Source organism: Tauraco erythrolophus, chromosome 4 (assembly GCF_009769465.1).
Source record: "Tauraco erythrolophus isolate bTauEry1 chromosome 4, bTauEry1.pri, whole genome shotgun sequence".
In the NCBI taxonomy this organism is placed as follows: Eukaryota; Metazoa; Chordata; class Aves; order Musophagiformes; family Musophagidae; genus Tauraco; species Tauraco erythrolophus.
In genome coordinates, this window is record NC_141468.1 from 70,832,019 (window position 1) to 70,903,594 (window position 71,576).

Below are 71,576 nucleotides of genomic sequence, written 5' to 3' on the forward strand. Positions count from 1 at the left end.
CCAAATCTTTGCAAAACTTATTTTTTCCTAGAATTGTGGCAGCAGTCTAAAAAGTGAATACACAGTCACATTAACGAGTTGTCTTCTCATAGGATAGCTAGACCATCTTACAACACTACAGCCAATGTGAATCACATCATTAGTACCCAACAACCCAAACGAACAAGGTAAAAAGTTTTTCAGCTAGTAGTGTCTATCAGAATTGGATACATGGCCTGTTTCAGGCCATAAAAGGCAGAAAAGTGGAATCTTCTGAAAGTTCTTTCACAATTCAAAGTCCAGAACAGTTGGAGACACTAAGCATCCATGAAAGGTGAGCAGCAAGATGCAAGGCAGCAGCAGGGTTTACCAGGATAAAATCCACATCTTCTCTTGAGTATACTGCTATTCAAAAAGCAATCATGCCAACACATTCTTTACAAGTAGCAAATGAGTCAGACTCACTTAGGTTCCTAAAAACTGGTCAGTTAAACCGAACTGCAAAAAACATAGCATCTATAAATTAAATTACTTTCTGGCAAGTGCACCTCAGAAATCAAATACTCTTGAAGCAGTTAAGGGGCAGGAGGGTGTTCACTGGCAACATACTAAAGTGTCAGCCTTAATGTTATGAGGGAGAAACGCACTGGAGGATACACTCAGGAAAAAAAAAATAAATCTAGCTTATTGTATTTACCTGCCTATTGATAGCATGGCCAAGAGACAGAGAAAACCCAAAGGGCTTACTTTGCTTTTAAAAACAGTCTGTATGTCTTGAGTTTTGTGCTATTTATCTTTTTTTGTTCCAAGGAAGCATGTGATTTTGGGAGTGCAAGGGAGAGCAAGACAAATGATAAAGAGGAAATTGCGGCACCACTTTGGAAAAAGTATTTCCTAATACAGGCTTGAGCATGTTGGATATCACACAGCCCTGTGGCTGCCACAGCCAATAACGGGAAATACAGGACAGCTGACCTGCTCCTGTTCTTATGTGCACCAAAGTGTGAAGGCTGTACTGGATTTGCATGCAGTTGTGACTGGTAACATCAGCTCTAAGTCTTGTGCAAATGTCCACACCCAATCGAACCAACATTCAAAGAACTCATTTTGAAAAGGCTCCTTGGATTTTGGCAAATAATAAGCAGTCTTGTACTAACAAGATTTTACAATCAATTTACTATATTGCTTAGAAAAGGGTTTATGTTTCAACTTTAAAAATCTGTCAAAGATTAACTTCAAAATTCAGATAGAGTTGAATCAATTTCCTTGTATATATGAATAGCATAGATAAATGAATGATTACATCCTGAAATTTCTCCAGGATCAAGATCTTGTTCAGTGCACAGAATAGACAACATTCACCTACCAAGCACTAGTTCATACTCTGAATTGTAAATGTTAAACATTCATTGTGCTGAAACCAAAACATGCTCTGAAAGAGATTAACTTCCTCACACCTTTCCTACACTGTCCATTACTAGAATACCAGCACACTTCAGTAACATTACTGAATCTTTACAGTAAGAAGGAATATTAGCCCTGTTATATACAGGGAAAAGACTCGAAGGTTTCCTCTCACTCTTCACAGGGCCCAGCCTGTCCCAGTCCTGAACCTATCCTCACTACTGCAGAGTTCTTGTCCAACAGCACCAGCATCTCACAGTAAGCCCCGGATTCCCCTGCAGACTTCAGTGTTACGCTCCGTTAAGCTTACATATCTTACAGAGTTACGCCCTGTTCACACCACGGCCCAGTCTGCCCAACTAGTCTTTTTTTTTTTTTAATTCACACTGCAGGTCTGCCTGCTCTCTTCTACCCTGCTAATTTCTGGAGCAAGTCTTTGACCCTCCCTCCTAGGCTTATTCTCAAACAGACTTCCATACAAAGCCTCTCTCTGCCTTTCCTGTACTTGCTCCCTTTGCATCCCTTTTCGCTCTCAGAATTCCTGCCCAGCCAGTACAGCTCTCTTTGCACACATCCCTGTTTTCTCCTATCCTGTTCAGGCTTGAACATGCAGTTGTCAGTCACAGGCAGTAGCCAGAGGACCGCATACCACTCTTGCTTCCAGTAACCAGTACACACCCTGACTACAGCTGATGCAGGAGAAATTGCAAGGAAAACTAAACTTCACCACTAACAGTTTATTTTCAAACCATTTCCCTCCCTCTCTTTTGCAAAGGAACTTCTACATTCCTCTTACTCTTGAGCTATGAAGTGACAGCACAGTAAATGACACTTTTTCACAGATTTGCAGCTGCCAAAAAAGGGAGTTCTGAGCAAATGGAAACTGCAGCTTTACACATCTTCGGGAAAGCTTCTGCAAAGTCTGGAGAGCTTGTCAAACAAATGGCGAAACACATTTCCTTTATAGAAAGGACAAATTCAGGCCTGTCTTCTACATTATGAGAGTGCAAGTGCTTCTCATGGAAAAGCCTGTCTCTAATATAAGGAAAAAAAATTACCAATCTCACTCTCAAGCAGCTGAGCATTCAAAACCAAATCCCCTAAGGCAGGCACATAACACAGCCAGTCTTATGAACACTATAAAGCACTATTAATGTTTTTAAATATAATTGCCATCATTCACGCACTTAAAGGAAGTGACTTGTCAGGCAGTTGTTATGCATTTTAAAAATACCTAACCATCGCACTCCTCCCTCCCTCTCTAGTTTGTTTTCTGCCTAAATTGTAGTGCTACAATATTTTATGGGACTGTGATGCAAAACTGATGAGCAATGTTGATGATGTATGTTTTAAGAAAAAGCAGATTTATGCTAGATTTTGTTTATCTGGTTCACAGCAAGGCTTCAAAGAATTTTGCGGCAGGACAACAGTGCAGAAAGCAATCAACCAGCAGGGCTATCAAGAACCACCTAGAATTTTCAATCACATGAAGCCTACGTATCTCCTGAAATCACAGCATCAGTAACTGAATAGAGAATTAAGGATAGGGCTTCCAAAGCCAGACCTTCCTAGAACAGCAGATCTATGTTTGTACCTTTAAAAGTTCTGTTGCCCTAATTTTTTAGTATTTGGTAATCTTGCACACAAAATCACACATAATCCCACACGGTAATTAACATTTTTTCCAATTTAATTAACCTATTAAAGTAGTGCATCAACGTGAGAGGTGTGCTACTACGTTCCCCCTCTGCACATTTAATGATCCTTGTACTGACTTTAGAGCAAAACTTGATCTTGCCTCTATCGATCTGCATTCTTTAGAAAAACACGGCATACAGCCGCAATGCATAAGCAGTACAACAACATCACAGACAATTTGTTTTGTTTACTCAAAGAAAAACTGACTTAGGTCTGTATTACTAAGTCCCAATTACTCCTTTAGCGAGAACCTATGCACACATAAAATAATGGCAAATCTGTAAGAACAATGCTGCGTGACACCCTGTAAAGCAAGCTGGCCTTCACTGCTTCCTAACTGAGCTGTTTTCATTGAAATGTCCTGACTCACAGAGGCCTTCTCGAATTCTACACAACTCTAACTGCAGTTCTAAGTCCGTCAAGATGGAGCTTTTGGCTCTGTATTATTTTTGCATCATCAACAGCAAATAAATGCCAAATTCTGAAGTTGATATTTACATTCAGTTGCCTCAAGAAGCACTTGCCTGCTTTGCTCGAAGGAGGTCACTTGAAAAGACATGAGTAAACTTCACATTACTGAGAAATAAACCAGCAGCATCCGCTTGTCTGAAACCAGTTGCAGAGAGTGGCTCATCCACTCCTTGGCCTACGAAATAAAAACCCACCAACATTAAGACATGCAAATTTTCCATCATTTAGCATCTCAGCAAGCATGACAGCAATAAAGAATCTGCTCAGTCATAATAAAATGCTTCTCCTTCAGTAACAGCAAGCCTTAGTAAAAGTCACTGTTCCCCTGGTCTTCCCTAAAATCAGTCACACAAATTGTTTGAAAAAAGGGAGTACAGGCTAGCAAGACAGAAGGATCATTATTGATGATATTTATATTAATGTACACATATGACAAACAAACATAAACCAGAGGCCTATGTTTTCTAAATGCGAGTAGTCATTTCAAATCACTTGTCCTTTTTAGAATGCTCACCAGTAGGCTTCCTGCAAGAGGAAATCTCACAACCAAAACTCTGTAAACAGATTTGTTGATTGTAAGTAAGAAAAAAGACAATACAAATCAAATACTGTTTTGGTACTAAAATACGTATATGGAAAAAACACGCACATTGGGAGAGTCAAGCCCTGACAAATATGAAACACCTGCTCCTCCCCATTCCCTGGCGTTGACAATGCCTTGAAGAAATGAGGCAACAAGAAGAAATTGTGTGTAAAGCGGAAATCAGCACACACTCTTTGCCAAAGACACGGTTTCACAAGAATTTTACAGCTGATGTAAACACAATCTGTTGTGGTGTCTCCCCCTCCTCTACTCCACCTCGTACACTAACACTAACGCTCATGCAGCTGCATAGCTGATGGAACAAAATGTAGCTGAAAAGCAGCAACCCTTCCAAAAACTGTCTTCAGTCTGAGTAGTCTGTGAAACTAACTGGCCGCAGAGCCCTGGGACAGCACTGAGAGAACCAGCACTTCAGTAACCCAACTCGAATGAAATAGGTGTGCTCCTGTCGCAGCTCAGAGAGACTGTGGCAGAACCAAGAACTGAAGCAGAGGGACAAACTTGTAACAAATTCCTATGCCCACACTTCTACCACCTATTTTACTTTTGTAGGAAGTCAAAGCAGGGACTGAGCAATTCTCATCAAATCCAGAACGACAACTAAAACAATTTTCACCAAGAAAACACACAATCATTTACGTGCTTCCAATAGCAAAAGACAGGGCACCAGAAGTCCATAAACTGAGTTCTGAGCACCTTGTCTGTAATTCAGCTATGTGAGAGCTTGTACCCCACCACACCAGTATAGGTCTTACACCTCTCAAAAGACAAAGTGCACGTGCTTCTGTAAGAGTTGACAATATTCACTTTCTACACAGTGGCCAGGAGGGTGGAGAAGAACCTATGACATGTCGTCTGTCACAGAGGGCTAGGAATTTAAAAGACGTCATTGGTACTTCTAGGAACATAAAGCGGGGGAGTATTGTTTAATCACTTTATTACAAGCACAAAGCCATGTTGCAAGAACCATAAACTGCAATGTCAAAACAGAGGTGGGAAAATCTAGAAGCACGATTCTCCCTCACAGCACACAGCATTGGATAAAATTTATTTATTCGGAGTACAACTCCACGAGGTTCCTTGTAGCAGTGAGACTCAGTTTTCCTACAACAGACATCCAAGCAGCTCAGTGTTTTCAGCTCTGGGTGTACAAGTCAGCAGTCACTAAGGAGAAGGCTGGTTTAAAACGTTCTGTCTAAAGACTGCCTTCCTAGAAAAAGCTGAGATTGAACAATTCAAGCATTTAAACAATCTTTACTTTTTATTCCTCCTTGCTCTACTGTAGGCTCTTTTTGTAAGTGACAGATTACCTTCTTAAGGCAATAGCCTCCTTTACAACATGACTTTTATCTATCCTTCTACAGCTCCTTACCAACTCCACCATACAAACGCACACCAGGTCAGTCCTCCACCAGAGCTGCAGTTCTCACTTCTCATCTGAGTTCTAGAAGCCCTTTACCCAGGCTTCGTACTACTGAGATTTAACACAGTGCTATGGGACACGCTGGCATACTTAACAACAGGTCCTGCTGTCACTATTTGATTACAGGTAATTTTTCTTTTCCCTGTTTAGAAAAATGAACTATTCCAATGCTCCTGTTGATACCAGAAATGCATCACTATTTGTTGATCATCTGTGGAGACCAACTTAGAATCTTTACAGTTCCCCACAGTTATCGAGCCAACGTCCTGGCTTATGAGTAAAATCTCTTAATGTTTACAATATTATTCCATAATAGCACTTAACATTTCAGCAGTCGGTCACAGGATTTCTCATTATGCAGGGAAGAATAATTTTCTCTCTCCAACAAGATAGTAGCATAACTGATACTAACCTTGCAGTATCTTGTCTTTGTTGTATCTTGTTTCTCCACTGAAAGAGATTATAAACAAAAAAATTAACTCACAATAATTTTACTCAATGTTCAAAAATATTATTATACTAGACAGCAAGAAGAGACAGTAGAGTCTGAATATGAAAAATGAGATACAGTACAGCACAGCTTCTTTTCAAAAAGACGTATCTGAAGACCTCATAATAAAAAAAAAAAAAACAAAATCAAAACCATTTTCAAGTAGTCAATCCAAATCACGCCGTCAATATTTACTAAGACAAACCTACCCAGAATAAAAGGAAGGGAAGTAATTTCTTAACTTTATCATAAAGGCATTATAATTTATCTATCACCTCCATGCTGGAGAGATGGAAGTTGCAGGAAGACTCTGGAGACTTCTTATGAAAAGCATGTGCTAGCCAACTGGACATCTGTACTTTAAAGGGAACCTACTTCAAGAGATTATCACAGACAGCATCAGAGCAGCCTGCACATGTTGAAAAAACAGAGCATAAGAAGCCAGAGCTGTAGAAAAACTAGTAAATGGAACATCACCTTCTTTAGGAATCAGAATACTCTACCTTGAAAACCACAACTGGTAGTATTTCAAAAGAAAAGCAACTAAAACCACATGCAGATTTATTCAGGAGGGAAAAATCTAACAACTAAACTTGACACGAACAAAGTTAAGCATGCTGACTTTGTTGAGACTCCTGACCTGACTGAAACGTCACATACTTAAGTTTTTGCAGTACTACGGCCAAGTGTGCTGCTTGGTTTTTATACAGAGAGCTATCAACACTGCCAGGCAGAAGTCTTCAAGACAAGCCTCAAATAGGTAACTGACCACAGAAGGCTAGTACTTTTACAATAAAACACTGTATTTTAGTACACTTCAAACTCTTTCCTGGTCAGGGAGCGGCAATTTAATTCTTCAGGCTCACCCCATGTCCTGACAGCTACCTGAGGAAAATGCAGCAGGCTGGATGGAGTCCATCCTGCTGGTCATCAACTGGAGTGCTGGAGAGGGAAGAGCAGAATGTGCAGTTTTCCAAGTTGCACTAAGATAGCACAGCATATGCAAGCACAGTGTGATGGATGAACTCCCATCCATTTGCTGGTGAACAAGCTGGATCTTTCTGAAGTGTCTGCAAGAGTTCCACCTGAAGATTTCAAGTTCAACAAATTGTTTCAGGCTCACGTGTTTTCCATCTGATGTAAAAGTAAGGCTGCAACTAGAGAGCAGATCCAGGTCTTTAAGGGAAGTCAAGCGTTAACTCTTAATAAGAGGAGAAAAAAAAAAAAGCCAGCACTCCAGTTGCACTGATCAAATATTAAATTGTATTACGCTACAGGGGAAATAAAAGTCCAGTTTTCATAAAAATTATTAAACAGTTAACTACTGTCAGTTGGAGGAAGCTGGAGCTACTTAGCCTAGTTAACCACAAATCTTTTGTCCATATCCACCGTAGCTTGAAAGAAAAGCTCACCTCAACAACTTCAACTACGTCACAAATGCCAACGTTAACATTTCACAGTAGAAATGTCAGACTACCGTTCGTTCCCAAACGAGCTCTTCACCCCTCCGGAGAGCTGTTGGCAGCAGAAAGGTCTTATGACCAACCACCTAAGAGTTCACAAGCAGAACGGCGGGTTCCCCTCACGCCCGCCCGCCACGCCTGACTGACGGACTGACTGACAGACGCCGTTACTCCTGACGGACGGACGGACTGACAGGAGGCCGTTACTCCAGAGGAAGCCGCGCGCGCCTAACAGGCTGCCCCGGGGGATCAGGCGGAACCCCACTGACGTCACGGCCCGCCCGAGTACCGGCGGCGGAGGGGGGGGGGGCGGGCAGCGGGGAGACGGGGGAAGGAAGGGCAAGACCCGGGGCGGGGGCGCCGCAGTACTCACTGCCGGACGATGGTCAGCCCGAAACGAACCATGGCGCGGCCGCACAGGTGGGCGCAGGCCCCGCTCCGCCCCGCCGCCAGCACCTCCTGCCTGCACTGCGGCGCCCGGCCGCCCCGCGCCCGCCGGTGACGTCACGGCCCCGCCCCGCCCCGCCCCGCCCCGGCGCGGCGGTGGGCGGAGGCGCGGAGACACGGAAGCGGGGGGGAGCGGGCCTGCGGCGGGAGCGCGTCTCTGCCGGAGCGGCTGCCGGCCGCGTCCCGCTGGGAGCCGGCGCGGCGGGCGCGGGCTGCCGGGAGACATGTGCGAAAACGGGCGCGGGGGCCGCTGAGCAGCGCGGTGCTCTGCCCGCTTCCCTGAGGGACGGCGTTTCGGAGCTGCAGCGCAGGCGCTCATCGCCGTGACGCTCGGCAGAGCGAGGGGAGAGGTGCAAGTTCCGGCCGGGTTTGGTAAAAGGGGCGGGGGGGGTGGGGGGAACTGCAGCTTGATGTGGCTGCTGGTGCGGGCTGTGCACCAGCCGGCCCCGAAAGCCTGCCTGTTTACAATATTCGGTTTTAAGAATTAAAGAGGAGCTACGTCCAGTCCGAAGCGCTTTTTAAGGGCTCAAGGCGCGTCTTCCTGACTTTATAATCGGATGGGTTCCACCTTAAAACTCCTCTTAAGTTTTCACGTAATCTCATGATTCTGGGACTGAGGCTTGAGTAAGTTTATCACATTGCAGGAGATGTCATACTTGATGAGTCTCAGTCTCGATACGTCGACCGAATCAAGAACACTAATGGGTAACAGGAGTTTACTCAGAGTAATATCAGTAGTTGGATAAATTATGCTAATTACAAGTCAATTAAAAGTCTTAGAGGCCACTTTTGCTCCGCAGGCACCATCACACTTGGGAAATAACAGGAATTGGAGGAAGAGAGAAAAGCAAACCTACAACCTACATGCTCCCTAGATCAGAGTGAAGTTTTGGATCTCCTGAGTGAAACTGACATCTGAGAGCTAGATACAGTAAATCAGCTCTCTTCTTCTGCCTGGCAGTGTTCTTCCTGGGCCAGCGGACAGCATAGGTGGGAAGATACAGGACACATCTACATTTTGTAGTTCACTTACTGCCTATGCATCATTTGCTGGGTGGTGAGTAAGGGGCTTTTTCCTGCTAGGGTTTGGCATTCAGACTCTCACTTTCCCTAGTGAGAGTGAAAAAGCAAGCAAGCAAAAAAAAGAAGCCTTACGAAAGTAGAAATTTATTTTGCTGTTCCTTCCCACTTCCTGTTTTTGAAGATTCATCAAAGAACATGTGTACAGCTTGGCGAACTGCCAGGATACAGCATACGAGATGTTTTCCTGAACACAGAAATACAACATTCACCTCAGGAAAGGTCCTGCTGGCCAGAAATACTAAGGATTCAAAATGGTTGATATTTTAGGAAATTAACCATAAAAATTTGGTCAAATCATCATTGTGTTATTGATGTACAATACAATAACAGGTAATACATATTTTATGGTTGCAAAAAGCAAGGAAAGAAATGGGAAAGTCGCTCAAGGGTGAACAAAAATATCCAAGGAGCTATAATTGCACACAAGAACTGCAAAAATAGCATTTAAAGTTAATATTTTAATCATTTTGCTAATGGTGATTTCTAAGAGACAATGAGTGCAAAGACTCAATTGCTATTATTAAATAATAGCATTATGAAATTGCTGCTGGTAAAATGGACAAAGTACCAGAAGCAGCGACCGCAAATCATCCTTTTCCTCTCAGAAGACTGAAGTTTTATGGACTACAGACAACGTGATTAACCAAAGTACTAGTTGGTCAGATAGCTCAGTGTATTTCCTTCAGGATTTCAGAACCAGATGGAATAAATACTATCTGAAAATCAGATAAATCCTCTGGGTTGCCCAGAGATCTGACTTACCTTTGAAACTAGTTTAACTAGCTGTAACGCCAAACAAATTCTAAATGAAGACTTCTTTCACTTTATAGCAGTTTAAAACATATGACAAATTAAATACCTAATGTAACCATGGGTCTGCTTCATTCCTGTTTTATCTTCCTTTGGCAGTGTGGCAAACCCCTGTATTTCTGCAGTGCCTCTCCTCCACAGATTTCAGAACTGACATTTTCAAAGGGTGAGGCTGGTGACATGTCTGGCCTCCAGACGAGCCAGAGCCAAATGACTCAGCTCTGACCTATTTCTATTGTATCACCATCAAAAAACAACTGTGTTTTGCTACGATGATAAGACCCCAGCTGTGTTTCAAGCATGTTTTAGAAGGACAAGAAACAGATGTGAGCCAACACTGTTAGCGTCTATATTCTTAGAAGTGCATGTTTTGATACAGGTCCCTTTGCAAAAGTGACAGCCCTTTAGGCAAAGTTAAAGAGACTTTGTCTGAAGTCGCACAGTTTGGTTTCGTGAGAAAACGGCTTGAAAGGCCTGCAGCTTCTGACTAACAGTCTCATGGTTTGGCTACTAGATCACATTTCCTTTTTCCATTGTTTAGTCCTCTTATCTTTGCTCCTGTCTTCTTCATTTTTATAGCATTTGCCAGTTTTTTCCTAAGCATTAAAATTCTGCTTTTTCATTTCTTCCTCCTCAGTAATTTCTTTGATCTGCTGTAGCACGTCATGTCAGTCTGTGTTCATGAGCCTGTTTTTTTAAATTGACCCATTGAAACAAAGTGTTTATGAAGCATAACTGCTAACATGAGCACAGAAGCTCATCAGATGAGGAACAGTATTTTGAAGAAGTCATCTTAGGAAGGAAAAGCTTTTGTGGAGCTGGAAATCAAAAATTTTTGAATGAGAAGATTTTGTTCTAGTAAAAATTTTAAAACTCAAATCTACTACTAAATTCACCATCATCATACAGATTGCATATCACTCACATCAGACAATATCATCAATCCAGGGTGAGTTATCTAGTCTCCGTGTAACAACAGTTGACAATTAGGAACACAGAACTACAATCATCAGCTGGGCTATATTCCCTGCAGCCCACTTGTCATTCGGGGTCTGATCTTGCTTTCTGCTCTTACAAGTACACCGGTCCACCAGAAACCTGGGCGGAATTTCTTCGTTTCCGTGCCCCTCTCACTCCTCTCCCTGCTTAATATGTCCCTAAAGTATGCGCTGGCATGAAGGAATTCACATCTTGGTCAAATCTTAGCACAGAGATTGTGCTGTGGACAGTTCTCGAATTGGACGGGCTGGAGAACAGGGCTGTGCAATACCTTTGCGGCAACTACATCAGTCTCTTTCTTGGAAAAGTAACGTTAGGAAAGGGTTTAATTATTTTTAAGGCGGCTTTCAAGGTGATATATGGTCTGCAAACAGGGAGCAGAGCCAGCCTCTTGTGACCGTCCCGCTGAACAGAAAACTTTCCGTGCTCCTGCAACAGCACTTGAGACCCATATGCCCAAACTCTCCAAGTGTAAAAGTTCGAGTTGCAGCTGCAGGCTTTCTGGTTGATGAAGGCGTTCAGGTGAGCTGTTGGAGAAGTGAGAAGGTTTAGTTAAACATTTTACTTTCCAGCAGGCTGGGAAAGCCCAGGCAGCTCCTGGAGGAGCTCCAGGAATAGCTGCAGCTGTAGGAGTTACGTTACCGTCATCTAGCGGTCCTCCTGCAGTCTGCACCCGCGTGTCTTCCAGTCCAATTTTAGTCAGTTCCCATTCAATGAGCTTTGTGTTTCTAACTTAGATTACATATTTAATCTTTTGCTCTGGTGCTGCTAGCCATCAAGGAGAATCACATCCAAAGATTATGCATTTCTGTTGCAAAATTCTATGGCGTTAGGCCAAGCCTTAATACCTACACTTGTGAAGCTAAATAATACCATCAGTGCACTCCAGAGAAATCAATACTTTGTCGCGTGCAAGAAGCAGATCCAAAGAAATTGAAATAAACAGCTTCTTGGAGAAGCAAAGAGGTTGAACTTCAGGATGCTGGAAAAATTGAGGGAAATTACTTTTGTCCAGGGGTCCTGAATTCATTCCTCGTCCTTCAGCCAGTTATGTCTCTCTCACAGTTTTGTTCAAGTTCTGAAAACCCTTGTCGTCAGAACGGTCAACCTATTGCTTTTCAGGGATACTTGCTAACCTCCTGCCAGATGAACCAGAGTTTTTGCTCCATGGAGCATTCCCAAGTAATGGTATCTGAGGAGTCACAGCCCCAAACGCAGCCAGTCTGCTGACCTTTCTTTCTCTCCTTCACTGCTCTTGTCCTAATTCTTCGTGTAGTTTCTGCATGTTACAGTTTGGAAGAGCTCAAATAACATCCCAGTTTATTTTTAGAGAAAACTCAATAGCAAGACAGAGCTATCACCACATCATTTCCACAGAAGGACAGACATTTAAGGAGACAGACATTTTTCCCTTTTTATTTTCCTTTCCTTTTCTTACTGTGCTTTGCAGCAGCTCTCTCTCTCTCTCTAGCAGGTTACAGCAGAACTCAGAGCAGCCCCTCATGTCAGACATATTGCATATGGAGCTCATACCTAAGCATAAATACCTCAGCTTTACTCACATTAACTTGTAATCCTAACAGGTCTTGATTTAACGTATCCACTGCCAAGGGATGCCCTTCCCCACAGTGCATCTGAAGCCCATGCTGAGCGCTGGCCTGATGTTCTCCCTGGCAAGTGTCCATACTAAGACCCTCACAATTCTCACTGCTGTCCTCTGGTAGCATCAGCAGTAACATCAGCTGCCACACACTCTTTTTGGTGTAAAAATATTGTGGTACCTGCACCTCTGTGGCTGCACACAGCTGAAATGCAAATCACCTTTAAGAATCCTTTTAAATATATCATTATATTAAGAAAAATGAAAGAGCTTGTTTGTTCTTTTTTTTTGAATATTTCAAGGAGGTACAAATTAAACTTGGTACTACCAGCTTTCTCCAAAGATCTAAAGGGATCCCCAAAGTCTTTTTAAAATAAACTTTCCCTTACTTGGTAGAAATGATTCAGTGTGCTGTGGGGGGCAAAGAAGTAGAGCATAGCCTGTTTCCCTTCATGCCAGCTGGCTGGCTTCGATTTGCAAACAGCGCAGAGAAGGCTCTAATATAATTCTCTAAAAACTGAATGCAACTACTCTTATGTTTATGACTTTTGAGTGACTGCAGAAAGGTGTGCAAGTATATCAGCGATAGAGTCGCCCCCATGAACAAAGCCGTACTCTTTCCAGGCCTGTTTCTTCCCCATGAAATGTAAGATTAAAATACACCTTTTCTACCTTATTATCTACATTGGCATTAAGCAGCCCATGTGTTTGATAGTGCATGCAAGGTGCCCTTTGTCTCTCTGGCTCTTTACCCGTGGAACCTTCGAGTTACAGTATGTTTGTAAATGCTCCTTATTTATGCATCCTCCCGTGCAACCTTCCAGGCAGAATATGGATGACTGATGGGCTGTGACTGCAGACAGCGGGCTTCAGTGACCTAGGGAGTCCCATGTGCTGATTTTAATAGGATAAACCATCGATGTAATGCTCAAGGGTTAACACCATATTGAGAAGGATGGACTCCACACCCCTTGTATCTCTTGACAGCTAAATCCTGACTTTTCCTGCTGAAAAAAAGGAAACGACCAGGCCAGACTTAGCAGAAATTCTACCTGCCTTTACCTCAGCTTTGCATTTATTGATGTGACTGGCAATTTATAGTATGAGGCAAGAATGGAGTTGGTGGAAAGATTATTAAACCTATTAAAAGTCAATAGCAGAGCTCCAACTGTCTTCAGCAGGCACAGAATTTCATTCTGCTTTTGCTGGTTGCATTAGATTTATAGGGCTTTTTGCTTCTTTACAGCAACACAGAATGAAGAGTGGCTACGTAGTTCATGCACAAATTGAAAAATATAGCACTTGCCAACAGAAGCATTTGAAAAGACTCCTGAAACAAGCATTAAGGATGCCTTTTTGAAACACAAAGGAAAATTCCCTGCTTAGACTATATAAACTGCATTTCTAGTCCCTGCAGAAAGATTTGGGGAAATACAAACCAAAACCTAATCTAACTTGTATACTGAGACTGGAAACACCAAGCAATTGTGTGGTGTTTTCCTCTTCTGAAATCTCAATGCTAACGCTTTCTTCTGTTTGCCTCCACAGTTTTCTTAAACACAGAAGTCAGTCCAGCATGCAGTTGTTTTAAAGCATGATTTTGCTATGCTCTCTCTCCTTAAAATCCTCAGGCTGTCCTTATGTAAAATATAGGATCATGATGGGCAGAAATTGTTTGCAGATGGTAAGAAGACGACAATACAAAATGGTTTCACAGACCACATAATAATGGAAATTAACCCTATTGTATGTGACTTTTCAGCATTCAGCCAGCTTTCTTTAAAAGAAGGGAACAGGCTGTTGTCCAATTAATTTCAATTTTAGCTTCTGCGCCCTATATCCACTATTTCTGAAAAAATACACTTAAACAACAACAGAAAATCTCTAGTAAAACCTCTGACAACACGAAACTGCAAAGCACATCCCTGCTGTTCCAGGAGGACTATTGGTGACACTATAGTGGGAAAGGAATTAATCCCCTGAAACCTGAAATGAGGCCGAAGAGCACCCCTTTGAGCTTTGAACCACAGATGGAAGGTGTTAGAACAACCCTCGCAAGTTGTAGTTCTTCATAGGCTCCAAGTTACGCCTGTGAAACGCTGCAGATGGCTGGTCATGTTGTTAAATGGTGGCCAGAGGAACATGAGGTCTCATGATGCTTTAAAATCTCACTTTTGGTGCAGACAACCTGTGAAGTAGGAGGCTCCCAGGTCACTTTCCAGGGAAGTTTTCAGAGACTTTGCCTAAAGCCACAGCTCTCAAGTTTTTGCATCTCCTGACTCACAACCTCAAGATTTACTTCATTTCCATAACCCATCCATGATTTTTTTTCCTATTTGTATCTATTTATTTTTGCTTGTATGTTTCTTCATTTTAGCAATGTCTATTTCCAGTATTTTTCCTTCTCCCTATTAATTACATATTTTTTTCCCTTTTTTTTTTTTATTCACATTTATTTCTCTTCTCTGTTTTTGGCTGCATTATTCACTTTAGGATGGTGTTACTTTGTTCCCAGTGTGTCTGTCCTAATACCTCTTCTTCATTCTTCCATGCCTCTTTGCTCTCCCCAGGGGTGCCCAAAGGTCTGAAACTCAGTAGGAGAAGACTGCTATGGGATGGCAGTGGAGAAGGAGACACCAAGGTCAGGCCAAGCACGTCACACAGGTCAATTCACAGCAAGCATCCTTGAGCAGGAAACGTGGAAGAGGATGAGGGCAAGCATCCCGTCTCCTGGGCACAGGCTGAGGGAGGAAGCTTGGCGTGTGGAGGCTCATTTCTTCCCGCTGGCTTCACCACAAAACCCTCTCCTTTTACTCACATTTTGCCCAAAGCTTACAGAAAGAAAAACAACATAATTTTTGCAGTAGCCTTTAAATGCAACAAGTAGCTGAGTGGAGGTTTAAATAATATTTTAATTAGTCGCAAAAGTGTGCACTCTGTGTACTTACGAGGACTTTTCCACCAGCTCAATTTAATTCCCACAAAATGTTTTAATCCATCATCTTACCGTTTTTAGGACTTTGCTCTCCTTAAATCTCACGGGACATTTTCACAGAAGAAACATGCCAGAATTTGCCTACCCAGTAGGCAACGAGCTACGTTTTAGAGGAAAACTTGTTCTGTGACTGCAACATTCAATAGTTCATGTTATATATACCTGCTAACATCATCTATCTAGAATCACAGAATCACGTCTCCTTTTGCACCATCCTCACACAGAATGAATAAAACCACGACAGGCAAATTTAGGTCAAGGTGAGTTTATTGTCCATACAGCATACCTAATCCCGCCAAAACACTTTTCTTAGAACCATCTTTAAACTAGTCAAAACAACAGGTTATTAATAAAAATGACAACACTGAACAAAGAAGACCTTTTAAAAGGTAATCAAGACTACACTGTATCAGAGTCTTATCCATCAAAAACAATCTCGCATACTTTCTAAATACTTTTGTTTACACTGATCATGTCTACTACCGCACTTTCTAGCATCCCCTGACCATATAAACATCCACACCTCTTAAAGAGCACATTGTGAGAGAATAACGTTGACTTGATATGGCATCACACTCGATAAAAGCAAAAAAAAAAAAACCAAAAACTAAAGTTTGAGAACAGAAACTGTGCAACCGAGAGTGATTTCTGAGGTACATGAGAACATGGTAATAAACATAGTGGAAAAAATCCAGTGGCCAGGTGGTTTGCTGAGTAATTAAGAGCCGTCCGATTATTCAAGCACAAATCATCGATATTAAAATGGGATTAATGCTATTTTTCTCTGTCACAAGCATGTTGGGAATATAAATAAATTGATTATGAGGTGCTCCTACACTACAGTAACAGGAGGGAGGGGAAGATGATCAAAGTACCATCAAAACGAAGCTGAGAGAGAAACACTTTGAGCAATTGTGCCGATCCTTTGGCACTTGTAAAGGTATAATCAGCAATTCATTTTTTCAAATTAATTGACAGGAAGCTTTATGATTTCTGCAATTCCGGGGGAAAAAAATCTCACACCTCATTTGTGATATTAGTATCCATTTTTTTAACGTCTATTAAAAGGAGTACTACACAGGACTTCAATTTTGAATGCTACTGTGAAAATGCTCGAGTTCTAGGTTTTCCAGACTCCAAACACGGTACACTTCGGGGTGTAACCAGGCAGTTAGCACTTTCTGAGTACGTCACTGTCGCCGAGGACACTCTTACCCCGGTGGTGAACCGGGCAGACCCGCCAGGATGCCGCGAGGGACCAGGGCTGCCGAGAAGCGCTGTGACTCCCACGTCCACTCCTCGCCCCTCTGACCGCCGCACGAGGAGCCGACCTCGGTGGTGGACCTCAACCCCCTGCTCTGTCAGCCCTGCGGAGCCCTGGGGGGATGATGCTGTAGGAGGGGAGCCCCGCATGGGACTGGGGCACCGCAGGAGGTAGGATGAGGAAAAGGGGCAGGCACCCTAAATACTGCTCCCACCTACACTCAGGCTACAGCACGGAGGGGAGCAAGCCAGGCAAAGGCGATGGATGCGGCCCTACAGCCCAGCGCGCCGACAGGGCATCCCACCGTCTGGGGGCCCTGTGGCATGCCCCCCTGTGAAGCCACATTGGCTAACATAGAAGGGCTGTCATGGAATGATCTCATCTGTCATATAGACAGCGCATGCAGCTCTGGAGTCTTGCTTCCACAAAATTAACTATTTTTTTTTCCTCCAGGAGAGACACCATTGCTGGGCTTTGAGTGCTCCCAACATGGAATGTCAAGGCGGGAGGTGACGGCGGTGAGAAGGCGGCTGTCCCCACCACCGGTTTTGGGAAACATGGACCTGCTCCGGCGGAGCCGCCGGCAGAGAGTCAATGCATTTTTTCCACTATGAAAAGGATACCGAAGACTGAAAGGGAGCCAGCACCCCGGCTGCCTGCAACATCTCCCCGGCGTGGCCGGAGTGCTGGCCCCGGGGAAAAACCAAACTGTCACGTTGTGAGGTATTGTGAAAATGGGAACCATTTCTGTTTTGTCCAGTAAACCTGAGGTAAGTATACCGTCTTTGCAGGATGTGATCAGGAAGGAAGGAAAAAAAAACCAAACCAAGAAGAAAGAAGGAAAAAAATAAAATAAAATTAAAAAAAAATCATGAACACGCTATTAGGAAAAAAAACTGTACAGGGCATTTCCAGTAAATCAAAGAACTCATCATATCTCCACTTAACCATCTACTTCAGGATTTGAAATTTAAGCAGTAAAATAATATATTATAAAAATGTTTATAAAATAGCAGCACACTCAGTGAAACAATACAGCTAAGTACTGTTAATGTGAATAAGAATGAAACAAATCATAGCTTCTTAGCAGCGCAAAAAAAAAAAAAAACAAAACCAAAAAACCCCCAAAAACCAAAAAAACAACAAAACCTTAGAATCTTACTCCATTTTCTACCCTCATCTAGCCAAATACGGCTGAGTCCATTCATATAATATTCTTCGAAGTAGCATGTTCTTTCTGGATTTTTGTCTTAAAAATGCAAACATTAACATTTCAACCAACAGCTTCATACTGTATATTTGCAAACTGTTAATACAATTGTGCAAAAAAAAAAAAAAACAAACAACAGTTGCTCCAACTCCTTTGCCGTCTAAATGCCTCTTCGTTACAGATGGAGCAGAAAAATAAATTCAAGTACACTGAATACACCTTTGTAATAAAACTCCAAGTCACACACCTTGATGTTTACCACTCGTGTCTTTTGCACCAGCAATTTTCTTTCGTTGTCCATAGATAAGCATGCAGGTGGTATTAAGATCCTTCTTTGACACTGAACAATACATATCATCAGGCTTTTATCCGGAATGTCATGACAGGAATGTCATCTGAAGCAGGTGTTGGTATTTCCAGCAACACCGCAACTAACCAAGTACACCAGATACTGGAAAATATTGACTATAAAAAGGTATATGCTTTGCTTTTGTGACCTTTTTCTTTTTTTTCTTTTTTTTTTCCTTTTTTTTTCTTTTTTTTTTCCTTTTTGCTCGGCAAAATCGTCATAAACCATCTCATTTAATCCCTTAGGAATAATTTTCAAAGTGCTTTTCGAATGAAATGGTTTACAAAAACGCTCACTGTGGATCAAGAAAGTTAACGAAACGCTGAAAAAGTGTGCGGGGGTGGTGGGGGAAGGTGGGTAGGTAGAAGAGGAATCGAACCAAATCTCATCTTCTTTAACACAGTGAGGATATGTTAAAAAGTAAGATGGACAGAGCATCATTTCAATGTCTTTACGGCCAAGCTAAGGAGCTGCCAAAAGTTAACATTGACGTGAAGCGTTAGCGCTGTAAAGGAATATAATGCTTTTCACAGATGATCCACCGCATCTTGCAATCCAAAGGTCGGACGCGGTCTGATCAGCCGACTGGTCGGAATTATTTGGTGCATTTCCCCATCTAACGTGAACACTCGATAACTTTGGCTTGGCCCACAGTTGGGTAAACAGGATTGCCCTTATGCCAAAGATGCTGCTGTGTTTAGAATGAATAATTTCTGAAGGAAAAGTAGAAAAAGCCAAGAGGGAAGAAGGGAATTTGAAAAAAAAAAAACAACAAAAAACAACAAACCAAAACAAACAAACAAACAAAACCACCTGCTCTTCCGGCTGGCAAAATAAAGCATCTTCTTTCTTAGGTAGCAGCTACCACAGACAGCAAGAGTAAACAAAACTAACATACAGAGATCCAACAAACACTTCTGACTAATAACAGAGGTGACAGATCAGCAAATCTCTTCTGCATTCAAAATGGTTCAATTGCTTCAGGGATCTTCTCCCACTTTGCCCTAAACCCCTTATTCTATTGCTTTGCAATCTAGTCAAGCCATAATATCGCACACACGATTCCTTTCTTAAATCTAAAAAAGGGGTGTATGCACTAGGTCATAATACACAGACAAGTATACTCTACTTTGTTCCCACAAATGCAGGCTTACATTTATCTAGCTACTTTGTATGCTTTTATAAGCATTTAATATCACTGGTACATAATCAAATAGCAATTACCAAATATATTGTGGGATTCCCTTCTGTAGAAGATCACAGGCACCAAACGCTTTTTTTTTTCATTATTCAGTTTTTGTATATTTTTTTTACCTAAAAGAGCTTTAAATACGTTCTATGTGGGAGCAGATTTAAAAAAAAAAAAAAATCACTCTAAAAATAATAACAAAAATAAAGGGGCTGGGGAGCAAGCGTGACTTTCTGTGCCGATGTCCTCACAGGTTGATATCTCTCACATCTGTGGGAGTGCTGGCCTGGTCCAGTTCGTCCACCGTCTTAGAAGGATTGCTTTGCTGTTGCTGCTGCCGGACTTGCCTAAGGCTGTTTACTAGCACCGCTTCGATCTGTTCTTGACAAGCTTTAAGGCAGTCCTAGAGGACAGAAAGCAAGTTGAGCTGTTAGTGGAGATGATAGGGTTTTTTTCCTTACTGAGCTAGTAGAAGTTGGAAGAGCATCATTCTGGTATTCCCAAGGAGTGTCTGCTGTGACAGAAAACGACCTTGAATTCTCACAGGTAATCGCTGTGTACAAACTCTCTAGGTTAAACAATGCTAATGCCATATTTTACATTAGACTCTCCAAATCTTAATATTTATCCTGTCCTTGCTCATCTGTGTGGTCTTCTTGAGTAGGCACCCAAAGCGTTGTAAAAAATGAAAGGAGGGGGTATATGAATTTTTGCACTCTCCCATGCAGCGTTAAGTGACTTGCATGGGTCTTCACTACAAAAACCCCTGCATTTTTCTCCTGAAACAACCAACATGTGCTACACCAAAGTCACACAGAGGCACTCCAGTTTTACCGTCAAGCAAACTGATGGTAAATCAAAGTGAAGGGGAAGTTTTGAGATCCCTGAAAAAGCGCAGTGCTCTATTGCTGAGTTTTTATCAGCCATGCATTTGGGTCCCCAAGGCAAAGGCAAAAGAACGGTGTGTTTTTCTGTGAAAATTTATGCAACGGGAACAAACAATGCGGCCCCAAACACACAGCCATGTTATCATTCTCTGAGTGCATTCCAGAGAACAAAAGTGATTTCAGCAGCTGAGGAGGAGGAGGAGGTGTAAGGTACGCTCCCACACCTTCTCTCTGAGAGCAGGACTATTTTAACAGCCCCGGGAATAGTTACTGGCAATAATTCACAGAAGACATTAAAGCAAGGACAGCTACTAGAAAAAGATGTAAGACAAAAATACACAGCTAAACCTCAGAGACCACTACATTACAAATTACACTACACACTTGGAGAAAGAGCAGGATACAGTACAGCAACACAAATTTGGGAGCCCAATACATTAGGAGTCCTGCAACAATCATGGAAGTATAAATAAACCTGAGGGATTCACCACACTTTAAACCAGACGTAGTGATGAAGAAGACCATTAAAATATTACAGGATGTTCCACATTCTTGATAATATGCTGAAAGACCAAATAATATGGTTATTTAAAAATAAAGATGTGAGAAAACATTGACAAACACTTGGTTATAGCAGAAACTGAAAAATAAAACCCAAGCCACGACTGTATAAACCCAATGCGAACTACACACAGCGTGCTGGGACCGTGAGAGCATCCATATGACACTGTGCAGGTGGGCAGCTGGTGCTACGATAAAACGTGTTTTTCTAAAAGCAGCCCTGTGGAGTCTTTCTGCAACACTGGAAAAGGTACCAATACTGTAAACTCACTGAAGCCTCTGTCTCTGTAAGAGCTGGGTCTCTCCCAAAGACTTCAGGCAGCAGAGAAATGCAGTTTTTGGTAGCAAGGAGTTTTACAGCTGAGTATTTTAAGCAGAGCCCTGACAGCATCTGGCAGGGGCGGTGAGAGCAGGTATCACCATTCCCGCTTCCAGGCAGGGGAGCTGACGAAGAGAGCTGGGGACTGAACTTCCGCGGGCGCTTGTGCCAGCCCGGGGACTGAGTACGGATGCGACTGCAACGCTAGGGAGCTGGGCTCTGACCAACAACGCCCACCTTCTCCATGCAATACCAGGTTATTCAGGAGAGTCTGAAATATTCATGTATGGAGGTTTAATTTGTCATACTGGCCAGACTGGGAAAACATGTCAAATGCAGAGTATCTGTTCCGCTGACGACATTTACGTCCGTGGCGCACGCAATCAGCTCCGGTGGGTCACAAACACCTTTTTCTTGGCTACTAGCCAGCAGCCGCTAGCTGCAAAATCACGTCCTCTCCTTGCTGTGAGACTGTCCTGCTTGATGCAGTGAAGCATCACAACCTTTCTGTGAAGGTGCATCTGCCGAAGGGAGGTTGTGAGGGGTGGGTCCTCAAACCAACCCAGGAAAAGGGGGATGGATGAGATGCTGGCTGTATTAGAGACAGAAATATTCACAGTGATGTGGATCACACCAGCTAAAGCCAGAGAGAGACATCATTGAAATTTCTTGAGTATTTGGTCTACCTGTGTGCAATCTGACTCAGAAATTTGTTCCTCAAGCATGGTGCGTTAATGCCACGGTGAAGAATACGGGGCACGGTGACATGAAAAAACTCTGCTGCAACACCATGTGTGTGCAGTGGGCAGACCGAGCCTTCCCGTGTTTGCCTTTTGTCCTCAGAGCCGAGGACTGTGGGACTGCCCCTGAAAAAGGAGCTGTGGTCACATTAACTGGCTTGCAGCTGTCCCGTACCTCCCCCAGTGAAGCTCCACTGTAAGCCACGCTTCTCACCGCGGCAAATTTCCCAAGTCCCAGTCACTGGAGCTAAACTTTCCCACGCTTCACCCTCTGCCTCAGGCTGGCTTTTTTATGGAAGGAGAGAAACCACAACAAAAAAAAGTGCTGCTGCATCCAAGGAAAGGGTAAAGGAAAGCAGGTAATCTTACCAACATTAGCCAGCTCTTAACCAAAGTTTCCAATTGCGGGTTTTTTTGAGAAGTATAATTAGGATGAGGCACAGCACACGGAGGCAGGGGGTGTCAGATACCTTTTGATATCCTCAAGAAACGCAGCCCAGGGTTAGCCAAGATATATGGCTCGGAAAACTGCATACTGCCCATGCTCAGGAAAGCTTACGGAAGGCTTGGTGCTCAGCTCCCAGGGCACTGGACCTGCGAGACAGATCCTCGCCAACAGACCTACGGCAGCTGCTGTCTCCTCAGCCCATGAGAAGACCAAAGCTGAACCGCAGCACTGCTGCAAAACTCTATGAACGCTCAGAGGTGTTGGTAAGTCTGGTGAACTTCATTCGGAGCCCTCATGATCAAGGTTGTAGGAAAAATGGTACATATTTGCCATACCACTGGTGCAGAGCCAAATACAAATGAAGCATGATGCCAACGCTGGGAAGCTGAGACACAGAGGGTTTGTTTAAGACGGTCTGGGCAGCACTGAACACTGAATTCAAGTGACTGGCTGTAGGCTCCTCATCTCACTGAGCACAGTGCTCCGCTCCTGAGCTCCAGCAGGCACCAGTGTGGCTGGCAGTACAGCAAGGGAGTGCTGCAACCTCCTGCTCTTGGTTGCACCAGTCCTGGCCTGTACACTGGAAGGGCTCCTGCATCAGATGTATTGCAGAGATCACACCAAGCTCTTGACAGCCGCCTCCAGGGCATGCCCTGATTTCTGTCACTCCTGTAATTCATCCCAACACTCTGTGAGCAAGAATGACGCTCTTGGAAGATCAGAGGTATCTCATGGGCAGCACCGCTGCATTGCCACAGCCAGCTCATAATCACAATCATTTGCAACCAGTGAATAACAATGGGGCTCAGAACCACAGAGCACCTGAAACGTCAGGTCAGCTCAGTGGGATGCAGATATTATTGGTGTACTAAAGAAATGACCACTCAAGAGAAACGGCAGGAAGGCTGTGTTGGAAAACACTGGTCCCGGTGTGCCTGGTCACTGCTTCTCCTGCCCTGCGACAGGACACCAGCTCGTCCCAGCAGGTGGGCTGCAGCCCTGGGCAGACCCACATTGGGCTGCATCTGTGTCTCCATCCCCACACCAGTGGCCACTGCCTTTCCCAGCACCCCATGCTGGCAGCAAGTGAATCGAAGAGCTGCGCAGACACCAAACACGATTCACGCATCGGTTTCGTTACAACCAGAGTCCGATGGAGGAGAGTACACCTAAAACCAGGCCTCCCAGAGCTGCCTGGGAGGCAGAGCCCCGGGCAGCAGCCCATCCCCCCCATGCTCCCATCGGCTGGGGGCTGCCGTCTGCTGGACTCCTGCTCCTGGAGAGAAGGGAAGCTTTAGTGTTTAACTTATTTGGAGCAGAACAGGAAGCCTCACAAGAGAAAGACCGAGGCAAATGCCTTCGAAGATGCAATAAAATGCGAGCACAGTGGATTTTCTGGTGATGAAATCCAGGACAGATAAGCAAAATTTAACGTTCCTCACCTCACGAGGTTCTTCCTTTCCTTTTAGCAAAAGGTGAGGAGAAGGGCTTCTCTGTCTGTCGCCACCTTCCTGCTGCTGCTGGCAAAGCTGACTTTTTTTTAAGGTAAGAATATGTACTTTTGTTTAACCAGGTAAACGTTTTTATAGCTGGGGTTTGCTCTTGTATTACTGGGGGCTCAGTGATTTCCTAATACCGGAATTGCTTGTTTAACAATGGGAGCTGGACAAATTCCTCAGCCTTTCTTCCAAAGTACCTGGCTGTCAGAAGCTATCAGAAACTCAGATAAAGAAAATCCCCCGTTATTAGCTTGGGTGGTTTTAGGTCCACTGTAAGCATTCACCTGTTTTAAAGAGGCCAACAGCAACAAGTCACTGCAAGGGTCACGGCATTTTCAAACGGAAGAGCGAGCAAGGGCACTAGTTTGGAGACTCCTGTAACAGACTACACTCGAATGCACTTTTATTTTTTGGCACAAGAATCACTTCTTCTAAAGCACAGTGGTGCACAATTTCAAAATTGTATGTCCTTCTAAAAATAAGCCAGATTTTTTACAAGCAGCTTCAGACTGGAGAACTTAATGAGGCAATTTCCTTGCAGCCAGGCTTGGGGAAGGAAGGGTGGTGACATGCAGAACATAAAGCCTGAACATTTGGAGCCAGCTTTGTCTGTTTCTAAACACCCTTATACATGATCATTTACACTGTTATTAGAAAAACATCTGATTGTCAATATAATGTTTCATTTAATTTATGGAGATGCTAAAATCTCTAGGTACTCCTATACAGAAATGTCTCATTTCTGACATCTTCATTTTGTACATAAAACCCATAAAGAGGCTCAGACTGGAATTGTCACTGTTTGTATGGATTTTATTTCATACAGGGATCCACAAGCCACTGATGCATTTATCCTGTCATGTATTAGCTCTGGTCTACACTTAAGGTTTGAACTTAAAATAACGTACCACTGAATTCCTTAAAACAAAGAAAACTATAGTAAAATGATCAGCATGTTGCATTCAGCCTGAAATAGCTTCCCAAAAAGGTGTTGCTATTTGCATACTAAACCTCTTTGTTTTTTATTAATCTGAGTAATACATTCTGTTAATTACTCTTTTCTATGAAGTGTTCATCCAGCATCTGAAATTGCCTGGCCAACACAAACCAAAAATGGTGAAACCTTCGTTTTGCAGGTTGTCAAGTTCTACAATCAAAATCTATTACAAAAACCCAACAAACAAACACCTCAAATGCCAGATTCAGGATTGAACCTCAGTCATGCAGCAAAACGAGCTGGAACACACCAGGCAGATGCAGCCCAAACTCTCCAGAACTGATGACAGAGATACAACAAACTCGTCCACCTGAGGCCACGGCTGTTCAATCGTTAATCCTGGCTCAGGGCACTATCCCATCAGCCAACCATCCCGGTCTGCTGAACATCACACGTAAGTTTCTGCCAAGGTATTCGAGTCACACGATGGGTTTTTACTCACCGTGGTAGCTGCGAGACAACAGACGACACCTGGCACAGCACAATGTCAGAGCGCCATGGACAGATTTGAGTCATGTGTTTTATGCCAGACAAGATGCCAACTAAACCCATCAACGGCTTTTTTCATAAACTGGAACTGGCAGAAGTTGTTTACACCTGGCCAACGCAACACGTAAGCAAAGAACTTGGACACGTACATGAAAAATCATAAAACTACCTCTGCTGTGCACTTCAACCATAGTCTCAGTCTGCAACTACCTTTAAGACATACGAAGTATGCCAGCTGGATGGTTATCTCACAGGTGAAATAAAAAATATAATTTATTATCAGTATCTTATCAGCCCAATCGTCACAGTGTGATACAGCAAGTGGCTTATTTTATAGATGGGGCTACCACTTCTGTTCGCCTCACTGGAACTTTCTGTCAATCCAAAGTTAAGTGACACAACAGAAAGCCCACAAAAACGGTATCAGGACAATCAGCTTGGCCTTCCTGTGATGTAGTGTTTTCAACCTCTCCAAGTTCCATGTGGATTTGCTGCATGCTTACATATTTTACTGGCGGACTTGCATTTTGCAAGCTCTAGATAGCACTGGCAAGAGAAAATTAAAATTTTAAAAAACATATCAGATTAAAGAATTGCACTACATTCAGCAAATCTTCCTTGAAAGAACAGTATAATGCACTGCAGTAATGACTCTAGATTTTCCAATACCAGGACTGGGCCGTTCCATCAGAATATTGTAGTGTTGTGCCTTTTTTGTTTTTATAAAAAAGTTGTTTAAGTGTGTGTCACGTGGATCAACTTCCCCATTCTTCTATATGGTCTAGTAGTTTTAATGATTAAAATAGTTCAGGTACTTTCCATTCCATAGTTTTATTTTTACTTTAGCATGTACAGAACTAAAAAGGCAATTAACTTTGAGGTTTCTTTTTTTTTTTTTTCCTGAAGCTTTTCATCCCTGGGTGATTCTACTAGCACACTTGAAATGCATTTGAAGGACAAGAAATGCTTTTCTGTGTCTGATGAGGGGTACCTTCATGGCTGTGATGGAAATGCTGGCAGTGGAAACGACTGGAAGAAGGAATAAGCGGCACTATGGCAGGATCTACTTATTCAAGTCAATAACAATTGAGGATTTCAATTTCCATTCATGACAATCTTGAAAAAAAGCACAAGTACTAGGAAAGATCCTGCAGAATATGAGACGTAATTAATTTTCTTGACCTTTCCAACACCTCTGTAATATACATGCCCTATACTGCCCCCCAGCTTCCAGTTTTAAACTTATGTTTATAGTGTATTGGCAAGCTGTTAGAGGAGGCATCCCACTCAATTCAACCAACGGGCTCTCACTTTGCACTGGTAATTACTGGGATTTTCAGTCTTGATTGCTCTGAGCTCCGTGACTACCTCATGGTGACCCACGCAGCCCGTCGCCCTAGGTTACTGAGGTCAATGGGTACAAGACATTCTCTCCATCTTGCAAGATCATGACTGGACGGATAAATTACGGGAAAAAAAAGAGAAGGAAATAAAAAGGGAGAAGAGGGTATTGAAAAGACATTTTATAGCTGTTTTAGTAACTCGGCTTGGGCCTCTGCCATACACTTTATCTAGCCATTTTCAAGTCTTCCTTGGCACCCCATCCGAACCGAAGCTTACAGATGGGACCTTCTGGATGACAAGTCTCTGCATCAGATCCCGCAGCAATCGAGTAGCAGTACACTGCTTTCTCCACAAAGAGAAAGACCACTCCTCTCAAATGCCGGCAGTGGAGGGCTATAGCAAGACGGTAAACTATTACAACCACGCATCTTTTCTCTCTTTCTCCATTTTGAATCAATACAGAGCTTCTGTGACCGTAAGGGGACCGCAGCTGTGTATTTATGGCACCGACTCTCATGATGACGACCACTCTAAAGCAGATTTAAACCACCACACTCTTTTCTCAGCCAGGAACGACAGCACACTCCTGGATCCACACTGGTCACGTAACAGCCAGGTCTGCCAGACTGTGCACTTCTGGTGCCAGCAACCACTACAGCTTCGCTGCTCAGTGCCCCGGCAGGCAGGGAGGCATGCCGTGTAGAAGTGATGAACTTCCCTCTGGTGTCCTCCACAATGCCTCCGGACACAGTGCTTTTTGTATTATGATTTTTAGATGCCCCTTTTGCATCTGTTTTGGCCTTGCTTGTCTGGGAGAAGAAATATGAAAGCTTTCTCCCATCAAGCCTCCTAATGGTTGCTCATTTATCAAAAACTAAAACATCTAGGTACCTGGAAACTGGTCTGAACCTCACAGCCACCCAGCCTTTGTCCATGGAAGACGGCACTCTTTTGGGTATACCAGTGTCCAGAGTAAATGTGTTATAGCTGCATTTAAGGAAGAAATCAAAGACTGCAAAACTACTGTTTAACAAGGATCCATTTTAATTCTATTAATTTTAAATAGCACTTAACCCTTGACAAGATCTTAGCCTTATGCTGAGGTGTTGTGCATCAGCAACCACAGAATAAACAAGGTCAGTGCCAGCCAGAGCCTGAGGCATTTAAACAGCTTTGATCAGACCAGTGAGAAAGGGCAGAAGAGAAGCAACACCATATCTCTGAGCCCTACCTGGGACATACAGACGTCCAGCTGCCCTGGGGAAGTCAGCAGGGATCCGTTGCCACTGCTGCCCCTGTCGCTCTGGCCAACTGCAAGGCAGAGCTCTCAAATGCTTTGCAACGCCAAGGCTGAGGACAACCCCGCTCAGCGACTGAGTGGGTCATTTCTCAAGGGCTTTCAAAAGCCAAACCACAATCCTACTCTCCTTGACAACCAGCAGCAGAACAGTAACACTAGGGCTGTCATTATGTATAACATATGTATACAAACGATGCAAAATACTGCGCTATAACTCTACTGGATGTTTCTTTACGCTCCTGCATTTCCTGACCAGATTGAGGAGCCTGGACCCAAACCCTGGGCGCTTTGCTGAGTGTTCAAAGTCCCAAAGCTGCAAAAGCCTTCTGGCATTTATGTGTTAAAGCGTGGTCAGTTTTCCACATATACATCAATTACTTCACAAATAACTGTTAATGCCCCCGATCTTTTCCTCTTTCTTAAAGCTAACTGCAAAAGGGAAACCAGAAAAGGGCTTTTTTTAGGTGCGGGACCTGGTATGATAAATGGAAAGGATACTGGAGATACGTGAAACAACAAAACTGTTCACCGGTCATGTATGCATTGCTCGGATAACCTAAGAATGCAGCAATCAGACATGCATTAAAGAGTCGCGATTTACATAAATTTCAGCGTGGAACGTGTCATCTATACTCCCAAATACAAAAGACAGCTAGATTCCTCCACCGGTTCACATTTAAGCCCCAATTCAAACCTCTCCAAAGCACATGCTTCATTGTTGACATAAACAGGGATTCCTTCCCAAAGCAGGGCCTTCGTGTGCCGAGCGCTGGCCTTTAGCTCGCTGACGTTCTCCAAAACAAGAGCCTGAAAAGCTGCTGTGGGAATATCATGCCCATTTACTACATTTATTACATCTCAGTGATCTCACATCTAAGGGACACAGTTTAAAAAGAGAAATATTTTCCCTCCTAAATGTGTCTATTTTTGCTACTGTTAACAAAGAGCTTCATAGAATCATAGAATGGTTGGGGTTGGAAGGGACCTCAAAGATCACCTAGTTCCAACCCCCCTGCCATGGGCAGGGACACCCTCCGCTACACCAGGTTGCTCAAAGCCTCACCCAACCTGGCCTTGAACACTTCCAGTAGTAGCATCAACTACAGGTAAGTGTCTATGTCTCTGTTTTTCCATCTGCAAGTTGGAAAAATAGTTATCTGCTGTTCCAAAGGGCATTTCATGCAGACTAATAAGGACGTCTCATTTAAAAAAAAAAAATCTCATCTATGCCAGAATTTCTCCATTTACGATTGCTTCATCATTGTAATAATGCAATATATCAGATGACTAACATTAAGCATCTGAAAGATGGGACTTTTTTTGTCTAATTTTTCGGTCTTTTCAGCACTTTCAACAGTGTACTTTTTAGATTCAGTTCCACTGTTTGCTTCAACAGTCAGTTTGTTGGTTTCCTGTTGCTAGTGTGGGTATTTCTCATAGCAACAGGAGAGAACAATGTTTTCAGAACTGGAAAAAGTGAGAGTAAAGCTGAAACGCTGGCAGGGTGATCCAGGGGCAGGTGCCATGCCTGAAATTATGCTCCTTACTTAATGCGACTTGGGATTCCAAGCTGATAATCTCTGTCTCACACGTACACTTTGCAACTGTGGAAAGCTGCGAATTTACCCTGCTGTAATAAATGCCGCGAGCGTTTACGGAAAAGGGGGATTTTAAAAAAGCTGTGACAACCCGCCTGCGTTATACACAGTTGTACGAGCCAAGCAAGGATTCCCCACCGGAGGTCGGGGGCAAGTCTCTGGCCATAGTATCCATCGCCGGCCCGTCAGCTCCTCCGGCTGCAATGCTCGGGCTGCGGAGCCGGTTCCTCGGGGGGCCTGGCTTCCTCGTCGCGCCGGCCTCAGCCGTATTTATGAATGGATCTGACGGAACTCCACCATGAGCCCGCGGTGTAACTGCATCACCCCATTGTTGCTACACACGCACAGCACTCACTGGGGAACAAAAAGCTGAATGAAGCGGAGCAGCTGCCAACTCAGGCAAAGACAACTTAGGAAACTATCTCATTCTTCCTTTCTTTTGGAGGCTATTTTGTCTGTTGTTTCCTTGCATACAAAATGCAGTCTGCAACAAATAAGGCAGGATAGGATACAGCGAGTCCTGTTACTTGGTTCCAAAACCACAGGCCCTAAACGCTACAAAGGAGGGGATAAATGGTGTATGTGCTGTAGGGACAACGTTCAAATGCTATCCATTCAAGATAGATTTCCACGATTTTATACTGCGGCTCAACAGAAACTGAATTCTTGAACGTGGTGATTCTGAATGTCGTTTCTGTGCAGAAATTTGCAGGGATCTTTATGAAGGGATTTTTCAGACCTTAGGGAAAAAAAAAAAATCCCAGCACTGACAAATGGAGCACATTTAAGTGGAGATACATTACATGCATCCATGATATTATGGATCAAGTCTTCAAAACAGCCTGACTCCACGTTTTCAACAGCTCACAGCCAGCTGTTTCAATAAGACTTTAAGAAAAGCTTGGTTCCTTTTTTCTTTCTACCTCAGGCCCTTAAATATGTTTTGGACTTTCAAAACCACTCAGTACACACCAGCTCCCATCTGGGAACACACTTTTAGAAAGCACTTCTGCCTGCGTATAAACCTACATGTTGGCTCTGCCTGGAAACCTTTCCCCTGCTGCTGATGCCCCGGGGAGGACAACTCCTTTCGTCCTCAGGATGCAACCTTGAGTGCTGGGCTCTAGGAAGAGCTGCTCCTTATGTCCGCACATAACCCTCGTCATCGCACAGAGTGAACCTGGCCAGCCCTTCTGGCAGCTATGGTGCTACGGGGCTTATTGCACAAACAGCTACTAACCAGCTTAATTTGGGATCTAACCTTGCCAGCTCTAGTCACTGATGCAAGCCTGAACGGATTTCTAATACAAGATTATGGTTTCTACGTTTCAGTGCACCCAGCCTCATAGGAAGAGCTTGGAAGGGACCTCCGGAGGTCACTGAACCTTCTGCTCAAAGTAGGGTTATCTTTAAAACTTAGTTGTCTGCCTAATTCGCACTGACTTTAGCCCACAAAATTCTGGTCTGAGGTGCTTTGTAACAGGTAAAGACCTCATCTGCCTATCCCTGCAGCAGTTTTTTGAGGTCTCCAGAAACCTTAATTTTATTTCTCCTCCATGAGATATGGGGCACCAGAGAATGCAAGCGTGCAGGGCAGACTCAAGGGAGATGTGACAGGACACACCCACCCCACATGTGATTTATGACAATGCCCCCAGGCACAGCCAGAGAGGTGGTTTCCAAACACATGGCTGGCGAGCTGACATGCTGAACTGATGGCTGCTCTTCCAGGAGGTGAGGAGAGAGATTTGCCCAAGACAGGTCTGTGGCAAAACAGAATATTGATTGCAAGGTCTTAAAACATGCCCTACCCGTTCAGCTATCCTTCTTCATATCCCGTAATTGTACACAGCGGGGAGGCTCGTGTCCTCCTCTGAAGCATCTGGCTCCGCTGGGGACAGGATACCGCATGCACTGGAGTGCTGGTCTGGGACGCTATGGAAATTCCTGACTTCCCCAGTTGTTTATTTTTCCATTGCAATAACCCACCAAGAGATGCACAGGGAGCTGAGCACGCTTCCTGTGAGCAGGTCTGTTAACTCCTTGCCCACCAGCCTCTCCTCTCCTCTTCAAGAAACAGCAAAGGAAATGCTCCCACCCTCTGGCAGCCAAACAGCTCAGAACACGCAATCCCCATCCTGCAGAGCTGTGTGAAGCTGCACAGGACTAGTTCTTAACGACTCCTTGGGACAATAATGATCAGAAAAGGTGATTCAGATACACCACGCAGAGCTACTTTTGCTACCCATAAGGCTGCTGAGCTGCTTGGTTTCTCCAAGAGCAGCTCCTTGGTGCTTACTTTAGTAGATGGAAGGTGTAATGAAACCGAGATTTGTGTGGCCTCGTTGCCACTGTCTCTTCAGACTGCGACTCAACCTTCACCAAATGGCCCAGGACAGCTGTTTATCAGAAATAACTGTTACCCCTAGAGTGACACTGGCAGGAAGCCCTGTACTATCTTGTCTAGAGTCTGGAGCGCTGCTTTGGATTCATACAAGGAGAGCTGACACCAATGTGTTTTTGAAAGAAACGCTCGTGTGTTGGTTGTTTGCTTACCCAACAGCTAGGTTGTACATTAAATGCTGTTTATTAATAACGTATTTTTGGTCTAATTCTTAATGAAACATTCATTAAAAACATTATAGCACCAAACAGCAAACTCCAGCCTCAGTCACACCAGTGTAAAGGTAAAATAACTCCAGTGACTTCAGCCTCTTGGTTTATGCTGCTATTTCCCAGCAAACAGATAGAACCCTCAAATTATCATTACAAAACAGTAAAAGTTCAGAAAAACTGAAAAAAAGCTCACTGCAGTTAAGTTGCATCACAATTTCATTATCGTTCTCTATTTTCATGTGCTTGCAACTCTGAAGCTGAAATTTTTCATGCTTCACCTCAGACGGTGACATTTTTTCCAGGCACAATTACAGACTGGGTGGTGAGTGGATCGAGAGCAGCCCTGAGGAGAAGGACTTGGGAGTAATGGTGGACGAGAAGCTCAATATGAGCCAGCAATGTGCTCTTGCGGCCCAGAAGGCCAACCGCGTCCTGGGCTGCATCAAGAGGAGCGTGGCCAGCAGGTCGAGGGAGGTGATTCTCCTCCTCTACTCTGCCCTCGTGAGACCTCACTTGGAGTATTGCGTCCAGTTCTGGAGTCCCCAACATAAGAAGGACATGGACCAGTCGGAGAGGGTCCAGAGGAGGGCCACGAAGATGATAAGAGGGCTGGAGCACCTTTCCTATGAGGACAGGCTGAAAGAGTTGGGGCTGTTCAGCCTGGAGAAGAGGAGGCTCCGGGGTGACCTTATAGCGGTCTTCCAGTACCTCAAGGGGGCCTACAAGAAAGATGGGGAGAGGCTGTTCAGGAGGGCCAGTTGTGATAGGACAAGGGGTAATGGTTTTAAAATAGAGGGAGGTAGATTCAGGTTGGATATTAGGAAAAAATTTTTTACCATGAGAGTTGTAGAACACTGGAACAGGTTGCCCAGAGAGGTGGTGGATGCTCCATCCCTGGAGACGTTCAAGGCCCAGTTGGATGAGGCCCTGAGCAACCTGATCTAGTTGGAGATATCCCTGTTCCTTGCAGGGGGGTTGGACTAGATGACCTTTGAAGGTCCCTTCCAGCCCTAACGGTTCTATGATTCTATGATTTTTTGGAAAGCCAATGAGAAAGTCCCATCATCCGTTTCCATGCTAAGTAATTACACACAACAGAATTTGGATTCTTGGAGCAAGGATTCTTGCTCATGAGCTGGCGGGGCTCATCGAGAGGGCTTTAAACTAGGTTTGGAGGGGGAGGGGGATATAACTAGGCTCAGGGAATAAGGCCTCCCACCCCCCCAGGGTGGAATCGACACGCTCAGCTGGCTCTCTGAAATGCCTGTACACTGATGCACGCAGCATGGGGAACAAACAGGAGGAGTTAGAAATCTGTGTTCCATCAGGGGGTTATGATCTTGTAGCAATTACTGAGACTTGGTGGGATGGCTCGCACGACTGGCATGTGGTCATGGATGGCTATGTCCTCTTCAGGAAAGACAGGACAGCAAGGCGAGGTGGTGGAGTTGCTCTTTACGTGAGGGAGCAACCAGGGTGCATTGAGTTCTGTCCAGGGGCGGATCAGGAGCAAGTTGAGAGCTTGTGGGTGCAAATTAAAGGACAATCTGGCATGTGTGATACTGTTATTGGTGTCTATTACAGACCACCGGATCAGGATGAGGAGGTCGATGAGGCCTTCTACAGGCAGCTGACAGTGGTCTCGCAAATGCAGGCCCTGGTTGTCATGGAGGACTTCAACTATCCTGATATCTGTGGGAAGGCCTACTCAGCCAGCCATCCACGGTCCAGGAGGTTCCTTCAGTGTGTTGATGATAACTTCCTGATGCAAATGGTGGATGAGCCTACTAGAAGAGGAGCGCTTCTGGATCTTATCCTCACTGATAAGGAGGGTCTGGTTGAAGCACTGAAGGTCGAGGGTAGCCTTGGTTGTAGTGACCATGAAATGGTGGAGTTCAGGATCTCATGTGGCAGGAAGAGAGTACCTAGCAGAACTAGAACCCTGGACTTCAGTAGGGCCCACTTTGATCTCTTCAAACAATTGCTAGGAGAAATGCCATGGGATAGATTACCAGAAGGTAAAGGGGCCCAAGATAGTTGGTTAGCCTTCAAGGACCTCTTCTTCTGAGCTCAAGACCAGTGCATCCCAACAGGTAGGAAGTCAAGAAAGGGCACCAAGAGACCTTCATGGTTAAACGAGGAACTGTTGGGCAAACTCAAGTGGAAAAAGAGAGTGTACAGATCATGGAAGAAGGGGCAGGCCACTTGGGAGGAATATAGGTCTGCTGTCAGAGAATGTAGGGAGGCAGCTAGGAAAGCTAAGACCTCCTCGGCGTTAAATCTTGCAAGAAAGGTCAAAGACAACAGAAAGGGCTTCTTCAAATACACTGCAGATAAAACTAACACTAGAGGCAATGCAGGCCCACTGGTGAATGAGGAGGGTGCCCTGGTGACAGAGGATAAGAAGAAGGCAGAGTTACTGAATGCCTTCTTTGCCCCAGTCTATACTGCTGGAGGCTATCCTGATGAGCCCCGGAACCCTGAGGATCCTGAGGAAGTCAGGATAGAGAAGGAGTCTACCCTGGTTGATGAGGACTTGGTTAGGGACCAGTTAAGCAACTTGGCCATCCATAAATCCATGGGTCCTGATGGGATGCACCCACGGGTGCTGAGGGAGCTGGCGGATGTCATTGCCAGGCCACTCGCCATCATCTTTGCTAAATCATGGGGAACGGGAGAGGTGCCTGAGGACTGGAGGAAAGCAAATGTCACTCCGGTCTTCAAAAAGGGCAAGAAGGAAGACCCAGGTAACTATAGACCAGTCAGCCTCACCTCCATCCCTGGAAAGATAATGGAACAACTTATCCTTGGTGCTGTCTCTAGGCATATCAAGGATAAGAGGGTCATTAGGGGCAGTCAACATGGCTTCACTAAGGGGAAGTCGTGCTTGACAAACCTGCTAGCCTTTTATGAGGACATCACCCAGTGGGTGGATGATGGTAGAGCAGTGGATGTGGTCTATCTTGACTTCAGTCCCACGGCATCCTCACAGCTAAACTGAAGAAGTGTGGTCTGGATGATCGGGTAATGAGGTGGATTGTGAACTGGCTGAAGGATAGAAGCCAGAGAGTAGTGGTCAATGGGACAGAGTCCAGTTGGAGGCCTGCATCCAGTGGAGTCCCTCAAGGGTCAGTACTGGGACCAGTATTGTTGAACATATTCATCAGTGACTTGGATGAGGGAATAGAGTGCACGATCAGCAAGTTTGCTGATGACACTAAACTGGGAGGTGTGGCTGACACACCTGAAGGCTGTGCTGCCATTCAGAGAGACCTGGACAGGGTCTTTTTTCTTTGCAGAACTGTAATTTCTGTGAGTTCCCTCACTTTTCCACTGCATGATGCTCCTGAAGCCTAGGTGCTCTTATTTCTTCCTCTTCCCTAACCTCCCCTTTGAAAACAAAATCATTCACACAGTGACGATGAATTAATTGTGTTGCTGCAGGAAGAGCTCTCAGGCGTCAGAAATTAGGAAGTGAGAGAACTGAGGCTGTTCACTCAACTTTAATTAAGTTCCAGTGTAAAATATATTACAATAGCCTTTACCCTTCGTTAACACAGCCTTGGGCTAACTCTTACACAATCTAGCCAGTACATTTTTTCCAACAATACATTTTACAGAGGACGCTGTATTACTACCTATTGCTAAGACTGCCCGAGACTTCTGAGACCCTGTTTTCAGTCACTTATCCCTCTGTCAAGCTTTAACAGGTGGGACAAAATTTTCCAGTTCTGAGCCCTTTTGCATTTTTTCCAATACAAAAATCATAAAGTTTCTACCAAAATTTTTCTGACTTTTCCAAATACCTGGCTAATGAAAAATACACTATTTTGCTGAAGTTAAAAATTCTGGCCACCTTTGGTTGGGCTGAGACCTCAAAGCTTGCAGGAGACAGACTTTGAGTTATGGCCACCTCCACCACAACAGAAACACTTTGGAAAAATGACAGGACCTCTAACTTCTGCAAACGCTTCAATTTCTTAGCAACTAAATTATCCAGAAGCTCCTTTTATCCTGAGTGTGCCCTGACTTGGAGGTCGAGTGAGACCCTCCTCAGTGGTCTGTGCTGCTGTGGGCTGAGACCAGGAGCGAAGGGAAGAAAGCTTGTCTCTACCCAGTGCCGACAGACTCTTGGACAGGATACGACCAGCAAAATCTTAAGAGTTCTTTGTTATTTAGGAAGAGTGATTTTTTTTTTTTCCCCCAAAGGCATATATGCTCAGCCACATTTGGAAAGATTTTCACCAGAATGGCAACAAACATACTTCTGACAAAACCCTATTTGCTAAATTTCAAATAAAAGGCATGAAGAAATTTTCAAGGCAAAAAGCATCTTTTTATTTCTAACCACTTAAGAACGACTAAGCTGTTGTGACAGGTATTTTCTTTCAGTCTAAAACAATCAGGACAGAAAAATTCAGGACAAGAGATAAAAGTTTGTCCAATCTGCAAGATGCTGCAAAAGGGCCTTACATTAAGAAGCATCGGGATGCCCAAGAAAGCTTCAAGTGCCTCCTATATAATAAAAATCATAAGCTTTAAATGTATATCAATAAATATCAAATTAAGAGAATCCAGGAAAACTCTGAAGACACCAAACAAAGCCACGTATTCCCCCACAAAAGTGGTCATGTGCAATATGCTCATGACATGCTTGGAAAATAAATTAACATGGGCCCTACCGTACCAAGGAGAAAGAAAACTTCCTGAGAAAGACACCCTACTGTCACTTTCCTTCTGTCCTACAAGCCTTCCCAAACATCCCCAGTACGCAGACCGAGCATGGGAAGAGTCAGCTGGGATTGCGATTCAAGCAGGGCTTCACAGGGGAAGCAGCAAGGCGCCCGTCAGCAAACAGAAAGAAGGTGCAGCAGGAAAACCCGTGGGTGTAATTCCTCCAGTGAGGAGCAACTATGCGAGTGAGGAGCTGCACCTAGCTTTACAGGACCTTCTGAGCACGGCCCCATCCAGCACAACTGCAATAACCCAACTGAAAGGTGACTAAAGGAAGGGCTGCATCAGCAACTGATGCTCAAAATGTCTTTGCTGGCAAAAATGATGGCTGAGGGAGGGAAATGCTCTTCCCTGTGACTAGAGAAACGAGGTACAGCTAAGTATCTTGCAGGGTCCCAGTGATGTAGCCCTTGTGGACCAAGCCCATGTGGTCAGCCTGCTTGCCCTCATCTAAGAGCTGAGAATCATCAGCACCATGCAGTCCTGTCCATGCTGAAAAAGAGCAAGGAGGGCAAAGAACCTTGTGACCACACAGGGAAATTCTTAGAGTGGATGAAGAACGACCCTGAACAACTCCCTGGCATCTCCAGAAAGATGGAACCCAGCTATTCAATGGTCGATCAAAATCCACCAAACACATCAAATACAAATACACCAGCAAGGGCTACCTTGCATCTTCCTTCTGATAAGTGTTGAAGTACTGTGGAAGCAGTAACAGAAGTTTATCTGGAGCTTAACAGTACAGAGGAACATGGTCTGGTGATGGAAAGGCTGCATCGTTAATCAGACGGCATAGCCATGTGCTCTACTGAGGGCGCCTGTTCTAGGTCTGAGTTTTGGTGGTACCTGAGCACCACTTGCTTCTGCCTTCAAAAAGGACTTCCAAAGGACTACCCAGGGATTCCTGCAGGCAGTGACGTGCTCTGTTCTGCTTCACAGCAGGAGGAGCAGGTGCTGACTTTGTGAAGGCTCTCCCTAAACCTTCCAAATTACTCTCTTCTTCACTCTGCACACCATCCTGTCCCTCCCCTGCTACCATAAGGGCTGTTTGTGTTCCCATTCCTCACCTCATACTGTCATTCCCTTCCTGCCATCATTATCCTTGTCCTGCTGACGACCAAGTTGGTCCATCAGTCAGGCTGTAGTTTCTAGAGTTGTAGTACAAGAAGCTCACAGACGTCAACAGTTAAAGATACTCCTCTCATCCTCATCTTGCCCTGTGGTCCTGCCCTGTGCCACAGTGCTCAGCTCTCCCAGCTGCTTGTGAGGCTGTTGTGGAAATCTCTCAGTCAACTGATCGGGCTTAGAAACCAGGCAAGCGCCCCTGACCCCTCAACTCCAAAACAACAAGTGGTCCTTCCCCACTTCTTTAAGCTGGATCAGTTCCAGGATGGGGTCTGAAACACAAGGGTATGAACAGTTCTGTGGGCACACATCAGCGAAAGCAAGCGTGAAAATAAGCAGCAGCCAAGCAGGTACAACTTCATCTGGCATCATCGTACAACAAGGGAAATCGCAGCAGTGGGGCAACAACCTGTCAGACACTCCACGGAGTTAAGACATGGAGTTATAGAAGAAGCTCTTAGTGGCTTGCACCAACCACTTTCCTTATTCTGTGGATATTCACAACCTTGGCTGAAGACAGCACCTTTGCTAACAAGATGTGAAGTCTCTCCCTGAATCCTCATCTTTCTCTGCCCTGTATTCTCATGTCTCTCTCACATCTGCCCACTTGTCTCAAGAGTCCTCTCGGACATTTTCTGGATGCAGCATCCAAAACTCACCGTGTTACATCCACTCAGACAAACACCCAAGGAGAAAATTTCATTCAGCCAGTAAGTGCCAATATCAGTATCAATAACAGATAATTCTTGTTATCCGCATAAATCAAATAAACTTAATGGATTTACCTAGCCTAAACGTAACAACTGTACAAATAAGCTTTGTGCAACACTTGCACCAGGCCGTGCTGTCTGAACTGTATATAGGATTCTTCTTCTTGCACGCTCCTGCTGCTTACTGTAACGTATCACCACTCTGTTTCTCCACACTTAAAAAAGACACGAAAGAGCAATAGTGCAAAATTGTGCAAAATTTTCATTTACACTGAAATAAATGTACGTTCAATTTCTGCAGCTACTTGATTTACATTATAAGCGTTGAGAATTGGAAATGTTCCTTTTTCTGTGCAAAACCCAGTTCCAATCAAAAGAAATGGGAAGTCCCAGAGCCTCACTTGGAAATCAAGATCAATCTGGTTGAACGAAAAAAGAAAAAGCAAAACTCTTCTCTTTTTTGTTAGCTGGATTATTCCCTTTTAACCGAAATGCAGAATATCTGTTGGAAAAAACAAACTTTCTCTTGACAGTGTTAGCATAGATCTAATAATTGCACAGTGTATTTACTCTGCGAAGTAAAAGTAACAAAAAGTTTTATAGTTAGCACATGTTAAGGACGACGTATTGGAAACTAATACCTCTTATTAGTGACCTGCATTTCAGAAAGCCTCACTCATTTTCTTTCCATGTGAGTGAATTTCATCACGGCCAAACATGTCAGCTTCACAAGAGACAAAACTCCTGTTTACCCACAGACCGAAAAGGCTTTGGATTGGCAGGAGCGTAAGCTCTGCCCACAGTGTCCCACCAACATGGGGGTGCAGCAGTAGAAGGCACCTGGGTGCTCCTGTCAGTCCCCCCAGCTTTCTGCTGAGACTGCCGTGCAGAGCCGTCAGGTTTGGGTTGTCTGATGTCCTCACTGGAAGCTGACACCAGACCAGGAAACTCACTTTTGAGTGAGTTTGAGCGCTACTGAAGTGCCATCAGATTCGTCTCTCCTATTGACAGGACCTTCTGACAAGCCAAGAAATGCCCTTCACGGGGCAAGCTTAGTGAAGTTACAGACAAAAACGCAGGCAACCTGGGCTGCACCTGCCTCACACTGTGCCAGTGCTGGAGGATTAGCTCATCATTCACTTCTTTTCAGTCAAAGATTTTTAGATGATACCTCAATGAAGGTCAGAAGAGCAGGTTCAATGCTGTGAATGCAGGACTGGCACACATACTGCCCTGGGGGATGCAGTCTGCCTCCTTGCCCCATCGCCCGAGGCAGTACCCAAGGCAGCTTCCCGCTCTATCAAGGCTGATCATCAGCCAGGGCAGGCAGAGCAGGCTCTCCCCACCACACTGCTGAACAAAACATGAATGAAAATTGATCCTGGGAAGCCAAGGCGCTCTGGACATCCAAAGCACTGCAGCCAAGGTGCCAGGTCCACGCCTGCAACCCGCTCGCTCCAGGAGCTCCTTCCTCCAGTTTGATGGCCCAGTTCTCCACCACACTCTCAGAAGTGAAAGGAGAAGAGGAATGTGGGACACTCACCACATCTGTGTTTGTGATCTTGGCCAGGAGGTCTGTGAGGCTGTCCCCATCATCGAGCTGAAGGCCACAGATGGCTGCTCCCACACTTCCAGTTGCTATCATTGACGGTGGGTACATGGCAAAGTTAAAATCTGCAAGAACAGATCTGGGAATTAGTCCAAGCCCAGATCAGAAAAGCTGCAAAACATCAGAGGCAAGCAACATAAAAAAAAAAAAACACACCCAAGAATGAAAAAAGGGGAAGTAGAAGAAAGGGAAAAGTGTCACTCTTTTTGGTCCGGCGGAGCTCATTAGTCACGCTGCTCATCACAAGCAGTCAAAGGAGGGGTAACAGATCTGCAAATTAAAATGGAAATGCGGTTCGGTCTTTTATTCTCACTGATGCATAAAGTAAACCTGGACAATTTTTAATAGTCTTTCCTTAGTTTTAAAGCTCTCTGTAATTTATGTCAGAAACGTGGGTCTTGGTCACATTAGAGCTCTCTGTATAACCGGAAAACTAACTGGAATAAAGTATCACAAAAGACTGAACTGAGATTTTTAGTTTAAAGACTTAATTAACTCAAGCATTTAAAGACCTGTCCAGAAAAGAGATTTTAATTAATGATTCATCTTTACCACCTTTGCAATTAGGAAGTTGAGAACATTTACAGCCCATAGATACGTAATCAAAGGAAAAAAGAAAGACCACGTTTGTCATTGCTATTATTTCTTGATAAGCAAGTTGAAAATACTTTTCTAAACTTTGTCTCACATCTGTGGAGATCAGGAGAGAAATGAAAGTAAAACTAAAGCTTCTTGTGACCTTTATAAGGCAACTTTATGGTTTATGATACTGCCATAGGCACTGGTTTATCGGTATGTCTTATCAAATACCATTTCCGGGAAATCTTCTAGGTTACTGACACCACCTAAAACGAAACTTGGTTTGCAAGTTCTTTGGTTCGACAATAACTCATTCACAAACCCTTCGCTACCAGTTTTTAGTTGGGGAAACGGGGAGAAGGAAACCCAAGTAATACTTAATATGAAATAAACCACAATCAATATATTCAGCCTATTTATAGAAACAGATTGTTAGAGAAAACGGCCCTTCTGTTAAGGGCAGATCTCAAGTCCTCTCTCTTCAGCTAGCACAAATTCTGTAACCCTGTTGACGTCTGCGTAACCGTTCGAGTTTTAGACACATGGAGAGTTGTTCTCGGCCTCCCAGACTCTGAGCTGGCAGACACTGCAATCGCTGTGGAGACGGCAATGTCTTCTCCGGGCTGGAATATGTCCCTGGGACCCACGAGGAATGAAGCAGTCAGGTAAGAATGGTACTCAGGTCATAACGTTCACCCAGACTGGTGGGGGATGTAAGAAGTGGGGAGAGAAAAGGAGGAGCTGAAACCCTGACATGGATTTATCTGTCTCACAAAGCCACCAGGAGGTGACCACCTGCAAGCCCACCATTGCACGCTGCTGAAGCCCACTGTCCTTCCTCCCGGGGGAGCTCAGCAGACATCACGCTCTGACAAACTCTCCTAAAGGTGCAAATTCCCACCAACTGAAGCAACGAATATGGTCTGTCATTACTACAAAAATAATAACTATGCACTACTGTAATAGTAAGAACCCATCGTAGATAGGAAAGCTGATGATCTTGGAAATTAAGTTATATTGCCCCCACTGATGAGTCAACAGGAAAGCGTTGACTCCTATTTCTGAGTGCAGGACACAGCCCAGAGGATGCTGATCTCAGCACCTGTCAAGGTAACAGGAATTGCACTTTCACGACCAAAACTGCAAAATTTAGCTCACCTGGATTTATGCACACACATGCAAGAGCTGGCCCCATCCAGCCTGTAAGTGGGTGACCAGGGAAAATAGATGAGGTTTCCTGACCTAGCACATGCACCCTCCGCAGAGCCCACCCTTTCCCTCAGTGTCTCAGCCTCTGGTTGCACTTACCATCGGGCCAGACTTCGAGAGCAGGCCATAAATACAGTGGGATGTTAAGGTCTCGAAACGACCCTTATTCTATGCCGGTTTAACTCTTTTCTTACTCATTGCTACTGGTGGAGGGACCTCAGGACTCGGCTTTGCAGTAGCTCATTCCTGTGGGTTGATTTGGTAGCTAGTGGCTCCATGGAAGAAGTGCGATGGCTGGGCCACCAGTTTATAAAGTCCAATATGAAGAGCAGGAATGGTTCAAGGACTCTGGTAACCAAAGGTTTTTATAAAGGCTGCAGATGTTTATGTGCTTGAGTGACTGTCCAGAGTCTCCTCCCTGTCCGCAGTGCAAATAACAAACGTCTATAAAATTTAAGAATGTTCAAACATTTATGGAAGAGACCTAGTGTCCCCAAAATCTGCTGTCATCTCCCTACTGCAATTCATCAGCAATCTCACTACTTTCTTTCGAAAAGGGATACGTTAAAGAAGACGGCATCTTCCCAGGTCTGTTTCTCCTCTCGTACACGCTGCCTTTGCTTGGGTTTGCAAATGCCATGTGCTTACATTGGCCCACTTGGCCAAGGAGGCCCTGAGTTGGGATGTGACTCCCACATTTAAATCTTTGGACTTATCAAACCGTCTGTCTCCTAGTTAAGCATGGGAACTATGGGTGGCAACGGACTTTCCATAATTTATCCCTCTTTGCCTCGAGTTTTGGGGAAGACATAGTAAAAAGATGATGTGAAACCTCTCGAACTCTGCTGACCTTTGGACAGTCCCTATGGAAGCTACGATGCAGCGGGTGAGAACCAAACCTCACTCCCTCCCACCCATCCTTTGAGCCAGCAGCAGGGAGAAATGGACTCACTCGGAGGTCTGGGTGGACCCACATCCTCATGCGTGGTCACAGAGCCCCCCTGGAGCAGCTTCACCCAGCCCCAGGCGGCTGGTGGGGAGACCCAAGTGATGGAGAGCTCCCATGTCTTGCACTCAACGCTCAGCACGGGCCAGGCGTGGCGGGCTGAGCGAAGGACACAGCTCCAGCCTGCCCTCTGAACTTCCTTGCCTCCTAGGGGCTTGCATCAGGACCTTCACATTATCCAAACGCTGGTTTTCTCGTGGTTGGTTTTATATCTACTCCCAGAAACCGTCTTCCTAGGAAGCCGAATAAAGAGCCACAGTGCCCCTGCCAACTAGCACTGCTGTAGGTCTGCTTCCACGTGGGGTCACATGAGAACATTTCTATGCCCAATAACCTTGTTAGTTCCCTTAATGTCATTCATAATGCAAATGAGACAGCGAGCGAATGGCCAGAGGCCCAGAGTGACTAAAGCTCAGCATCCAGAAAGTCTTACATTGCCTCTAGCTCTAAACTAACTTCCCTCCATAACAAGCACCATAAACTTGGCTATCAAAGCTACACATGCCCAGTCTTTGTTGTACAACAGGCAGCGATTTGTATCACTGGCTTCTATTTTTAGCATATTAATTAACTACTGCAACTGGTGAGGCAAGTGTCTCCAACTGGAGAGTGTGGCGCCATTGTCTGAAGTCATCACCTCATCTCGCGCTATTGAAAATCATGGCAGTGACCCTCCTGCTGATATGAATTTAACCTGACATGCCCACAAAGGGATGGGGGGTGGTGCACCAATTTTGTGCACATGGTTCTCCACATCACCCTGGACCCTATTAGTGTGGAAAGAGCTCATTGAAAGAAAAGAAGCCACATTGTGCTGGGCCACCTAGAGGGTTGAATAGAAAAGGCTGAGGAAAAGAGCAGGCAGCGGAATAAAGGCCGTAATTAACATATTTCCATATTCAAGCAAAGCAATAACTACGTGAAATGTTTGTCAAGGTGCAATGAAAGCATAAATACTAAGTACCGTATCTGAGGGGATGCAGAACCCCCCTCTGAGACCCTTACATTCCATCGAGAAATTCAAAACAAGCTTTTTACATGTTATTTCCAACTATAAACCTCTATCCTCGCTTCCTCTGTGATAACAATCCAAGTCCCACCACTGTCACTCAATTTTCATACAGGTAAAACTGCCTCCAGAATTAAGTTATGAGCTTGCCCTGAGATTTAAAAAAAAAAAAAAAAAAAAAAAAAAAATCAAAATAAAAGAGGGAGAGAGAGGACTTAAAACATATGACGCTGAAACATGCGCTTTTACTTAAAATTCTTGTTGGAGATGATAAACCCTGAATTACAGAGGGAATCTTATAAAAAACACTTCTTACTGGACACCTGAAGCAAGGCTATGGGCTAAATCCTTCTTTCGGACCTATGTGCAACCTTGGTTAATGGGCACCCAGAGCCTACACCGAAGACACGGCTCTGACTCTAACTTTGCTGTGATTTATGCAATTCCATGGCAAAGTACAAAAACGTCTTTTTGTAGTGCAAAACGTCTAGAGGAGTAGTGCAGCAATGTGTAGTCGACAAGAATCTGACATGAGCACACCAACACTTCAAGGAAGAAACAAGTTCTTAGAAAGCAGGATTTGTTTTAACTTCTGTTCCCAGGCAGTAAACACCAGAAACCATCCTATCCCCATTTTGGTATCACTTTTTTCCTAAAGGACCTTAAAAACAAGGGACCAACCTTGCACAATCCCACTGACTTCAGTGTTGGAAATAAAAAAAAGGCCAAAATAAGAAACAGTGCCCTTTGAAACACAGCCACCTCCGGACCAGGCTGCTGGAGTCATCACGCAAATTCAGGGTACCCTGAACCCGCACCCTGCTTTCAGGCTGGAGCTAACACTGCCAGGGCACGAACGTCTGCGTGTGCCCAGGACGGTTCCGTGCCAGCGCGGCACGCGTAAGCGATGGCCAGGTTCTCGGGCCCTGCGCACCGCGGCTCAGCTCTTTTGCTGGCTCTCTCCTGATCCAGGGGACTTCACTACCTCCGAGCCAGGAAAAAGCAAGGTTGACAGTCAGTGTAAAGCAGGAGGGAACTGGAGGCAGGAACCCAGAGAGGTCCCGCAAGGGGAAGCCCTTACTCTCAGACAATAAATGAAAACTGCCGGAAGGAAAAGAGTGCTGACAAATATCCAGGCTGAACGTGCTCAGTGTGCCAAAGCCAGGTGGGAACTCTTACCTTCTCACAAAGACCCTTGTTACTGCTCTGGCCGCTGGCTGTTTAACAGCCAGTTTTCATCCCTATAATTTGATAGAGGTTTATTTTCAGAGTTGCAAATGCAGAATTGGAAACTCTGTCTTGAGCAACCCCCTCCTCCTTCTCCAACTCCCTGCTTCTCACAGGATAAAGAGAAAAAAAAAAAAGAAAAAAAAAAGAAAAAAAAAAAAAGGAATGTTACCTCCATCAGGAGAACAGAATCATGACAGTCACTGATATCGGTTTATGACATAGGTAACGGTCAAACTTCACTGAGCCAGTGACTGCACTAGGAGGACAAGCATGGATCTATACTTAACCAGGTAAGTTTAAAAGAAAGGTCTAAGGAAACAACATAAGTAGTGAAATTTAATTCTTGCTTGTTTGGATGCAAATGCAATTCCAGCGTCAGTGTGCTACTTTTTCAAACGCAGTTGGTTTTAACAGCATTGGCCATTTTTTTTACTTGCTCTCATATTTCTCCAAGACACAGCAATTTTTCCCCATATTAACTATTTCTGCTTTTAAAGGCAAAACCAGATGACTCATCAGCCCTTCAGAAAAGGGCATGCTAGTGCCAAGAACGACCAAACAAAAAGCTAAGTAAAATAGGATGCATACCTGCTTCTATTCTTTGAGCAGATGGGAGGGCAGGCACCTAATTCTGTTCCTGGGCTACAGCAAGGCACAAGGTGTGGCCTTTATACAAATGGGTCTAAAGTATCCTAGATGCTAATGCTACCTCACAACCATCCAAGTGAGGTAGAGGCAGGGAAACACGGTGAACAGTCTATGTAAAGTATATGAGCACTCAGTACAACATGCTTATTAGCTGATCATAAACTCTATTTCTGAACAACTGTTTGCACTGATTATTCATTTGTTCTACATCTTCGGTAAGGAAGCCTAACCAAAGATCAGGATTATGCTAGCACTTGAACCACCAAAAAAAAAAGTCAGATCTGCAGCTGGTAGGAAGGAGGGCAACTTATCCAGCAGCACAGGAATTACCCTAGCTTGTATCAGCAAAGCCTTTCTTCCTCCACTTCCTTCCACCTCATCTTCCCAGATGTGATGGGTCCTACAACTTAAGGAGTGAGTCTGCTCATACAAAACACTCCCCAGGCCCTGCTTACTCGGTGATGGAGCTTCCATGGTTCTTGTGGCTTCGTTTTGCTGGAGAGCTCAATACACTGATAGGAGCTGCCTCTCCCAGGAGCAAGCAAGAGCCTTCTTTTATATGACAATAAATTCACATGGATTATTCTTTCTTCTGTCGTGCAAGAAGCATTCGTGCAATCGCTGCCACTTTGCAACAAGTATTTTATTTCTAAGAGATTAATCCACACAACAAAGCCTCTGTTGACTTCTTTCTTTCCCTCTGCAAAGAACAGGTCCCAGCTAAAACTCGCGTCACGTTTTTATCCTCTGCAGAGACAGAACCCAATAACTCATACATTGGTTGATGGAGAAGGATGTAAAGTAGGCTTGTTCAGCAGGAGTCCTGAGGACCGAACATGCCTCGTGGTGTTACAAGGCATTCTGTGTGGTTACCCTCCAGATCAGTAGGGCTGTGGGCCTCATCTTGCAGTCTTTGCTCAGACAACACTCCCATTGACTCCCACAGAACTTCTGTCTGAGTACGGACCCAGGATTTGGCCCAGAATTGAAAAAAAAAAAAAGCCTTCTCAGCTTTCAAATGTAGATGATTAATGTCCCAGAGACAGTGGGCAGAGGTTGGCACGCTGTACAAAACTGACTTAAAGCTGAAATTTTTCTCCTCTTTCTTAGCCTCTTTGCAGACACAGGCTTTGAAAGTCACTGGTCTATGACATGCTGCATTGTATCCATCATGGGAACATCTCACCTGCCATAGGACTCGACTGAAGCACAGAGGAGACCACGCAAAGAGCTGAGTCTAGGGATCTACACAAGTTCCCTTCTGTCTCTGCAAGTCTGCAAAGCTTTCTGCTTCCAACTTTTGCACGCCACTTGAAGAAAACACTGAAAACCTCCTTACTGAGATGCGCCTCTCCATCGCAGCTTGCGTTTGGAGACGCACAGCTCCTCCTTCTGAAAGCCTGACTTGCACAGCCTGCCCTCCCCCAAACCCCATTCCCTGATAGGCACTGAGATAAAAATGGGCATCCTGCACCAAAACAGTGGCACGTACGGCCTCCAACAAGAGAGCACAATGCAAGGAAGCAGCTGGGCATCTGTAACTGAACAGCCTGGCAGAAGATGAAATGAAGGGCACGCTGGAGTCAAGCAAATTAATGCACGGTCCTCTTCTGCTCTGCACGTCACTCTGTAACTGGTGCCCCTTCCTGCTCCGCTTCCCTGGCTTGAAGCATGGCACGTACAAGCAAACAGGCAATCCCAGAGAAAACATTTCCAAACTGTGCAGTGCTGTGCGAAGGGACAGAGAAGGGATGAAGGGTGCAAAGCAACGAAGAGATAGAGGTGGGGTCACGGCAGCAAAGTAACAGGATCCTAGAGAGCAAAACAAGGACAATCTCTACTGGCCTCACAGATAAAACAGCATCCTCCCAAGCTGAAAAAGCAGCACGCATCAGTTTTGCCAAACTATATTATAAGGACGAAGTGTCCAGATGCATCCTCTTAGAGCCTTTAAAATTCAGAAGACTCCTGAAGGAGATTTTAGCTTACACAGGAAGCCATCAGTGGGATGAGGAAACAAATGACATCGTGACAGAGCAGGCTATGCCAGTGCATGTCCATCTATACATTCTTATTGCCCAGCGAGCGAGGCAGCTTGAATTCCCAGCCAACAGATCGAGCTCTCACTTCATGACAGTACCATTTGCATGGCCACAGCACTGGAAGCACAGCCAAGGACAGGCTATGGGCAGACGCCACTTTGAGCCCCTTGCGGCGGAGAAGGAGGCTCCTGAAAGCATTATGAGTGCAGGGCACGGTAAAGAGAAAACATTTTTTTCAGGGAATAAGATTCTGTCTTGCTCAGCAGCTGTATGTTCCGATGGGACCAAAGGCAAAGAGGGATATGTTCCAGTTTCAGTCATGCTCACGTGAATCATTAATCACCACAAGGACTGGGGAGAGGCTGTGGATTTAAATCCATACAGTTTGTTTCAGAAACTGGCCTCAAAATAAAGACAGAGAAACAGAGAGAATGCCAAAATGATAAAACATGACTGAGAGGAATATTCGAAAGAACAAAGTATCGTCTTGTTTTGCATAACATTCAAATAGAAAGAAGAATAGATGAACATCAAAGTGATTCTACACATCCAGCACAACATCCAGTACTGTTAATGGTTGCTCCCCTCTCCGTTCGCCGACACAAAGTATTGTAGGACGGAGATCACAGCTGGCTCTGTAAAAGTAAGGAACACTCAGGAATTTCTGGTCTAACGCTTTTGTTGGGAAACTAAGATGGAGCAGTCGGTGAAGAAGAACTCAGGTTAGAGGAAAAAAGTTCAAAATATGCCAGATTGTGCACGTTATACTAAAGAAGAAGAAAAAGTACTTGAGAGCAGAGAAAGCTGCAAGAAGATGGAAATAAAAAGAGATTCACTGCTGTGCTCCAGACCAGAGCCATCAGCCGGTCAGTGAGGTCAGGTCTGGTAATACCAAAGAGTCAAAACTGGGCTAAAAACACACATGGAGAGAGCAAGGGAAGAGGCAGCCACATGTCAAAGGAGGTCATCCTACTGAAAGGAGGCAAATGGGGAAATGAAACACCAGGCTTAACCCGAGCTGGTGGAGAGCAGAAGCTTTGAGGGAGAAAGGGAAAGAAGAAACATGGCAACCGATGAGAGCTCTGCGACAAACAGGACAAGAAAGGAAATGACAACTGGATCTGGAAGGAAGTCTGACGAGAAGGGGCTTTTCTTCACCAAGGAGGATAAGAACAACTTTGAGAAGAGCAGCAGTGATAGGGAAATATAACAGCAATAACACGACATTTCTATAACGCAAATGGAGGTAGTAGCCTGCTAGTAAACTGGGAATGAGACAGAAAACTGGGAATGAGGGCTTGGGTAAGATCGCTGCTTTTGAAACTGCAAGGGGTCGTGGGTCCTCCTCAAAACTAAATGCCAACACAGCAGTCTGTCAAAAATCAGATGAGAAGAAAAGAAAATCTACAGCCAGCACCATGGTGCCCTGTCATTTGGGAAGCTCCGTACACAGTCAGTTACGTCTTTCACTTGCAAGAAAAGAAGTTGTGACTTGTTGCCTCTTTAAATTCTATGCAAAGGACTTCGGTTCATGGAATTGAGACACATAACATGAGAAGCAGATCACACGTGAAAGAAGTGCATGACTGGGCTAAGGGTGGGAAAGGAGATGCTGTTTTGGATCTCAGTAAATTAACTAGTAAAGCATGGAACTATCCATCAAAGAATTCATGGAGAAAGGGTGGAAAGAAGCTATGGACTTTGGAAACGCCTTCATGGCCCACAGTCCTGCAACGGTTTGGTTATATGGAAAACTTTAGGAGTAGAGGATTACAGACCACAATTTGAAAAGTTAAATCATCATGAAATCTACGTCACTCAAGAAAATGTCCTCTTGGATAAAACAAAACAAAACAATATTGTAGGAGGTGAAAGCAAGAAAAGAGAGGGAAGATTGGTCCAGTTTGGAGGACAACATCCAGGTATGTTGAGGGCTGGTGATGTTGTGAGGATCCAGAGAAATGTTCGTGGTAAAGATCACCTTTATCAGAGAAAAAGGGTAGTGTGAATGAAGGCAAAACTGACAGAACAGATTAAACCTCAAGTAAAAAGTTAATTAGTCCAGAAATGTCTGATGAATTACCAAGAGTGATCCTCCAGACTTTGAGCAATATTTCTATTGAGTCCTGTGGTTTCTTGCCTGAAAACAATCACACAGGAGTGGGAAAAGACTGAAAAGCTTCAGCATCTTGGTAACCAAAAAAATCAGTTTCCCTAACACAGTCCATATAAGAGCCTCTAAAACAGACTGACTGAGATATCACAAACTGGCCTTCATTGTAAAAGCAGTCACTACATCTCAAATACTGAGAAGAAGGCACAGAGGTAGACATGCTTAACCAAAAGCTGCACCCCGTCCTCCTTCACACAGCCAGAACAGTTTCTATCACAAAGGACTAGGTATGTCAAACTCTAGTGAATGCAAACATTGAGCTATATAGTACTTGATAATAACTCTGGAGGACACCACATGCTGTTTATCTGTTCCAGGTCTAGCTTCTAAGAAGTGGTTTAACCATTAATCTTTTGGATCAAAATTAGAGTACACTTATTTTCTAAAAGTCACTGGGGAAAAACAAACAAACAGAAAACAGTGTTTTGCAGACAGGTATAAATTAAAAGCCTCTCTTCCGGAGGAGCAATTATTGTCACCTAAATCTTCAGAAACTGTATTCATATGACAAAAGAGGAGTGTAACGGTTCCCTATGAAACAGACTAGTTTCACTGCTTTCTTGGAGTGAAGTCAGGGAAAGAACCTACACGTTTAAAAAAAGGTAAAAATTGTCATTCCCTATGCTTCAGTAATGTGGTAGTATCACATACATATTAAAACAGAATTTTACCTTTTATCTGGACAGTGTCCAGTTAGTGAAAAATTTACAAACCCCATTAACTGAATGCATTAGCACAACACATTTTGGGCTAATGTGCCGTAAATGCTTCCAGTATTCTGGCTATCCCACATCTGCCCTTACAAACGATCCGTGGCCCTTTGAAAACATTAGCGAACAGGCAAAAGCAGAAAATCCTACAGCCCAAGCCAGTCTTACTGACTTCACCGCCGAAGTGCTGCACGCTTCAGTAGGAGCAGGGCTGCAATGGCCCTACAGCTCCCGACTGCAAGAATTCTGCTATGCACAGTTTCGGAGCTTGATTCATGATACCCTTTTGCAAACAGTCCCACCGGCTTGAGCCGCTCTTCCCGCATCACGTAAGGACGGAGGGGATGAAAAGCCTTTGTACCACCAGTGAGTAATCTGCCCTTTCAACGCGGCGGCGAGCAGCAGGCGCACCCGGAGCACCTTGGCCTACCTGTGGCACAAAGGGCAATGAACGTTTGCGCATGCTTCCGGATCAAAAGCAACTTGTCTTTAGGTAGAGGCAGCTTCCTTAGGATGTGCTCAATGAAATCGTGCGGGGTGATGGCTGCGAGGTTCCACTTCAACTTCCCCAGCACCACCAGCTCCCATTCCTGCAGGGGGGGGGACAGGGACGAGGAAGAGAGAAGAAAAGCCATAAGCAAGTCTGAAAAAACCCCACTTCGCTTATTTCTCTGATTGTAATTATATCACTGCTAAGTTGGTTTTGCTCAAACATTTTTCTCCGTATGCCCCTACTGCTTTGAAGTTGTTGACTTTATTCTTTTTATTCTTTTTTTTTGTTTTTTTTTTAACACTGGACATGTCAAGCTCTACTGAAAATAATGAGACCTGGCAGCTCCTGCCAAGATTTTACTTTTTTTGTATCCAGTGCTGAATGCCCACCCAGAAAGTTTAGCCTGCAATTAGATATTGCCAAGGTCACTGTGGTCCTCTCCTAGTAACTTATTTTAAATGGCTATAGTCCTTACTTTATAGCCATTTAAAGCCCTAGGGATAACCAGGCACAAAAATAACCTAGATATACATTCTTTTTTTTTCAAAACTGAGGAAGTTAGCTTGATGGCATTCTCTCCCAAAACTGTATTCAAAAGCTCATGCAGATAAATCTGACGGTGCTTAAACTACTCCAAGACAGGCTTTGCAGAAAGAAAACGCACGTAACACAGCCAAGAAGTAGCCTGTGTAAATTATCTGCCAATAAATCATGTAGGATCCATTCCCACATTCTTTGCACGCACAAAACTCCCAGCGAAATCAAAGGAAAGCTTGGGCGCGTGTGTAACTGCTGCCTGTTCCCTGCAATGGGATTACATGTAGAAATGGTACCTAATCAACAGATACGGCCACGGGGTTCAAGCAAGGCTAGACCTGCATGCTTCAACACTTAAAATAAGTTTCGAATACCTTACAGTGTCCCGCAGAGCGAACAAAGCTCAGGCCTTGGACTCGTTTCTGCCTCATGCATCAACTATTAGCTATTAACTAAATTCCATGCACTGATTCTGGAGTCCTGATGATGCCTGAGCCCGATGGAGCCCAGCGTGGCGGGGAGCCCCAGCTAAGCTCGTAGAGCTGGCAAGTCAAAAAAAAAAACGTCCTTTAATTTTGCAGCCGAGGAGACGTCAACCAGCGTTGCTGAGAAACCATAAACATGGACCCCACAATGCCATTTCTGCAGTCGTTTCTCTGAATAGACGCCCGCTTTAACAGCAAGTTAACTTTCCTACAGACATTCCTACTGGATTATGACAGAGCCCTCCATAGCTTGAAAAATCTTATGTTCACGTATGTAACCGGTCCCAGAAACTAGATAGCTTTTTTTTTTTCTTTCTAATGAAAACCTGTAAAATATTTGAACATAATGGCAATTATGTTAACTAAGGACTGATCTTCCCAACACTGCTAACTCGACAGGTTTTGATATAGAAGAGCACTTAATCCAGTGGACTGAAGAAAGGGCAGCACTTAAAACACATGCTTAAACCCACACGGCACAAAAAGGTGGGCACATTGCTCCACGTCTTCTCGCACGGGGGCCACGGCACTTACCCCGAACAGTCCGTACCACCAACGGGACCCCTCATGCCTGTGACAGCCACGGCAGGGTTTGCGGCGCAAAGCTCTTTACTCTGCAGAAGCGTGAGCTCCCAACCCCTCCCCGGGGGGAATTCCCATTGCCTTCACCCAGTGATTCATAGGAGAAATTCTCCTGGGATTCGGCTGGCATCGCGCGTTCACCAGGATCTGTGAGAACAAAGCTATCTGGCTGAATGGACATCTCACTGGGAGGCTTAAATACTTGCCTCTATACCAAGAGGTGCTTTGCAAATATTAATTGTTCCATTAAATAACGTTGATCCTTTTTGTTTCTGCTTTCACCACATCCCAACAGGACGTAGTAGGAGGATCTACCATGAGAAGCACCAGACACAGCCTTTCACTTACGGCGATGTTCAACCGCCATCAATTTCCATCTCGCCACCTGCCTCGGCGATCACCTACGGGGAACCACGTTCGCAGAAGCCGCAGGAACAAGGCTGCCCCTTCCCAAATCATAAAACCGGCCATTCAACCGCGGGCACCTCAGCCTTCCTGGATGCCAACCGACGGCAAAACACCCCCCGGGTTCCAGCAAGGTGGGGAACCCACCCTGCCCTGCGGCACCGCCGGGCACCGACAGCAGCTCAACCGGCGGGCAGCCGCCCGGCGTCTTGCGGGGCGCTGCGCAGCCGGCGGCCCCCCGCGGCGGCTCCCCCCTCCGCCGCCGCCGGGGGCGCGGGGCCGCCTGGCAGCCGCTCAAGGGGTGAAGTCACGCCCGGTGCCGCGTGTCTGCCGCCAGGTGGCGCCGCCGCCCCGCGCCGCCCGCCCCGCGCACGTGCGCCCGGCGCCTCCCTCCCGGCGAGGGGACACCCGCGCCCGCGGGGCGACACGCGGCGTGGGGCCGCGGGGGGGGGGGGGGCAGGTGGGGGGTACGACACGGTCCCCGCCACCACCCCAGCCCCGGCGGCGCTGCGCCCGTCACCGCGGCGGGGAGCGGGTCTGAATGTCGCACGGTGGGGCGGCTTCGGAAGACCAGAGTGCGCCGGGCAGAGATCCCCTGTGTGTGTGTGTGTCCCCTCCCCGGCCCGCCCCGGCACCGTGCGCCTGCGGTTTCGGGTCGATCCTCGTGTAAGATCGTGTAAAACCCTGTGAAAAGCGTGATTTTTAAAAGGCAGGCGGGGGGAGGGGTGGGTGGGGGTGTAGGTGGCCAAGGTGCCCGCTCGCCGTGCAAGAAAGGGCGAGGGAAGGAGAAGGTGGCCAGCGCCGAGAGCTGCCGGCGAGAAGGTGGAAGGGGGCTGCTTACCAGCAGCTCTTGGAGTTTGATGGAATTGTCCGTATATATGCACAGCTTCTCGGCTGTGAGGGGGATTGTCTCTTTGAGCTTGGAGGCCAGGAACATGCACACTGCCCCCAGCAGCTGCAGATGGCACTTTCGGGTGGGCACCACAGCTAAGAATCTGTCCAAGTAATTCATGGCCAGAGGGAAAACTTCTTCTTCACACTTCTGCTCTTCACAGACCTGCAAGCGAGGAGCGTGGGGAGCACAGGGCAGTGGGGTTGAGAGGGGTGGGAGGGGTTGGGGGCGAAGAAGAGAGAAAGAAACAAGAAAGAAAAAATAAACAAATGAGTGATGCCACGAAATAGACCACTGCCTTCCTGCTATGGCTCCTGCTATTTTTGTTTCCCGGGGAGCTAAATTTTGGGGGAGGGGGAGATCTCTGGAGAGGCTGGGAAGGCTGTCAATCGGCTTTCACATTCCTTTAGTTCATTCAGTAAGAAATGAATTCAAGACACTGTGTGGGAGAGCCGAAAAGCCCCATCCAGCAGCAAGCGAGCAGCCTCAGACTTTTTTTTTTTTTTGCGACCCAATTTTTTCCTTTTTTTTTTTTTTTATTTCGTCATATTTTCAAAAAATCGATAAAAATATCAAAACTTCCCCGGGGGTCCCGATTTTGGTGCCGGTGGCATCTCGGGACGGTTCTCTATCGTTTCCGACAATTGCAAAAATTCCCCCGGGGGGTGTCCCCCAGCCCTGAGCCCCCGATCCGGCGGCGGGGGGGGGGGGGGAAGGACGGGAGACACAGCGAGGGCGAGGTGGGGTGGGGAGAGCCCGAGCAGCCTGGCTCCTTTTAGCAGGAGCGAGCGAGAAAATCATTTCAAAAATTTACCAAAAATCGGAGCCAGGGAGAAAAAGTACAAATCGCACATGAAAACCAAGCAGGGAGTCTGGTCTTTCCAACGCAGGGGGTTTGGTCCGGGAAAGGTCCCCCCAAAAGGAGATCCGAAGGGGCAAATGATGGGTGGTCGGGCCAGGGTAAAGCAGGCGAGTCTGCGGGGATCCGGGCCCGCTGCCGCCCCGCCTGAAGTATCGGGGCGAACGGAGGGGGTTCGCCGCTCGCTCGGGCTTCCCGACAGCCCCCCGCCAGGCCGGGGGGGCCGGGGGGCAGCGGCGGGGGGCATCTCCGAGCCCCTTCTCGGGAAGGAGGGGGGGAAGACGGGCTCGGCGGCTCCGAGCAGAGTTGCAAGCAACGCAACATGGCGAAAAAAAGGCACGTCCTCACCACTGCATACGTGGGCACGAACTCCTCGCCGGGCAAAACGCGGGGGGCACTGGGCACCCCTCGTCCGTCGCGTCGCCCCGGGCGCAGCTCCCTTTTCTCAGAAAAGCCTCAATCTCAAGCGCTCCCAGCCGCCCGCAGCCGGAGGCGGCTTTTCTTTTGCTTTTTAATTGCAAATGACTTTTCCAACCCTCTCCCCCGCTTCCTCCCCTCCTGCACCCCGCTTTGCAACAGCCCCCCGGCAGGGCCGATTTCCACCACGGGCTGGAGATGCTCCCCGCGCCCCTTCCCCCACCGCACCGCAACGGGTGAGTTCAGGAGGGGGTGGTGAGGGGGGGGGAAGGAGAAGAACCCCCACCGTGACCGGAGGGGCGAGAAGCTGCGAGGGGAGAAGGGACGAGGCGAGGCGGAGGTGCTGCCCGCGGCGGGGAGCCTGAAGCCGGCCACCCGGCCTCTCCCGCCCCCCCCCGCCCCGGCGGCACCGCTCCGAAGGGCCAGGGGAAGGCGCCGGGATACAAACCTCCAGCATCCAAGTGGCCACCATCCTCCTCATGAAGGGCTGGATGTCCTTCTGGACGCACTTGAAGTAGGAGCACTGGGGCAGATACCTCTCCTCTATGGTTAGTAAGTTGTGCAAAACGCGGTCATCGTTGAGCAAGTTTGGGTCAAGCAGAGCTCTCCTCATGGGATTCACCTCGCAGCACAGCAGCTCCATGTTTCCAAAGAGATCTCCGTCTTTCTCTGATGGAAAAGTTCTTTTTTTTTTTTTTTTTTTTTCGGAGGGGGGAAAGGGGGTGGGGAAAGGAGAGGGGTAAAGGAGGAGGGGTAGGTGGGTGGGAGGAAGACGGCAGGGCTTTCCAGCTCGCTCCTGCCTCCCTTGAAACTCGTCTCCTCTCTCTTGATTTCTAGCCTAAAGTTGAAGCAAAGTGACGCAACTCGCCTGGGCAGGCAGTTCTCTCTCTCTTGTTATTATGGAGAACAGCAGCTGGTCAGACGTAACATCAAACGCGGTTGTGTTTTTTTTTTTTTTTTCCCCTCTCTATAAGCTAACAAGGAACCAGGAGGCCCTCGTATAGGGACACACACACACAAATGACAGCTTCTCTTTTTTCTTCCTTCCAGCGACCAAATGAAATCCGCTCCACGCTTTTCTTCTGTGGGAGCCCGTCTGAACCTATTCCCCTCTTCTTTCCTTATTGCAAGGAACTGAGAGCTCCCCCTCGGTAACCACCGAGACGATGGGGGTGAAGGCTGAAATGTCTTGGCTCGGCGGGGGGCCAGATCCACGTCCCGTCCCCCTCCTCAAACCCTTGACCCAGTCCCCCTGCGGTACCCCCTCAATCTGCAACCGGGAAGGGGGACACAGAGCTCCCTGCTAACTGCAGCCTATCAGCAAACCCGAAAAAGACCCCAAAGCTCCTTGAGAGGTGGGGGTTCGGCGGCGTTTTCGGGGTGAAATCTTAACAATAATCACCACGCTACTTCCTCCGGCACACATACGTGCTTCTAGCAGGCGAACCGTTTTAGCACTGCACGGCCACACCGATACAACTTTCTAGGAAACGGAGCGGGGAGGGAGGGGAGGGGGGAGGAGGGAGAGAGGTTAGCGGTGGAGGGGGGAGAGTTGTGTCCCGTACCGGGTGACTTCCACCCTCTTCGCACTTCGCCGGGCGTCGCAGTCGCTCCCCGCCTGCAAAATGTGTCAACTTTGCGAAGTCTCTGCCGCTGCCTGCTACGGTAGAGCAGAGGCTCCCGAGGGGGACGGAGCTGCCCGGGGCCGGCCGGGGATGAGCTACCCGGGCGGGCGCGGAGCGGCGGCGGCCCCGGGCTCCGTGCGAGGAGCACGCTCCCCGGAGCGGCCGTACTCCACCCCTCCTCCGGGCTCCGCGGAGGTGGGCTTGGCGGGAGGGGGGGGGGGGCGCGGAGGAAACACCGCCTTAAAAGTGTGAGTGGGGCGTTTGGGGCGCCGCTTCCCCTCCCTCCATTTGCATAGCCAATAGCTCTGGGGCTCTCGCCGCTGCGCGCTGATTGTTACCGGGCAGATTATATTTTAAGGACGCATGCTGCCCGGCATCGAAAGCAGCCCTGGAGGGAAGGGGGCGAGGTGGAGCCCCCTCACCTGACAGCACCGCCGGTCGCGGGGGCCGCACGGGCCCTGCCGGCATCGGGGAATGCGGGCGACCGGCTGTCGTTGCCCGCGAGTGGGCAAACGCGCCCCCTCCCACGCCCGCCCTCGCCCCTCAACATCAAAATGGATGGAAGGGATGGGTCTGGCTTTGCCGCGGGTTGCATCTCTTCGGAGTAGGGCGGCGAGGGCTCCCTTGCAAAAACCGGCTGGGACGGCCCCGCACCTAACCCGCCCGTCGGGGCAAATGGCCACTTCGCCACCAAAAAGCCGGCAGGACTCTGCCCCCTGCCCGTTCCCCGGTAACGCGGAGCCAGGCCTGGACAGCCAAGCCCTTCACGCGTTGCTAGCAGCGTTTCCTCGTAAAATCGGCTCCGTGTCCGCCTCGTCCTGTCCCGTCCCGAAGCGAGCAGCTCCCGGCCACAGCCGAAACGAAGTGGCGGCGGTGCCGTCCGGGCGCTGCCGGGCACCGTGTGTGGCCCTTCGCATCACCCTCCCCCCCCCCCCCACCCCCGAGGCAGGAGCTTACCGGGGCCGAGCCCGCCGTAGGCGGAATTGGGCAGAGCTTTGCCCGCCAAGGCTCGCGTTTTAGGAGGGCGAAGGAAGAGAGCGAGGAGGGGGGCACCCCTCGCCGTACGTCGAGGGCGGCGAGCGGGGACCCGCTGCGGCGCGGCGTGCTCCGTAATGAAAGGCTCTTTAACTTCCACCATTCATTTCCCCTTCCTGGCTACTCCTGTGAACAGGGAGCGTGTTGTGTCAGCGCACGTTTTCCTTCTCCAAACTTAAATTCATAAGCGCTCCCGTCTGGCTTTGTAGCCCGACAATGCAGCGATTGTGATTTATGTGGGTTTCGGGGGGGAGGACGACGGGTGTCCTAATTGTCCGGCACCGACTTTCCGAAGTGGGGTGATGTCTGGGGCACGACGCGGCTGCCGGCGGCGGGGAGCCGCGGGGACCGGGGGAGGGATGCGGGGGCCCCCCGCGCCCCGCGATGGGGCGGCCGCCGGGAAGCAGCCAAGGACCCCGCGGGCGGGCCGCTGCCTCCCCGCCGCCTTGCTAAGGGGTGTGGGGGGGGGTCCCGTTAGGGAAAAAAAAAACCACCCTAAATCAATAAATGGAAGCACGCCAGCTCGGCACGCGGAGGTGCCGTTGATCTGCAACGATGTCGTGGAAAAAAAAAAAAACCACACAAACAACAAATCCCCCCAAAAACCCACCATTGCCCGGTGCGACGGCTTTTATATACGCGGTACCCGTTTCCAACGAGGAAGCGCCGGCCTTGTGAAACGCGGCCAGCGGGCACGCAGCCGGGGCGGCCGTCGGGGGCCCCGCGGCCGCGGAAGCCACCGTGCCCGAGCTGCCCCTTCGCCTTGTCGCCGTGCCCACGGGCGCTGCCGCATGCGTTTGGAGGCAGCAGATGTTTTAACAGCCTCCGTGTAGAGATTATCGAGTGCCATATGTTAAATACCACCCTCCCTCCGGGAAAAAAAAAAAAAAAAGAAAAGAAAAAAAAAGAAAAAAATACTTTTCGCCCTCACTCCCCTTCTTTTGCTGAGCTGCTTCGTCCGTTTAGAAGCATAAATGATTAAACCAAACACCGTCAGCACACGGTTTTTCCCCGGCGGCTCCGGGAGCGGCGGTGCCCGCAGTCCCAGCCGGGCGCTCCCGCGGAGCAGCGCTGCGCCCTGGGAGCTGCCGCCGCCGCGGCCGCGGGGGAACCGCGCTCCCGGGACAGGCGCCCCGCCTGCCCCCTCAGCCCCTCGCCGTCCCCCACCCCCCCCGCCCCCCAATCCCGCAGGCCGGCGGGAAGGGGGCTGTCCGGTTCCCAGCCCCACCGCAGCCGCCGGGGGGCAATACCACGGTCACTGCTTAAGATTTAGGAGCCCCTCTTCTTCAGGTCATCGAGTGTGATGTCACGGCTCCTCGTCATTAATCCGACACGCAGTTATCATGAAATCGGTAATACGTAATGATATTTTATTGATGTTAGTCCGAGAGCGCTGCAAAACGCGGTGACTCTTGGGATTTTTTAAAATAGATCCGTAATTCGTCATCCACCCTATTTATTTCTTTTCTTTGCAAATCCCAGAGAACTGTCGTGAAGATGCTTCGGGGGACAATTTGAGATCGAGCTTTGCATTTGAACCGCAGACCAATAGACGTGTTGTGTGAGCGCCCGGCGGCCGCAGGTTTTTTGTTTGTTTAAATGAACTAAGTATTCCCTTGCAGTGCTTGAAACCTGAAGACTGGAGTGTGAAACATGAGAATCTGAAAGTGAAACCGACTGGAAGCCAAAAAAGAAACAGATGAATGTGCTTCCACCGTCCAAGCTGAGGAAAGCCCCAAAAGCAAACAAACACCGTGAATAATAAAATGTGTAATAGATTTGAAATAAAATTATTCCAACTTCAGTCACTGGAAGCAGTCTCTCTTGGTGGTTTGTTGTTTTTTTGTTGTTGTTTGTTTGTTTTAATATCTGGTTTTTTAGCTGTTCAAAGGTAAATTCCATAATTCCATGCTGTGCATTCAACAGGAATGACGTGATAAAAATTATCTTTTCTTCCTTCTGGTTTCTGATTAAAGACTAGAAAAGGATTTGGATACCACAGGAACTGCTGCACGTTACCCACGTATTTTCAATGAGTAATTTTTAATGAGTAATTTTTAATCATACAGGCAATTTTCAATTCTAAATACCTGTGTAGTGGCAGCTTTATCATTAACAGCCACCTTAAACAACATGATCCCTGAGCAGATGAAATATATCCTGTAATAAAATCATACTTGCCTTCAGAGGGTGATTTTATGCAGGCAAAACAGTTACAGCATTAACTAATGAATTCTGTGTGATCGCTTAACATATTTTTAGTTGTTTACTCATTTCTGTTTTATGTAAAGTTTATTCTTTCTCATTCCTTATCTTAAACTTCTTCAGAGCAGTAGTTAGAAACTGTGTTTGTGCAATGCCCAGTGCAAGGAGTGCACAACTTCACTCACAGATTTCTCCTTTAGGCAAGATGGGAAGGGATTCAAAAAAGAGCTACAAGAATGATCATATACCCGGGACTCAAGTTTTAGGCTGGAAGGCTTCGTAAATTCATCACAGTTAGCCCAAAGACACTTCTAGTTTTGACATGAACACAAACTAGAGAAATCTAGAGAAATTCAAGGAGATTTAGAATGGTAGAGGAGGTAGCGGTACATTTAGGCTAACAACAAAGTGAACTTTTCAACTGCAAGTTTAATTAATCCCTTGATATTTCATTTAGGGCTGTGTCTTTAAGGTTAAGTGCAGTTAAAGCCTAAAAAGTATATTCTACCACAAATCGCAGTCGCAGAGTTGAAGGAGGAGTTACTGCACGGGGTTCTGTGACCCCCCAGTTTTACACCAAAAAAAAAAAAAAATTAGATACGTTATCCCCATGATGCGTTCTGGCCTTAAAATGATTGGATCTGTGAGTCTGTATTGAACCTATAACCTGTGGTAACACAGACGCGTGCAGAATTAGGGTGAGATCTCGCAGTTTTTCATGAAGCAAAGGAGTCGAAACGGATGCGAGATTTCTGCTGGAGCTGAAAGTCCAGGTTTGGGATTTTTCTCGCTACACGAGAGAAATTTTTGTGTTACTTAACTCCCCTGGTGCCACAGCCTTATCTGGCAGGGGTGCCACATACTTTCCAGTGAGCGCTGCCGACTTGATCCTCTCCTTGGTGAGCTGGGTGATAAGGCTGCTGTTCTTTTACAGGGAGCAGGAACACCTAACAGGTGCCTCCCACATGCCAGGAAGTCAATTGAAAGGGAGAGCTCTTGACATTTTTTGCAGGATCGGGCCCCCAGTATGCAGAACTGTACATAAACACTGTCGTTCTTTTTTACTAAGTCGTGTGGGGAAAAGGTTGGCTTTTGGAGCAGATATTGGAAAGAGCAAGAACAGTTCTGACAAATTACAGGTATGGACCATTGATCTCTCTTTCATCAATAATAGTATGATAAGATCTTAAGGTGACGGAATCCCTTGTCTTTTTTTCTGCTTATGAATCAGCTTGCTTTTCTGCTTAAAATTGACTTTGCTGTTATTAACCTCTTGCATGCCGTTGTGTGATTTTCCTGGTTTCTGGGATATTTGTACCAGTCCTTAGTTCAAAGATGGCTTTCACATTAAATGCACGATCTTTTTTCTTTCCAGACTGCTAGGAGAGATTAATAAAAGACTCTCTGTCCCTAAACCTTCAGCTGATCTCAAATTTTTAGAGTGTCTTGCTGTCACACACCTTCCTTCAAAAGTAATGATCTGACTTTTCTTTGTGGTCTCTCAGACTCTCACCAATTCACCAGGTGAATCTGTTGTGGTTTCACTCCTACCAAAACAAACGTGGAGCTTCAATTAAATTTTATTTTCCTTCTATCTACAGTGAGGCAAAGATTTTCCGTTTAATATATGTATGTAGCCTGTCCAGGTCTATACAAACAGCGAAAGAGAGAGAGGAAGACAGACCTTCAGAGCAAATTGCTCCTTTTACGAGGAATTGAGAAGGGATATTGCATGCCTTGGTCATCTTAACATTGCTGTGAGATGCTAAATAATCAGGATATTTATTCCCAGAAGGAGCTGTATTTTGAAGGTAAGTGTAACGGTTCTGTTAATCTGCAGTATGAGAATTAATCCTGACACAGGTTCCCATGTTGAATAGTTTGCTGCAATGAATGAGACGTATGTTGTCTGGCAAACAGCAAGATTTTTTTTTTTTCATATATGGAGCTACATCACTATGAGATTTTGTTTTGGAAGCCATGTGAATGACTGTATTAAGTGACAACTCGTTATGGGGTAAGTTGAACTTCTCATTTTTTACAGATATATAGACCACAGCTAAGTTGTGAAAATAGGTGGATTTTTAAGGGGAAGAAAAGTTAGGTTTCCCCACAGCACTTGGCTTGTTTCCTCTGTAAAAAACAAAGCAACTATCCATAGAGAAATACTAGTTTCACAAGTATCCTGACTTAAATAACCATTGTTAGAGTATTTTAGACGTCCCCTTTGCATTCTAGAGACAATGAAATACTCTCTAGATTTGTTGACATTGGTCTTCCTAAGGTAGTCAAGCAAACAAATGGAATGAAGAAAGTTTTGTTGCCCGACAAGCAGACAAGCAGATAAAACCAAAATGAGTAAACCAAAATAAAACAGTGTAAATAAATGCCCTCTACTGAAGTAAACAATTTTACTTGTTAATTTCCTCCTCCAAAACTACTGAATCAAAAGTTTTTCCCACAGATAAAGAGTTTAGATATTTTACTACTCTGTTCTTTGTTAATTACATCTACACCTGGGAAAATTAATTACTGTAGAAGTATTAATAGCCTATAATATTACATTACATATGATATTAATGACCACCCGAGTGCAGTGCTGTCACTTGCTGCTTTTTTTGTCTCTTTCTCTTTGGGGAATGTGGTATTTTATTCCTGTAATGGAGTGTCTCAGCATCAGTGTGCTACAAATGAAGAAGCAAGCATTTTAAAATTAGTAAAATGAGTAATGAAACGAAAGGACTTCAAAAGTCTATGCCCCTTTTCACAGTGGCAACTACAGTCAGAGTCTTCATTCGCTTGCCAGGTGCCACATGGCTTTTTGGAGACATGGTTTTCCTGAGAAGAAAGAAACTGTGGGTGGTGTGAAACCCCTCTCACCCATGAGCTCCTTAGCATCCCTTGCCTACTTCAGGTCCTCAAGCTGAGCACTGCTGTCCTTGTTGAGGCTTTGCTGGATATTTGCGTGAATAATGGGGAACAAAGACCTCAGGGACTGGTCCTCTGCCTTTGTGCAATGAGGTGACAAACATCTTTGGTTCAAACTCTAGCCTCAGCTGTTTCAGATCTAAGGCAGGTAGTTTTTGGCTGACTGGGGTGTCTTGCTAGGCATGGTGAAAGCCATGTCTGATTTGTCTGAGTCACATCCAAAGTCTGAAGAGGTTGCCGTTTAGTCTAGGCAAAACTCCTGATGTGGGTAAGAAGGTCTCCTGGGCAGAGATTGAGACAAGAAGGCAGCTGAAATGATAGCTGCCCTTCTGTTGAAGTGGAAACAAATTCTCATAGGTCTCTGTGAAACCCACTGCTGCTGCCCCTGGAGAGCTCCCAAAGCTCCTCCATCACTCCACAGGGAAAAAACACTGTGGCAGAAGCTGGGCGATGGTGAGCGATTTCTCAAGGGCCACCTCTCCCCAGGTCCATCAGGAGGAATCTCTTTCTCTCTTCTCTGCAGCTCTGATACCTCACTTCTACATAATTTTGTTTTGCTCTCAACTAGAAAACCCTTTTGCTTGATTGCTGCTTTCCCTGATTCTGAAGTTAATGTTCACATGACATATGCAACTTCCCATGCACGACACGATGCTCCCTGAAGGGTGGTGTTGCCCTTCAGCTGTCCTACTGATCTCACAAGTCTGAGAGAAACATTGCTCGTAGAAGGAGTTAGGTTGGAAGTCATCTAGTTCAATCCACTGCTCAGAGCAGAGCCATCTTGCAAGCTAGACTGGGTTGCTCAGGGCCTTGCCTAGCCAAAATATCCAAGGATGGAGATCCCACAGCCTCTCTGGATGATCTGCGTCAGTGCTGCACCACTCTCAGGGAAGAAGAACCTTTCCCTTGTGCCTGGTCAGAGTTTACCTGGCTGCGATGTTTGTCCATGACCTTGAAATTTCCTGAGTGTTTGAAAAACAGCAAGAAGAAGCGATAGGTGCTTGCTGTGTTGACAGCATATACATAGCTCAGGATGTAGTGTGCAGGGTCTGTAGATGTCGGTTTTATTGGTAAATGGAACTAAACTGGCTTATTAACTAAGAAAATCACTACCACATGTTTCACACTGCTTTCCTTCATTGAAACCTCCACTGTCTCCTCCCTCGGCTCCATTCTTGGTTGTGAGCTGTGCTCTTTCTTCATCCCTGATGTTGCAAATCTGTATTCCCAGCAGAACTCTGTTGTGCTGCTGTCTCCTTTCTCTGTATGCTGAAACTCTCACCTGGGCTTTCACCTCATCTTGGCATTGCAATAGCTGCTTTGAACACGGAGCTGGTTCCTGGGGCAATGTTGCTAGCTCCTTATCCTGTTCTTCAGCTCTTCCCTAGGTGCTGTCTCCTGGCAGAGTCAGAGCACTGGGCTAGAGGACTTTTCGCCTGAGTGACTGTTCTAATGTCCAGACATCAACTGTTTCTTTCTTGGGTTTCAAATTTTTATTTATAAGGCTCATTGGTACCAATCACCATCTTCAGAACAGATGCTTCACAATGAGCTGTGGGTTTTACAAATGGAAAGCTGAGGCTCTGTAGTGTAAAACGACATCTTACAGGGGCTTCCCGGCATATCTTGGAGTAGTAATGCCTTTCCGATGTCAGAGCGGGACCTGAACAGAAAAATCTCCCTCATTGGAGTGGTCGGGATAGGCAGTGTTTTTAAAGTGTCTATGCACAATATAGAATCTCAGTTTCATTTTATAGATGGCTTCCATCCTTATCTTCTAGAACTATCTTTTGTTGTGTGCTTATCTCACAAACGTGGCACTAGGAAAGAAGGGAGTGGAGCTGGTTTCTCTGTCTGTGAATGGATGGATCGTTAGAGAATGTTGCCACCTGAATGGGCTCGTTAGCTTCAGGTAACAAAGGAATTGCTCCATCCTGGAGAAGGTCAGGCTACCCAGCTTCTCTGCAGCAGGCTGGGATTGAGGGAAAAGAATTCCCTTAAAGGAGGGCTAAGAAGTCATATGCAAAAAAGCTTGGGAAAGTAAAAAACCAAGAGAGGGACGGTATTTCTGCAAAAGAGAGTCCTTTACAATGAGACAGCACCTGTGAATGGGAGCTGCAGAAGAAAGGCTTCAATTTGATGTGGTGACACCTTGTGCAGGAGTGAAAGAAGGTCCTCCTGAGAGGACCTGGAATGGGGCTGAAATGAAACAAAGGACGGTGAAGAACCAGATGTGGGGAAGTGCAGATGGACTCTTCCGTTGCATTACTTAGCTCTATATATTTTCTTGCACATCTCAAGTAGAAAGTGATTATTATTACAAACGTTACACAGTTATCTGCTATGCATTTTAATAGTTATTTATCTCTGAAGTAATAAATTATAAAGTAGAGGGCCTACAAGGGGGGAGTGCGTGCGGAAGTATAAGATGAAACTCCTGGAGAGCTGGGAAAGCCAGAGTTAGTCTCCAGTTCTGGCTCTGGGGTCTCAGGGAGAAGTACTCAAGGGAGGACCCATGCCCTGAGAACATGCTGAGAAATCTACTGTGCCTGGGATCTGTTTGGTTTAAGGAAGCACAAAAAGCACACGGGTCCAACATGCTGTGACCCAAACACTTCCCTACTATGAATAATCAGAATAGTATGTGCAGGGTCTTGAAAGGATTTAGCAGGTTTGGGGACTGTGGGTTAGTTTTTTGCTCATTTTGTCCTTTCTCCTGTGAAAGTCAGGGATAGGTTGAAATCTGCTGACTCCAGCACTTAGAAGATGATTCAAAGGACTCAGCTCCTGGCTCAGAGTTTCTAAACTCTGCTGGGAATCGGAACATATGTCCAGAACAGCATCAGATAACCTAGGGAAAGTTAGAAGGAGAAGTGATTTTGCTTCTTTTCTGGACTGAAATCACAATTATAATGTTTGCTGACAACTTTCTGATGCTTACTGTAACTGTAGCTTTTTTTTTTTTTTTTCCTTACACCACAGAAACAGCATATTCTTGTCATGCAGCTGTTGCTAACTGTGTCTTCCTTCTGCTTTGGGTGGATTTTCCCATGTTCATATCCGTAGCTTTTGAGTCCTTCTGTCGCTGAACAGCTGCAGGCTGATACTAGATAGAGCTGAATTTTTTCTGTGTTCACACACAAGCAGGCTTGTGAACAAAAGATTTTTAAGAAAGCTGATAAATGAACAAGGTCTTTCGGACGATGCAATGTTGCTAACATTGCAGACAATAAAAATCCTTGTACTTGTGCTCACTTCAAGCGAAGGAAGACATAACTCAATCTGTTTTATCTGTGAGCCTCCGAGCTTTTCCCTACAGGCTCGGGAGAGGATGTTCTATAATGAACTCATCTTTCATGTGACAGAAAGGGAAATGTTATCTCATAGCCTAACGCTTACATTTCTATCTGCCGTTTAACTTGAATGTTGCCTTCTAAGGGGAGCCCCTGTTTTTAGTGGTCAGAGCTTAAGAGAGAGGATCAGGGCTTCGCGGGTAGTTCCAGCTCTGACACGTGCAAATCACATAGCTTCCCTCTGTCTACAAGGAAAGCAGATACAGTTATCTCGATGTACGTCCATCTCAGGCATGCTCTGAGGTTTGATCCAGTAAATTTTGCCAGCTGTTTGGCAGGCAGAGGACCGTGGGTCCAGCCAGACACACTGACTGCCATTGTCTCTGAGCGGGATGGAAACAGGAGCGTACGTGGGGAAGTATCATGTACATGTGTCCCATTCTTGCATCTCTCTCGCGTTTCCTTACAGCTTTGTTTTTTGCCTGTGGACCCTGGGGACATCAGCTTTATTTGTTTGGTTTTCCTGCTTCCTTAACTTTTTTTTTTCCATTCTCAAAGTAATTCTTCCTTATGTATTAAAAAGACCCAGCAGCTACTGACCAATTCCGCTGGCACCATCCACTTTCCACTCTTACACAAGTGGGCACAAGGACAGAGACAGATCCTGATGCCCTGGGGAATTCTCTGGCCTGCTCACCCCAAGCAAAGTGCAGGAGGCTCTTTTGAGGAGGGAAGGGGAAGGCCAGGGTGTACAACGATGGGTTTGGCACAGAGTTGGCCACCCTTTGCCCCCTCTGCCAAGGGGCTTTGCCAGCATGGACATTTGTGTGGGCTCAGGATGGGGGGAGGGATATGCAGACAGATGGACAAGGGAGGGCAGAAGGGTTCTGCCCAACTCTGCTCAGCCTCGCTGAGACAGCCCTATGTCACAGCTGCTTGGGACACTGCCAGTGGTGGGCTCTGGCTCGAGCATGGTGGGAGGCAGGGGGAAGCACCAAATCCAGGCCTGATACTGGAACAGAAAAAGAAAGAAAGCAATAAAAGAAAGCTGGGCATAGCTGGAGACAAGATACAGGGCTAGGCAGGTCCGTGGTCTGAACTGGCTCAGTTGTGTCCCATTTTTCTCCTGCTTTGCTTCGTCTGTCGCTTGTCTTACGCACGGTATCGCAAGGCTGCTGAGGAAAAGATTGTGGTATGGATTTGTGTTTGTGCAGAGTCAAACATGCGGGGACACACATGTCCATGTGCCAGCAAAGAGACCTAGGTTCAGCTCCACCTTCTCTTAGGACAGTCTGGTTGTTTTAGACCTGTGGTCCACTTCCCCAGCAAAAAGAACTGCGAGGAGAAATATATGAAGGCTTCCATGGCATTCACCTGTTATACAAAGTGCTTGCAGCAGATAGAAGGGCAGAGTGAAAATAGTATGTGATTTTAACAGCTTAAGACAGTGAAGTCAGCCTTGGGCAGATGTCAGCCTGCCGAGGCACATTGCTCTGTTGGTGCAGGTCAATGTGCTTTATAGCCTGGTGGAGGAGAGTCAGACTTGAGAGACACTTGTCTTGCGGTCAGCTGAAGAACTGCAATACTCTGGCTGAATTTTTGCATAGACTGACACAAAGCCAGAGTGCCAGCTTCTACTCTGGAAAAGTTGTTCCCTGTTTTCATCCTACCAGTGAGATCAAGATGTGTAACTGAAGGAGACGAGGAAAAGAAGCGTAAAGGAGTAGGTGGAATATGGGACACAGCTAGTTCACTGTTGACACTTTCCAACAAATGTTCACTTTCTCCTCTACCAGTCTTTACATCGGGAAAATGCTCCTTATAAAACATAGCAGAGCCTTTTCACTGTCCCGCAAACCTTTCCATGCTGCTCTTCCCTTCCTCAGCCCCTACGGAAACTTGGCAGCAGCAATGCGTCTGGTGTCCTGTGATTGCCGCTCAGCATGCTGAATGGTACCATCTAATTTCTTCTCTGGGCTCCCTGCCCTTCAGTTCAGACCCACCTGCTGCCTCTCATTGTCCTGCTGCATGTGTGGCCCGAAGCATAATGGGATCCCAGGTTGTGGTTAACAGCCCCGCTCGGGACAGTGCTTCCTAGCCAGTGTAGATGAAGTGTCATCCTGAGAGTGAGGTCTCAAGCTGGGGAGATGTTGCTGCTAGCTTTACCCTACTGCAAATACTCATCTGACACTGAGAGCCTAGGAAGAGGTTAATCTGAACCCTTTTATTCTCTACTCCTACTAACGATTGTTCAATACTGTGGTGAAAGCATGGATGTGGCAACGCAAGTGAGGGGACAGAACTGTGTGGGACCTTAGCATGGAAGGAACAGGGCCAGAGAAGAAAAGTCAGAGGAGCAAGAGGACGCTTTTTCAGGGGAACAGGGGGAGAGTTAAAACTGTCAGTTGTGTGGAAAGTGAAGACCTGCAGCGAAAAGCACGGCTTAAACTCTGCGTAGGATGCTGTGCCAGCCGGAGCTAAGCTACAACAGTGGGCACTGATAGAAAATGACAGCTGCAGTTTAAGTCAAGGAAGGATTCAGGGCCATCTTCCATCACATTTTGACAGGCTGCAGCATGGTACTGGCCCGGAGATACTGCATCATCTCAGTTGGCATGAGGGGGAATTAAGAAATCTGGCAGTAATCTGAGCAAACTGAGGAGCTGAGGTGAAGGAACACAGTAACGGTGACAACCCAAATGTTATAAAATGCTTTTAGCTAAAGGCTTGCAGAAAACAAAAAGTGTTGGGGGGATTGCTTACACAGTGGTGTGACTTAATATTTTGCACCAAGGCATTACTACAATCTATAAAGCCCTATTAGTGGGGACAGTACTTTGTAAACAAGCAAGAAATAAAAATTTTGGTCTAAAAAGTGGCATGGGATGGGAAGGGATCACCTTCATCACCAAGACAAGTCCTCTGCAAACCACAGGCCACTGAACGAAGGTGCTGAGCTCAAAAGAGTTCATCATCTATTTATTCCCGACAACCCCACCACAGCTCAGAAGATTTTTCAGCACTTTATGAGAAAATCCTGCAGGGAAAGCCCAAAGCAAAGCCGTGGGAACACAGTACCATGGAAGAGTCGAATAGATTAAGACTTTGCTGGGATGGTCAGCTCCTGCACTAACAGGGAATTTTACTTCCCTGTTGATCCTAAAAATTGGTTCTTCATCAAACAGCTTCCAAAGGTTCTGTCAGTCAGCAGACTGCTCATGTTCAGAGGATGTCAGCTTGACCACTGGCCAGGGATGCGAGAGGTTTCAGTGCTCTGAGAAGTCCTGTGTGGTGACCTGCATCTTCCTTCCAACTGTGGTTGACCAAGAATGGCAAAACACATGGTTTTCATGGAAGCAAGGTATTCATCAGCTGGTGCAAAAGAAGAATGGTTTAATCTTCTTTCCAGCTACCATGCAGATGATGCTAACACCTACGGACTCCAATCACAGGCATAATTCTCTCCCTCTGGGAATTTTCCCATTTCATTATAATCTCGTTTTTGTAAGTTTCTAAAACTTTGTCTTCACTGGGGAAAAGTAAAGGAAAGAAGATTGGAAGGGCAGATTGAATTTGACCTTGCTAAGTGCGTGCTATTGCACAAGAGAAGGTGCGTCCCTGATGTGTCCCTTGAAGCCATTGGCAGCCTTAGCGCTTTCTGTTGGTAGGCGCTATCCTGCTCAGTTTTAACCATTCCTGAGGTGTTTTTCCTCATGTACCACAGCAGTAACTTCCCAGTTACAGATCACAACCTTAAGCGGGATTTGGATGAAATTGTGAGCCTGACAGTAGCTGATTTTCACCTGCCAGTATTTGGGGTGATGGAAGAGACCTCTCCAGCAGGAGGGCAGGAGCTAGGGGGAGGTTGGGAGGCATTGCTGGACTGGTGGGGGCTTTGATGAGGGAGCTCTCTGCTCCCATCTGTTGGTGATTAAGGGGAGGGATAGTCGGTGATAGCGCTTCATTTGCATAAGCTTTCTACCCAGAAGTCCTCTGGTGACTGTTTGAGTCACTATCAAGTCAAAACCACCTGGGCGTGGAGGAAAAAGAGCTTCTAAGAAGTCGTCAGAGACTTTCCTGTGCATTTTCTCTCCCGAATGATGAAGGTTTCTTTGTGTGGTGGTGCAGTCCAAACTGGAGTTTGGGGCAGAGCTATGGTGGGGACTTCAGGACGGCAGGTGATGACACAAAGCCTTCTGATTAGAAGGTAAAATAGTAATGTAGCAAGTTTTTGAACGGCATCCCGGTGTGATAGTTGCTATGTTGCCAGCATAAATCTTAACATACCATGAGCAAGGATGCCCTAAAACGCATGAGCTTCAAAACAGTGATATATTTCATTCCTTTTGAGTTTGAACACTGAAGCCTTACTTTCAGGCTTTTTTTTTTTTTTTCCCTGTGAATTATTCTTCCATAATCTATGGCTCCAGAACTTGAGACCATAAGAAATAACCACAAGACCTAATAGACCACTGTATATACTGTGGCTGTGTGGAGGAAGATCTATGCTGTTTTCTGGTTTGTATTGTTGTTTGGTTTTGTCTTTTTTTTTTTTTTTCCCCCCACAAAGAGTTGATGCAGCAGAAATGTTCTGAAAAAAGTGACAGAGTCTATAGAGTTTTCAGGGCCAAGCAGAGCTGGAGGTGCAGTTTCTGATGAGGTGGGAAAGGAAAGGCCATTTGCCAGGTCTGGGCAGTGTAGAGCAATAGGAACAGTGTGCACTGGGTAGTGTGTGAATTGCTGGTGAGAATAAAAAACTA

The 71,576-nt window shown here is 46.0% G+C and overlaps 2 protein-coding genes across 3 annotated transcripts in view; both read right to left on the minus strand.

The window, feature by feature from the left end:
- Window positions 1–7,957, minus strand: part of TIGAR (TP53 induced glycolysis regulatory phosphatase) — a 13,797-nt gene extending 5,840 nt beyond the window's left edge. The window contains exons 1-4 of one of the 2 annotated variants that reach the window (XM_086610445.1): window positions 7,906–7,957; window positions 5,992–6,029; window positions 3,606–3,727; window positions 1–46 (exon numbers count right to left, since the gene is read on the minus strand). The exon at window positions 1–46 is cut by the window's left edge and continues 32 nt beyond it. In XM_086610445.1, the coding sequence (XP_086466571.1) occupies window positions 1–46; window positions 3,606–3,727; window positions 5,992–6,029; window positions 7,906–7,937 (238 nt within the window). In that variant the 5' untranslated portion in view covers window positions 7,938–7,957. Of the gene's footprint in view, window positions 47–3,605; window positions 3,728–5,991; window positions 6,030–6,344; window positions 6,404–7,905 lie in introns of those variants that run through there. The other variant, XM_086610444.1, reaches the window with a different exon arrangement.
- An 11,768-nt stretch (window positions 7,958–19,725) lies between these two features.
- Window positions 19,726–56,373, minus strand: CCND2 (cyclin D2). The gene is made up of 5 exons (XM_086610446.1): window positions 56,179–56,373; window positions 54,404–54,619; window positions 51,491–51,650; window positions 40,389–40,519; window positions 19,726–19,881 (listed from the first exon to the last, which is right to left on the minus strand). Exons 1-5 carry the CDS (start codon window positions 56,371–56,373, stop codon window positions 19,726–19,728), a joined length of 858 nt encoding a protein of 285 aa, XP_086466572.1.
- Between the last annotated feature and the right edge of the window lie 15,203 nt (window positions 56,374–71,576).

What these genes read in the sequence shown, in the direction of transcription:
- CCND2 (XM_086610446.1), bottom strand. Translation starts at nt 56,373, where the DNA reads ATGGAGCTGCTGTGCTGCGAGGTGAATCCCATGAGGAGAGCTCTGCTT. An exon ending in TGGCCACTTGGATGCTGGAG is followed by an intron (nt 54,620 to 56,178) that starts GTTTGTATCCCG and finishes CCTCGCTTGCAG; the next exon opens with GTCTGTGAAGAGCAGAAGTG. An exon ending in AGATCACAAACACAGATGTG is followed by an intron (nt 19,882 to 40,388) that starts GTGAGTGTCCCA and finishes TCTGTCCTCTAG; the next exon opens with GACTGCCTTAAAGCTTGTCA.